This window comes from Magnolia sinica, chromosome 17, assembly GCF_029962835.1.
Source record: "Magnolia sinica isolate HGM2019 chromosome 17, MsV1, whole genome shotgun sequence".
Taxonomy (NCBI): domain Eukaryota; kingdom Viridiplantae; phylum Streptophyta; class Magnoliopsida; order Magnoliales; family Magnoliaceae; genus Magnolia; species Magnolia sinica.
The window spans coordinates 2,959,566-3,031,654 of NC_080589.1; the positions used below are offsets into that span (position 1 = coordinate 2,959,566).

Below are 72,089 nucleotides of genomic sequence, written 5' to 3' on the forward strand. Positions count from 1 at the left end.
TATCTGCCTCAAAAAAGGGGGGAAAAAGGAAAAAAGAAAAGAAAAGGAAATGAATCCATTCATCAGAATTGAGCAAAACAGTTAGAAACAATGAATGCATTAAAATTGCCTGTTTGGTTTCTTTCTTTTTATGTTTTTGTTTTTGGAAACAAAATCTCAACTTTTCCCGGAGAAGGTGTATTCGGGCACGTCCCTTTCCTGGTTCGTTTATATCTCAAGGGTCCAATTTTCTCAGCTTTTCCTAGGAATGATTTCCCCCTTGAAGAGCTGGGAAAGCTCACAAAACAATAGCACCCTAAGAGCATGTTTGGATACATGGAATCTAAAGGAAAAGAAAGGACAGGGAGAAGCTTTTCTATTGACGTGACACTTTGGGGTGTTTGAATTAACAAGGAAAATGGAGGACTCCATACAGCAATCATTACACGTTTCCACAGTAGCATAAGAAACTATGTGACCGTTGTCTCATAAATATTAAATTTTCACTTGCCATCCAAACAAGATCTCTATTTTCAGAATCCAAGGGAAAATAGTGCTCATGGATCGGAACTTAAGAAATGAGGAAATAAAATACAAACTAACATCAGTTAAAGTAATGGATGCTCATACTAACGGAATGGGCGAGGCCGAGGCATGAGATGCCCTTGCCATCCACAACAGAAGAGGTTTCTCTAGGAATGGTAAGAAACCAAACAGATAACAGCGGGAACAATTTTATATTTCCTTTCTTTTTTATCTCATATATCATGAGCCTTAGGGAGATATTTCGATGTAACGTGGTCGAGGAGAAGAAACACCATTGAAAATTCTAAACCGAGCACATGGTGGGCATAAACAACATGGACTGATCATTCAGTTGGTTGGAGTGTGAATGGGACATAGACCAAAAGGCACACTGGAGGAGCAATCCTAGCCATCTAATTGTTTGCATAAAAATGGACTCAGGAAACAAATACTCTCAACGGCTGACATTCAATGGGGGGAATTTTCACCTATTGGATGGTTTGGATTGCCTGATCAAGGTGATCGCTGGTCAAAATGGCCAATCCATGGTGGGGCGCGTGATGGATAGCTTTGACCATAATAAAATTGTCACATGCAATGGACATGACATTGGATGACGTAAAGCCACGTGTACATAGCATCATATGATTAAGGGTCCAATCAAATATCATGATATTTCGCCGAACGATAAGATGATTAAAGGTTGCAACAAATATCATTATATCCATGAACAATCAATCTAATTCGGTGCAAAATATCATGAAATTTCATGATATTTGGTGTGACCAAAAACGCCCTAAACATGAAATGCTAGGGAAATACCCAAAAAAAGCAAAAAATATCAAAGAAAAGAACTTTCATGATCGAAACCAAAGCCCCACAACACACTCACACATCTTATTAGCAAAAATAAAATAAAAAACAACCAAAATGATGAAAACCTAATTGGAATTAAACAGAATTACAGAAAATTAGCCTATCAGAGCCCACAAATGATCATAAAAATCAGAACCCAAAACCCCATTAGCAAATATCAAAAGCAAGCACAACGACAAAAACCCAGTTGGAATTAAAGGGAATTAGAGAAGATTAGCCGATCAAATCCCACAAATGATCACTGAAAGCAAAACCCAAAACCCCATTAGCAAATCGATGAAAACCCAATTGGAGTTAAAGGGAATTAGAGAAGGGTAGCGTATCAAATCCCAAATATGATCACAAAAATTTAAACCCAAACCCTCAATAGAAAATATCAAAAGCAAGCAAAACAACAAAAAACCCGATTCTAATCAAAGAGAATTAGAGAAGTTAGCCTATAAAATCCCACAAACGATCACAAAAATCAAACCCCATATTAAAAAAAGATAAGGGAAAAACCATAATCAAGCTAAGATCATAAAACCCAATTGGAATCAAATGAAACTGAGTATGAAAAGAAGATGTAGCCCTCAAAGATCACATAATTCAAGACCCAAAATTCCCACTGCAGAAAAAGAAAGAGAAGAGTGAAGTAGCAAGACAAACTAGATTGAAAATCTACATCCCAGAAAACGAAATTTCATGGATTTCTCTCCTCGTTTACCTCAGAAAATCAGCCAATAATCTGTCTTGCCTTGTATCAAAGGGTTAGATTTTCAGAGAGACAGAGAGAATATGTAGTTCTTTTAGATGAAATTTCTTATGTTCCGTCATCTTTTTAAATGTCTTTTCTGTACTCTTCCGAGAACACTTCTACTCTCTTCTACCCCCTACACGCACACACGTGTGCCAATCTGCCACACGTGCTGCCGTCCGTCAGATGGGTGATGCGTAAAAACGAAAATGGACAGTCTAAGAAAACGGGGCGTTGGTCTGCTCAGCATACATGTGGGTGCACCTGATCAGTGGACCACATCGAGTGTTTGAATGTATACGTGTGGCCTGGTCTTGGTGGAGGGCAAATGTGGGATGAATCTTACACGTGTGCCACATATGTGTGACAAAGGGTGCACTCCGCAACTAGCCAACCCCTGACTTCGCTTGGGTTAGGTTGTGGTTGGCTCGAAAATCATCCACCCAGCCAATCTAAGCTGGGCTCAACCCAACTAAATCAGATTTTCTTCTCCAGTAATAATAGATATAGAACATAAAATGAGTAGGATTCCAACATCCACAAAAGAAAATATCTATAAAAATTTATGGCAAACATATATATATATATATATATATAGAGAGAGAGAGAGAGAGAGAGAGAGTACTCTATTTCAGAGTGCAAAATAAATAGAGTACAAAATCCTTCTGATCTATTACTTAATGGCACTTCCTTTTCTAATATTAGTAAATCTACACATCATACATATATATTCATTTGTATGTAATGTATATATTATGCAATTAAACTTTTGATATTTTTGTCATCGCAAATAGCTTTTATAGGTAGAGAAGTTTGAATATTAAAAGGCAAATGTATACATTCCAAATGAAATAAGGGGTTTTTAGAAAACTTAAAAATATGGTTGGTATCAAACACACTATTCATATTTCTCTCTTGAGCAGCTTTTTAATAAAATCAGACCTTATATGCTACTTTCTAAATAAATAAGTACTCTTATTAAACTTTTACCAAATTGTTATAAAAAGAAAAAAGAAAAATAAAGTTATTAAACTTTCACCAAATTGTTATAAAAAAATTTTTTAAAAAAAAAGAGTCAATATGCTCTTATTTGTAAAAATGTCAAACCACAGGTAGATTTTACCTATAACTAATTCTTTCATACTCGTTTTTTTTTCTTTTTCATACAATCCTTCTATGGTAGTAGTTAGAGTTGGGCATGTCTGACCCGATCTAGTAGATTCGACCAGATCCGACCCAATTCGAACCGAACCGACAGCTTGGATCGGTGTGGTTCGAGTAAGGTCAGTCTGATCCGACCATTCATCAGATCGAGTTCGGTTCAATGTCAATCCGGAATCCGATCCGATTAGATCTGATATAATCCGGTTATATAGTATGAAATTAAAATAGATTGAGAAATAAAGGGCTGAGGTATGGCTTCTACCACTCATTTTTCTCATGTACAAACATCTCCCCTCTCATTCTCTTTCTACCACTCATCTACTCCCTCCAACAAAACAATAGCTAAGATGGCAGTACTGGCACCTCCATCATCCGGAGAAATTAAAGACAAGAAGCAAGCCTAGATGGACGTGTTGAAGGTAGTGGCTATCCTTTTAATTGTGGTTTCAGCCGTCGGGATTGGAGATATCTCTGTTAGGGTTGAGTTTTATGCAAACCCAGACTAGGAATTTCTCTTGAAAGTCTATGCCATGATGATTCTCACCACCTTTGAATTGAGGATGAGACTACTTTTGATCTCTGTGGTACTTGTGCAGGTGCTTATATCGATTGCTATAGCCAAGAAGCTAGTGTGGGTAGTTGTTGCGTTGGTCTACATTTCAAAATAGATCCAATCTGGTCAATACTTCTACTTTTTCCGATGGTGTGGTCCACTTGAGCTTTGGATATGCATAAATTTTGGGTTCGTCCCCTAAAATGATATGAAAAAACAAATGGATGGTGTGGATCAACCACATGCATTCACGGTGGGCCCACATGCATTCTCGCTATATCACACAAACTATACAGTCGTGTGTTGCTTGGATAAACTTCAAATTAGTTTCTTATATCACACGCAAGCCATGACAAGTGACAGGTTGAGTAGCCAGCGAGACTCCCTACTGAAGTAATGTCACCAGGTTTTGTGGGACCCACCATGATGTATGTGTTGTATCCACACCATCCGTCAATTTGTAGAGATCATTTTAGGCCATGAGATAAAGAATGAGTCAAATCTAGATTTGGAGTGGACCCCACTACAAAAAACAATAGAAGAGTGACTCATACCGTTGAAACCTTCCTAAGGCCCACTATGATGTTTATCTGAGATCCAATGTGTTCACAAGTTAAGATAGACAGAAAGAAGGAAAAACACAAATTTCAGTTTGATCGAAAACTTTTGTGGGCCTTAGAAAATTTTAATGGTGGGCGTCACTCTCTCCACTGTTTTCTGTGGTGGGGTCCATTTGAGCTTTGGATCTGACTCATTCTTTGGCTCCTGCCCTAAATTGATATCTCCAAATGAATGGACAGTATGGATACAACACATATATCATGGCAGGTCCCACAAAACTTGGTCACGTCACTTCAGTAGGGAGTCTAGCTACTCAACTTGTCAGTAGCTAATCCGCATCCCACACGAAAGCTACATACGTGACAGGCTGTTGTAGATACGTGTCATGCAAAGACGAGCGCGTACGCGCCTCGAGCTCCGAGTTGTACGAACGGCTCAAATGATATCAAAGTTACATGGCCCCCACCATAACGTTTATTTTCCATCAATTTGTTAATAATATTAAAAATACATGGATGAAGTGGAAAAATAAATTTCACATTGATTCGAAACTTCTGTGATCTGAAAAAGGGTTTCAATGGTAAACAATCAATCCCCCACTATTTTTTGCAGTGTAGTCCAACTGATCTTTAGATTTGTCTTATTTTTCAGCTCAAACCTTAAGACAAGCTCTCCAAATGGATGGACGGTTTAGATATAACACATATCTCATAGTTTGACCCCAAAAACTTGCTAACATCAATACACCAGCACTAGCCAATCCGCTTCCAATTTGTATCTCCCACATCTCTCTTCCAATCCGAACGATACCCAAGCCGATCTGATTTAGTTTTTCTAACCGAGTCAAACTCAGTTCGGGTCGGGCTAGCAGTGCATCGGATCAGATCGAGTCAGATAACCTGGACTCGGTCCCGGATCGGATCAAGTTCGGGTCAGGCCATGTAGAATCCGGACCGAGTCGAGTTGGACTTATCCGATCTGACTCGGTCCGATGCCTAGCTCTAGTAGTAGTAGGAAACTCACCATGACGAAGGTATGAATCGACTTAGTTTTTTTTATTTTTTATTATATCACCACACGCTAAGACGTTCAAAAGAAAAGGAAGATTTAAAACTTGAATTAATTATAACATTGAAAAAAGTGAGGATAAATTGCCATCATAGAAAACATTTGGTGTTTTCCGTGTTTTCTCTTGGTCTAGAGTTTGAGACTAATTTTATTGATTATAAAGAAAATTTTCAATAACTTGCATTTCACTTTAAATTTCTAAATGTTAAAATCATTAAGGAATCATGATTATAAAAAGATAGTTTAGTTTTGATAGTAATAAATGAAAGTGGGAAATGCCAAAAAAATATGTTAAATTTTAAATCTTCATGTATGAAATTACCTTGAATGCTTAGTTATGATAAATCTTCTTCGCTGCATGGAAATAAGCATGAAGATAACAAATAATATATTAGAGATGTTATAATCAACTACGGTGAAAGAGAACTACATACTCACAGTGAGTTTTTTAGATTTGATGTAATGAGTTTATAGGATGGAAGAGGTTTCTTTAGGGTTAATGTTGGAAAGGAGTAAAATATAGAAGTGTTTCAAACCAAAACAGATTAACTCCAACATCTTTTAAATTATTGTGGTAGATTAACTCCAACATCTTTTAAATTATTTTGGTAATAAGGCATACCGAACCATGCTTCATCACGATAAGAAAATCCAATCTATATCCTTTGACTAGGTAGATTTAATGTGAGACATTTGAGACTATAATCTTCATTGGGAGAATGACTCATACCAAATCCATAAATAGATTAGAAACAATTCATCCTAAATTTTAATCGCTTGTCTTAGATTATTAATTTGACCACACTCGATTGAGCATATATTGATTTCATGAGTGTATGCGCACAAAACTCAATACTTTGATTATGACTTACATTTATCTACTTTTAAATAAGACAAATTTTATCTTAATAAACTTAAGATAAAACTTCATTGAATGCTGTAGTGGGCTTTCACCACCTATGGATACTCGAACCCTTGACCAGGTGTTGAAACTGCCGGGAGTCTACCACCCGAGCAAGAGCAAGGATCCATTAGATTGGGCGCGCAACTTAAATAAATCTTATGTGCATCATCACCACTATATAATTATATATGATATTCCTGTAATCCATCTTCATATCCTGATTTTGACTATGCTGCTTTCCCGACATACCTTTAGACCTAATTGAATTTGTGTATGTAACCTTAAGAATGCACACAGAAGTAACGTCACCTCATCACGAACTTTCCACATAACATTTGAGTGATGAGGATGCAAGAGTCACTTACGTAACTAACATACTCATATAATGATTAGACTATAATAGATCCGTTACTTGTAATTAGTCTTACAACACATGTGACTCAAGTCAGACATCATAAATGATTAAACATTTGTCATATATGCAATCATCATATGAGATAGATCCGAACATTGCTTCATCCTCACTGGAATATATAAGCTAACAGAATCCAATTGAGTACAGATTCGATTATGCATTTCTTTGTAAAATCTCATCTTGATATTCTCATAAATTATGATAAAGATACACCTTACATGTACATGCACCTTAATATATATCACTTTTGTAGTACATATCTACACAATGGTCTACTTCCTACAAGAAGCGGACTAAGCCTTTGATCGACAAATGTTAGCTACACCTCATTGTGAAGGCCAGTGTGAATATTTGTATATATATCATCGTGATCACATCCATGCATATAAACTCAAACATAAGAAAATCTTAATATAATTTAATAAATAAATTTGTACACAAGTCAATAATGATATAATAGACTACACAAAATCTAACAAAAATCATGAATTATGAAACAATTCCATCTATACATTTAAACTTAAACAAAAGAAAATCTCAATAAAATCGAATGAATATATATACATGCCAATAATAATTTGATGGGCTACACAAAGTCTAATAACAAGGATACATATGGAATGTATTATTGATGTATAAATATCTAATTTTATATGTTAATATACTAATTGATGGTCTTTAGTTGACCTAACCCAACTCAAATTGAGTTAAGAGGGTTTAGTATTTAATACCTTAGTTATGCTTACATAGGGTTGAGCCTTAGATTATCTCCTCTTTAAGTTGGAGGTTGACCCTCCACGAAAACTGAACCATACGAGTTGAGTTGCACCCAAGTGTTATAGCTATGAGTATGGTGAAAGGTACATTTGTGTAGATTTAGAGAAGCCTCTGTTAAAGCAATTTCACTAAATGAGGTGAAAGGATTGGAATTCGGGTGAGGAAAGGATTGAGATTTCAGTGGTGAAATGATGTGGTGAGATTTGATTGATGGGACTTATGTTGTTGAGAACACGAGAACTTTATATGATAAAAAAGTTATGTGGGGCCACCATAATGTTAGTGAGAAATCCATCCCATTCATCCATTTTCTAGATCATGTTTGGACGTGGGGCTAAAAATAAGGCACATTAAAAAATAAGTCATTTTTCCTATTGTACCATGGATTTGAGTTTGGATCTACGTTATTTTTAGCCATGTCCTAACATGATCAAGGAAAAAAAATAAAATGGATAGAGTGAATTTCTCAAAAACATTATGGTGGCCGCAGCTCAGTGGCAGGCAATTCACTCTAGATGTCAGAGTTATAGTACTGCTTGGTTGAGAAACCTTAAATCTTAGTTTGGCCCCTGGAATAAAATGGTATTGAATTGCAACAGATGGGATTATTATCGCTATTGCTTAATGATTGCACGTCCAGCAATATCAACGCTTTATCCATCCAATTCCATTTTTGGGATAAAATTCTTGCCAGGGGAAAATACTGCATTAAGCAAAATCCTACTTGGTAGACTATGACATTGTAATCAACCGATCAAATTCACAACAAATGTCTTTCAGCTGTGCACATATGTAATTAAAATGTCACGTGTAAATGATGTATATGGATAGATGGCGTAGATAAACACATGCATCAATGTGAGGCCCATACATATAATGAATTTTAAAATCCATGGAAATCCAATGTGTGCGACCGAATGCAATTCGGTCCCACCTAATCGTAAGCTTTCTCATCATCTCTAAAGGCTGGATGGAATTTGCAAATGACCAAATGCAATTATATCCCACCTAATACCCTGCACCAAAAATCCCCTATCTCTGTCAGAGTAGGGCCCACCAATTAAATCTTGACCGGTCATTTCATTGCCCAGGTAATCCTTGCAGAACATGTGGACTCTTGCCAGAGCAGCTTACCATCATGCACAGTCCATCGAGTTTGCCCAACCGCAAGTGGGAAATATTTCAAATTACATGTAGATCGGATAATCCTAGCCATCTGATCAATGGCCTCCAAAGAAATAGTAGAAACAAATGTGATTAATGGTTGACATTCATCACCACCGAAAGTGAAAACAACGGACCGATAGGAACGTCTGACAGGCATGATGGCTCTTAAGGGCCATCTATGAGTGGACGGTTTAGATGTACTGTCCTGATTAACACGTCACACTGCCACGCGTACAGTGGAGTGGTGGGGCCACCATATTTCGGTGCTATCGATTCTACTGTATTGTTACCTAATGAAAGCGTGGGATAACGACCAGCGCACTAAAAGAAACGAATGTAAGGCGGGCATGCATTTACAATGATTACGACTTCTATGATACTTATCTAATCAGTGGCTGCAGTTACACGGTTCAAACGTCATCATGTTTTCATGATGGTTGATATGGGGCCCACCTCAATAACGTCGTATGCTAAGCAGTTCATGAGCTGGTGGGCTACATCAAATCATCACCATCGGTTGGATGGTGAGATGAATAGCATTGTCAGGCTCCTCCCGAGGGGAGTGGTCCTGATTGAAGCACATAAAAAAAAATAATCCAGGCAGTGACTGTAAGGCCCACCTTGATGTATGTGATTTATATCCATGCCTTCCATCCTTTTTTTCAGCTCATTTTAAGGCATGAGTTAAAAAACGAAGCAGATCTAAACCTCATGTAGACCACACCATAAGAAATAGTGATGAACGAATGCTCATCATTTGAAACTTCCTAAGCCCACCGTAATGGAAGCGGCTCTGAGTTGTACGAACGGTTCAAAGGAGATCAAACTTACATGGGCCTCACGGTGATGTATTTATTATATCTACACCGTTTATCTATAGTTTTGAAATGGGCCGAATTCAGTGGGTCCCTTCCGCACGGTGGTTCCAGACGCAGTTTGGCTAGTGACTCAACACCAGTGGTCTATCTAGTGTCAAAGCTCTCTGGGTCCCACCATGAGGACCGTCCATTTTTGGGCCTATGCCTTTGGACGGCATATATAAAACATATGCATCATGGTGAGGCCATGGGAGCTTTGAGACCAGCTAGCTGGCTGGTGCTGGGGTCACTAGCGAATGAAATGCACACACGATGGACCCCACATTAAATATGGAAGTTTCTACGGCGAGCATCCACCTCCTAGCATGGGTTCCCCATAGGGGTGTAGGCGAACCAAGCCAACTGGACTTGAAAAAGCTCGATTCAGCTCAGTTTGAACCAAGTCAAGCTGTTTTTTTGAGCTTGAAAATGAGTTCGAGCCAAGTTAAAGCTTACCCCTGTTTGACTCAGTTCGGATCGAACCAGTCCAATAACTGAATTACTTGGATATTGATGTTGCCCACCGAGTGTTTGTTGAAATGACTCATAGAAGTGTCGTTGGTGGTAGAGATTCTAGGGACGGTATGTATATGAAATCAATACCTTTTTTTTATATATATAATTATTATTTTGCTTGGAAGGTGTTTGATAAAATACTTGTAAACTCGTTGCTGCTATCTCAAATACAATAAAATTTTGAAGGTGTAATTTAAGTATTTGCGAAAATACCTTAATGGCGAACTCAGCTTGATCTCTGCTTGAACTTAGCCCGAGGTACTGACCAAACAGATCTGAGCTGGCCAGTTAGTCCCCAGGACAGAGATGAATTCGAACTGTGGTCAGCTAGTTGTACACCCCTAGTTCCACGTCTAATGGAGGGTTGGATGGCACTCAAGCATCACGGTGGGCCAAACGCATGTGATTCCCCGTAAAATTAAAAGCTGGCGGAGTGCAATCAGGACCGTCAAAATCAGCGAGCGACACGTCAGAAGGGGATGATGAGATGTATACGGCAGGAAATAGGATAGACATGAGAGCCGGTGCCCCCAAGTCCCATCACCGGCTAAAAAGTTAAAGCAGGTGGGCCTCACTCTCCTAACCATCATGGCCGGACCCATCAATGAATTTGTGTTTTCTAGGATGCTGGACGGTGGATAATTTATGCTTATGAATTAGGATGCCTCTGGAATAGGGACTAGAGGTTATGTTATCTGATCCAAACCGTTGATCTGTCCGGATACACAGCTGGTGGCGTCTGACTCAAAAGTCTACAAGATTGGCTGATCTAGAATCCAGACCTTCCATCAGTGGACCCAAAAACCAAGGGTTGATGAAACGTCCCGTATCCAAAAGAGGAGACCTGAAATATAGTTATCCCCCCCATCCGCAGTGAGCCCCCTCAGATAAACGGTTCCGATCATTGAATCCTGACCCCAGATCCAACAGCTGCTGTCGCGGCGTATCCCAATAACAATACGCCGACGTGTAGTAGCAAAGCTCCGGGCGTTCTCGGATGAGCCGCGCTCGGGTAACTGGCGGTAGATACCTACCAGGGTTACTTTCGCAAAAAGAGAGCCACGTGTGTGTAACTTTCATGAGATCCACGCCGTTCATCAAACGATGTGACTCATTTTGCCCATTGAAACTAAAAATCATGATAATTGAAAACTTGTCTAGGCCACATCAGGTGAAACAGCTGAGATGGAATGCACACCATTAGTTTTGTGTAGGACCCATCTTAGTATTTATATGTCATCCAATCCATTCATTTCATGTCTTCGACAGGATGAAAGCATTATCCAACAACTAAAGTATTTCAAAACTCAGGTGGGCCATACGATGTGAATTTATAGGTTTCAGGTAAAAAAATCCGAGTGGCCCACCTGTGTCGAATGATCCAGATTTTGGGATCAAAGCCCAACAAGGGTACAGTACGTTGTGAACAACGTGGATTTCATGCAAGTTAAGTCGTTCTCCCAAGCTGACTTATTGGACATTTCAGCCGTTGGATCTGGGACTTTTTCAAAGTCCTGAACCTTTTATAAGATGGGCACCGGTGGGTAGAGGATGCAATATTTCAAACCGTTGATAATTTAAATTTTCAAGAAAAATAATTAAATTATCAAAAGGTTGAAATATTTCAATTCATGGGTTATTATATACAGAATAATTCGCATCCAGAGTGATTATTTAAGTTTTATGTTGTCATCACGTTATATAAAAATAAAAGAATCAAATCATCAAAAGGTTGAAATATTTCAACATGAGAGATATTATATTTAGAATAACTCCCATCCATGGTGAGACCCATTAAATAAATGGTTTGGATCATTCTAATGTCCTGATGCCGCCCGCTGGGCTGCCACAATCCTACACGTGTGTCCAATCGTTAATACAATTTTGGTGTGCAGTATGCTGTACCTTTTTTTTAACTAGACAAGTGATATGTAGCTCAGATCAAATTAATTTGATAAGAAGAAATATTAACCCTTGATTAATGGACATTTGCTGAATTTGGATTGCTTATGTGTTGTTGGTTATGTTGCCCACTATAAGTCTACTAATCTACCGTCCAGGATCCGATGATGGGCTTAGAGCTTTACATGAACCGAGTTAGCTTGCTCGACTCAACTCGAAAAAGCTTGAATCGACTCAGTTTGAAATTGAACTTGACCTGGTTGAGTTGATTTTTTTATCTAAAAAAAATTTTGAGCCAAGTTCGAGCTTGACTTGACTCAGATCGAAACAGTTCGGTGACCCAGTTATTTTAATATTGATGTTGCTTAGCAAGTGTTTGATGAAATGACTCAACGAAGTGTCAACTAGTGGCGTATGTATACGAAACCAATACTCTTGTATCTTGATTTTTATATTGCCTACTAAGTGTTTGATGAAATTCCTATAAACCGATGTTGTTGTCTTATATTCTGTGAGATATTGAAGGTGTACTTCATGTGTTTGAGAAAATGACGCAGAGGCTCAATCTTGACTCGAATTTAGCTCGAATTGGCCTAAGCTGTTAACCGAATTGAGCCGAGCTAGCAAGTCAGGCTCAAGGACCAAGCCAAGTCAAGTTCAAGTTGGGGTCAGCTAGTGGTCAAGCCGAGTTGAGCCGTGCCAAGCTCAACTCGGTTCAACTCATGTACAACTCTACACAAGCTAGTGCCATGTGCATGTTGAGATTTTCAAAACACAGTAGAAAGAAATAAAAGTTTTTAAAAGCTTAATTTGCATTTTATAATTCTATCAATATGCTCTATTATATTAGAAGTCTAATTTTGCTTTATCTCACGTATTTAAAATGATTTGATTTTTCCATCGTCATTGTCATGCAAATCGATATTCATGCACCAAATCTAAGTCATTAGATTTTTATTAAGTATGATTAAAATTATTTTCACGGTTAAAACAAAAGTCTAACAGTGAAAATATTTATAATACATTTTAAAATCTTTTAAATATTGGGCCTAATGGAAAAAGCCACTTAATGAATATTTAATTTTTAATATCTAATCTATAAGTAAGTTTATAGGAAACCAGTGAATTCTTTTTAAGTCTATGTGAGTTCCAATTGACTTTAATAAAATGCACCTGACTAGACTTACTTTTATTGGCCCCATGTCGACATCGTAAAGCCAGCTAAAATATATATAATGGAGATCTTGATTTCCCAATGTCCTCGAGTATAAGGATTAATCATAGGCAGTACATCATTAAGTTGATTATCGTTTACGCATAATGCATCACTTTTCCCAAAGACTTGACCTCAATTTACTAATGCAATTATCTAACAAGTCTAGCTCAAAAACCCATGTCCTTAGTATACTCACATTCTTATGTTAGGTAAGAAAAACCTGCAACGACTTGTTATCATGGATGATAGTGGAGACCGGAGACTTTAGTCCCCTCGTACGAGATGGTGTCATATAGAGAAACAACCACATAGTTGTCTCATAACCCATTAGGTGGTCACGGTATAACAGGGTATGAAATTTACAACTTACAATTCTTCCTCGGCCAGTGACCATTGTGTTCGTTATCAAGTTTTCAAAATAACTAGAGGAATCCACTTCCTTTTACATGTTTACGGACGTTTGGGATAGTCCCACATATTAAATATAACATAATCACATATCCATTTACGACGCATTGTTATCATGATTTTTGGTCTAAATTATCGATATCATTTAATAACATCCATGTAATAAATGGAGAAGATTTATATTATTTTTCAAGGGCATAATTCCAATTGTGTGGAAGAGTTGTCACTTGCATCATAACTAGGTATCTCATTTGAGGTTGTGAATGGGATGGGCTGGTCCATTGGACTTTCAAGCTTAGCCCACTTCATGTTGAGCTTGGACTATAATATTTGGCTCGGAGGGCCGTGGCTGGTTTGGACCACCAAACATGACCCAGATCTGAGGCTTTGGAATACAATGCAGCTTCAACTTGTAAATTACCTAAACAACCTCTCTTCGATCTGAAATTCTCCTCATGTCTTTTAATGGATGGATGACTTTCAGGAATTTCAAAACTACATTTGCAAATTTTAGAGATTGCATAGGTGCCATTGAAAAACAAATTGAACTAATTGCTAGTTGGCCCGCCTGCGATTAGTGATGCTAGTTGCTGAAAAAACAAATGCTTAATTAGAATCGACTCTCATATTGTGGCCCACCTAAGGTTTTAAGGGAATAGTGGCTTGGATGGATGGTTAGGATTTATAAACACATGCATGTTTGGCACAGGCGACGCTTTAGTAAAATGATGTCGTGCCTATTTACTCGTCTAAAATAAAAAAATGTACTTCCTATTGTTATTGCCACAAGTGATTGAAGCTCTATGGATTCAAATCAAAATGGTTTGATGTGACTTCGAAATAGGGGTGTACACAAACCGAGCTCGACTTGACTCGAAAAAGCTTGATTCGACTCAATTTGAAGCTGAGTTCGAGCCGAGTCGAGCTGATTTTTTGAGCTCGAAGTTCGAGCAGGCCCTAGCTCAACTCGACTCGGATCAAATCCAGCTCGAATCGAACTTGGATCGAACCAATTCGGTGACTCAGTTACTTTGCCATTGATGTTGCTCACCAAGTGTTTGATAAAATGACTTAACGAAGTGTGGCTGGTGGCAAGGTATGTAGATGAAACAAATACTATTTTTTTCTTGGTTTTTCTTAGTTTTTACGTTGCTTGAAAGGTGTTTGATAAAATACTTGTAAAACAATTGCTTCTGTTTCACATTAAGAAAGATTTTGAAGGTGCAGTGTAGGTGTTTAGGGAAATGCCTCAATGACGAACTTAGCCTGAGCTGCTAGCCGAAGTGAGCTGAGTTGGCCAGTCAAGCTCGAGGACCAAGCCAAGCCGAGTTCGAGCTGAGTTTAGCCAGCGGCTGAGCTGAGGCTAGCTCGACTTGGTTCAACTCAATGTACACCCCTACTTCCAAACAAGCCTTTGGTTACAAATGCAAATTGCTATTACGTAGGACAGGAACAATTTTACACATGTAATTAGTTTTAAGAGAGTCTTGAAGCTTGAGATTTAATAAGATATTTTAAGGGACTAATTTCTTGCATAAGGGTAATTAAGAAGTTTTAGAAGCCAATGTTCTTGTCAATGGATGACTCAGATTTGTTGTGCAGATTTTTATTTTAAATGGAGTAGCCCCCACCTTTTCAATGGGGTGCAGCTTTATGTTATCAGTGAGATACTTTTTTTCCTTTACTAGAAGCTCATTTTTCTTAGATGTGACCTTAGGAAGAATAGAGCTGACACCTGATGACATCATGTATTTTGCCCGCGTCGTTCCCCTATTTTTGATAGATCATTTACCCAAAAGAGAAGGCTTGAGTGGACCACACTACATGAATTAGTGGTGATAATGACTCCCATCGTTGGAATTTTCTAGGGTCCACTGATATTTATTTGCCATCTAACATAAGGTCGGATAAACCTGGATAAAGGGAAAACATAAATATCAGCCATCCATAACTTTTGTGCCCCTTAAGGTTTTTAACCGTAGGCCTTCCATCACCACTGTTTCCTGTGGTGTGGTTCAAGTAAGCCTTAGATTTACCTTCTTTTTGGGCTCAAACCATAAAATGACCCATCAGAATGGATGAACGGCATTGATAAAACGCATATATCAAGGTGGGCCCCACATAGCCCCCTCTAGGACCGTCTCTCTATGGCGAGGTCCTGGTGGGGTAGTATCCAATCCGCATTCATACGTGATAAAGTAAGAGGACCAAATTGCAACAGTGACCTGACCCGAATTCCAACCTGATCTGCCCAATCAAAACCCGGACGTGGATTGCGTCCTACCCCTGGTAATCCGTCCTTGCAAGCCTCTGTGGGACCCACCGTAATGTAAGTATTTTATCCACTCCGTTCATAGCTTTTCAAATATAATTTTAAGATATGAGCTAAAAAATGAGGCAGGTCCACATCTTCAGTGGACCACAAAGTGGGGATTGAACTTCCACCATTAAAAACTTCCTGGGAGCTGGAGAAGTTTCGGACCAAGCTGATATTTGTTTTTTCGCTTCATACACGTATACATGAACTTATGAATAGTTTGGATGGTTAAAAAACATCAGGATGGCCGTAGAAAGGTTTCAACGGTGGGTGTCATTATCACTGCAACTTCCTTTGGTGTGGTCCACTGGAGATGTGGACCTGCTTGATTTTTATGCAAATTCCTTAAAATGATATGTGAAAATCGATGAACGGCGTGGATAATACACTTACATTAGGGGGGTAGGACGCAATCCGCGTCCCCTAAACCCGGCCTGCAGTCCTCTAACCCAACCCGCCCACGTTACAGCCATAGCTCGCACTCACCCCCTTGGGTGGAGCATACACCTTCACTTCTATTTGTCGTGTGGCCCTCATCACCTTTTCCTGCATTTAACCCGCATCTCTCTCTCCATCTGCGTTGCAGGTGCCTTACCCTCGAGTTTTTGATTGATCTAACGGTCCTACCCTCTTGATGGACATGTCTAGGTTGAATATTGTTCAAGGTATGTTTTTCCTATGAACCGTCCAATAGGTGCCCATCAGTCCGTTATTTAAATTGTTAATTTAGCTTAAATTTTGATAAAATATCTATAGTAAGAGGTAAAAATAATTTGGACGGTTTAAATTAAATTAAATTAACTTTATATTTATGATTTCATTGGGTATGCGTACCAAGCATCAAAATCCGCCAGAGTATTCAAGTTTTTATCGTATAATACACCGTCCTTCCTGCATGGACGACGGCTCGGTCCAGGCAGGGGTTCTGTAGGGCCCAATATGATTTATGGATTTCATCCATTCCGTCCATAATATTTTAAAGATTATTTTAGAGTATGATTCAAAAAAATAGATAGATTAAATACTCAATCTGGCCACACGACAGGAAGAAGATGTGATAATGATGCACGCATTTGAAATATTCCTAGGGCCCAATGTGATGTTTATTTTCAATCCAACATGTTAATAAAGTCTTAAGAATATGGATTAAGGTAATTAAAAATATTCATCTTGATCTAATATTTCTGTGGCCCCCCAAGAAGTTTTAATGGTGATCGTTCAATCCCCAATGTGTGGACAACTTGACTTTGGAGATGCCTTATTGTTGTCTTATTAATCTAAAATTATATTTAAAAATATATTAACGGTGTGGATAAAAACATACATCATGGTGGGACTCACATAACCCCTGCTGGACCGAGTCTGTCCAGCGCGGCCAGAATCTTCCGACGAAATATACGATACGTGCCCTGCATCTTTCAACACTGTATACATATTTTTATTCTCCAAAAATTGGCCATTTTTTTCTGATCCAGACCATTGATAAGTACTATAACGGTTTTAGAAACTATTTTTACTTTAATATTTTACGTCAAAAGATGGACGGTTGTGAAGGGAAAATACAACAACATTCCACGTTCAAATGAAAAGACAATAATATTAGTATCTTGAATATCATAATATGATAAAATTTACCTTATTTATTTATTTAGCGTGTAATTAAACAAACTAATAGTCTAGATTTCATTAAAATGGGCCCTAATCTCCAGAATTGAAAACGCGTGTATAGTATATAAGGATTCTGCCCCGCACATTTCATATCCTCCGCAAGCAGAGCGCTGGTCCTCCATCTCCCCACGGCACTAGAATCGTATACAACACCCGTTTTACGCAGCGCGTAATACCCAAGCCGTGTGGGCTCGACAATGTTGAATATGTGAATCCACTCCGTCCATCAAGTGAGAAATTTTTTTTGACCGTATATGTAAAGATAATACCGATTATAAGCTCAAATATGCCACATAAATGAAAAAAATCTAAAATTTCTCGCAAAACCGCTAAATTCATACGGTGTGGTCCACTTGAGTTTTTATTTTATCACAGCGATGTTCGTATCAACTCTTCATCCTGATGATTTACATCTGATTAACAGGTTAGATGAAAGATGAACACCTTTTTGGCACCAAACTCGAACCTACGGTTAGCATCCCATTTCCATTTCTCCACGTGGTGTGGCCCATTTAATTTTCATATCCAGCTGATATTTGAATCTAAAATCAAGAACAGAACCTGATGGACGGATGGATTTTGTATACACAACATGGTGAACCCCAAAGGCTTGCGTGTTTTATTCACTGTGTAAAACAGGGGTTGTACGAGTTTCCAGTCCGTACCCACGTGCCGAATACAACCTTCACGTGACACGTGTGCGTCGCACGTGAGCCAGCCCATCTCCTCCCCTTCATAAGCCGTGAAGGCGGAAAAATCTGGCTGATATATAAAGAGCTCAAATTCAAGCAGACAGGAAAAGGCGAGGAGAGAAATCCCATCTTCTCCTCCTTCGGACAATCTTCAGACAAAAATTCCCCAAATACTGAGGTAATTTCATCTCCCAAGCACCTCTCTCTCGCTCTCTTGAAATTTCTAGGGTTTTGATTTCTCGATTGACCGCGGTTTGGATCCGATCGACGGCTCTGATATCAAGAAATCGACAGATCGGGCTGAGTAATGGCGACGTTCGAATTGTACCGACGGTCGACGATCGGCATGTGCTTGACGGAAACCCTAGATGAGATGGTTTCAAACGGGACGCTGAGTCCGGAGCTCGCGATCCAAGTTCTTGTGCAATTCGACAAGGTGAGGATGGATCCGGTTGTCGATTGCTGAGAATCTGAAATTTCATGATAAATGACTGGTTTTTTGTTGGGTTACGGATGGCAGTCAATGACGGAAGCGCTGGAAACACAAGTGAAAAGCAAGGTCACGATCAAGGTAAGTTTTCTGAGTTTCTTTTCTTTGAATTCTGTTTTGATTCTATGATTATTTATCTCCTGTCGGTGTGTTTGCTTGAATTCTTACACGTTATCATCTGTTCATGTGTATTATCAAAGAGGGCAGTTGAGCAACCTGCTCAGCTGAACAAACTGTACATGTTGGACCCATTTGGTGGTCCAAATTGTACAGATGATGTGCCATTAACAGATAGGATGAACCTTGAAAAGATGTCTGATTTACTACATTGAATGTCTACCATTGGTCGTATTGCCCCTTTACAAGCCACTGGTCAGATGACTAGAATAATTGTACAAGGTTAGGGAAGATCTTATGGCATGAAGAAAACATGGTGGCCTGAGCAGAGGAGTGGTTTAGATCACCAAAAGGCGGGCCTTGCCTGCCTATACCACTGTGGTCTATGAAATTATGTTGTACTTGTGGAAAACACAAATGTTGTGCAGAATTTAATTGTTTGGGTCTTCCATGCAAATTTCATCTTCAACGTGCAATGCACATAAGTCACCTTTTCTAAGGAAAAGTAGAGGTGCATGTATATGATTTTTACTAACGACCATCTTAAACATAGAGGATTGCATGTTTTGCTGGGTGTTACCTTTATGATAACTGTTAACTTAAAACCCAGATGGGTGCCAGAACCCATTTTTGTGAGTGGTTCGGACAAAATGGTCTGGTCAGTCTGATCCATGATGTCAGCATGCCACACAAAAGAATAAAATAAAGGCTTGACGGGTTGACTGGACAGTTTGTCCATCTTTTGGGTGGTTTGGTCAAAACCAATCTGACTCGCCACATCATAAATGAATATAATTATGACTTGATCAGGATCGCTGGACTGGGTGATTTGAATTGTTTGTTTCCCGAAAGGGCTTCTAGTGTCGAACTGTTAAGTGATTAGGTCTGGTTCGGGTCTCAAAATTAGAGACGACGGATTTCATACCACTGTCACATAAAGAATAACTTTTTGATAGAGAGCCTTTGGGTCAACTGGAAATCATTGGTTTTGACTGTCAACAATGTTACTTTGCTGACTTCCAAAAGAAAATGAAAATGCTTGAGCCCTCAGCACGTGATATTCCTTCCAGTTTCGAAACATTTGGTGGAAAAATTGTTGATTTTTCGTTGGACTGAGTTTATTTTATTTTATTTTTCTTTCAAAATTTTATTTTTACATCAATAACAACATATTCATTAGTGTTGAAAAGGTGAGAAACAACAACAATCCATCAAGGTAATGGATAGGACTCCCTATAAAGGCGGTCTAAGTTCCCCTTCCTTGGCTAGAGAATTGGCAATGCAAGTAGCCTCCCTAGGTGTATGGTGGAAAGGATATATCCAGGGATCACCAAAAAGCCTAATACTATTGTAAATGAACATTATGTTCCAAGGGGCCATTTCCTAAATGCCTATGCTTTTCATTCCAAGAATCACCCTCCACTATAACAGGGCTGTTGTCTGTTGACCTTACTCACAAAAGTCTTGATGTCTATTTGTTAGCTTCCAATTCCCTTGTTTGAGCTTTCTAGAACCCACCATCCCTAAAAAGGAGAGCTTTGATGACACCTTCATCATCCCTTAACACCCCATATACCCTATATTGCTCTTAGAGATCCAATTGATATTTCCTCCTGCCTAGGTATGACTTTATTCCACATTTGAGTCGGGTCGGTAGTGACAACAATTGAGGAACAGTTTGTTCTTAGCAGTGTTCGAAATATCGGTATCGCACAATGTATCACACCCTTGGGATACAGATACGTATCGGTTATCACGCGGGATATATCGTTTGTATCGCATAGTTTATCGCACTTTTTGGGAAACATGGGAAATATTGGGAAAATGGTTGAATTTTTTAATGAAACTTTGGGGATTGTTAAAAAAGACCTCCATACACACTTTTAAATCATAAAATCTCAAAAAAGAATGGCACATAATAGGTTTCCTTTGTAGAGGGTCCTAAGCTCTAGGTTGTCTGATTGAACTAAGACAACTATATCCAGTATCCACCCCGTCTATCTGTTTTTCTATATCATTTTAGGACATTATGCAAAAAATTAAGCAGATCCGATAATCAGGTAGGCCATATCATAGGAAACAATGGTGATTGACCATTAGTGGGCCACTTAAACTTTGGATATGTTTCACTTTTTGGGCTAAAATCATAAAATTATATGGTAAAATGGATGGACGGAGCGGATACAATACATGAATTATAGTGGCTCCACAGAGTTTACTCACTACGTGGTTCCCACCCCAGACGGACGCGGATTTCCTAAGAAAGCCTTTCCCAGGAAGTTCTTGCACTGGGAACCCAGATGGGGCCAACTGTGATGTTTGTGAGAAATCCTCCCCTTCCATCAGTTCTGTGAGTTCATTTCAGGACAATATGCCAAAAATGAACCATATAAAGCTCGAGTGGGCCATGCTAAAGGAAAATGTGGTTAGGGAAGTTCCTACCATTGAAACCTACCTGGGTTCGACAGTGATGTTTACATGCCATCCATACCGTTAATAACTTCATTCCTGCAGGGATGAACTGAAATCACAAATATTAGCATGATTCAAAACTTTCATGGCCCATGAATATTTCAACTGTGGACATTCAATTATCATGTTTTCGGCCCACTTGAGCTTTGGAAACGATTCATTTTTGGCATCGTGTCCTAAAATAAACTCACAAAACAGATGGACAGATAAGATTTCTCACAAACATCACAATGGGCCCCACCTGAGTTCCCAGCGCAGGAACTTAATGCGAAAGTCTTTCGCAGGAAATCCGCGTCCGTCGCAGACGCTCCTCCGCTCAAGTTGTCTGGACGGTTCAAAGTTAAATGGGCCCCATAGTAATGTATTTATTATATCTATACTGTTCATGCATCTGGAGAGATCATTTTAGATCAAATGAGTAATATCCAAAGCTCAAGTGGACCACACCACAAATAGCAGTGGGGACTGATTCTCACCGTTAAAACATTTGTAGGGCCCACCATAACGCCCACCATAACGTTTATTTTTCATCCAATCCATTCATTAGGTCACACAAATCTGGATGAGGAGGAAAAACAAATATCATATCGATCCAAAACTTTTGTGACCCCAAAAGGGTTTCAATGGTAGACCTTTAATCTTCCACTGCTGTTTTCACTGTGGTCCACTTGATCTTTGGATCCGTCTTATTTTTTGTCCCAAGCCTTACGACGAGCTCGCCAAATGGACGAACGGTTTGGATATAACACATACCTCGTGATGGGACCCACAGAACTCGGTGACGACGTCAACACACCCGTCGGTGGTGTGCGGTACACCACTTATTCCAAAAAAAGGGCCGGACGCCCTTTTTTTCTCAACAGAGAGGGTTCCGGCCCCAAATGTCTCCCAAATCTTGGGATTTCGACGAGGATTTCCCCTGATGTCGCCCAAATACCTGGATTTCTTCAGATTTTGAATGATTTCTCTCCCAAATCGAAGATTTTGCTTGCACTAACCTACGAAAAAAGCTTCAATTGGAATGGCTCACTGAATGGAAGCTTTCGATGATGACGATCTCTTGTACAGGTACCGAAATCCAGTTTCTTGTTTTTTTTTTTTTGATTTTTTCGGATAATGATAGTTTCGATTTTTATTTTTTTTCGAGGAAATCGCACGATATCGTCGAAATATCGTGCGATATCGACGATATATCGGTCGACATCTGAATTTGGGATTTTTTGGTATCTTCCAGGGGTTATCGGGGGTGTATCGTCTCGCATGGGTGCGATAACGATAATATCGGCTGATAGTATCGATATTTCGAACACTGGTTCTTAGAACTTCTTTTTGTTGGATTGAGATTATCATTATGGATTTCTAGTGAGGCCTGCCACCATGTTTTTAGGTGTGAGTCTTCATGTTAGTTATTTTGAGGCTATTTCTAGATATTCATAACATTTCTGTTGCCCTCTAGATGAGATGGCTCACTAGCTTGAGGTTTTGCTCTCCCACCAACTTTTATATTGCTGTTTGGGAGATAGGATGTGTTTGGAGAAGCACTCAAATGGTCATTCTGCTTTCTTGTTTTTTTGAAAGGTAAAACTACCAGGGATTGAACCCTGGATCACTCATACACACTACGCTGTCTCTAGTAATGGTCATTCTGCTCATTACCATGCAGTTTTATGAAGTTGCATGTATGGATTTCTTTGAAAGGCAACACAAATTTTATTAAAGGGAGCTCAAAGAACCAAGAAAAAATAGCAAAGATGATGAGAAATCATCTTACAAAGGACACACTTCCAAAAATGCTTGTAACTGTTGGAATGCTTTGTGCCCTGATGCTTTGCAAAGAACCCTGCACCTAGTCCTTTGAAGGGAACCTCTCTCTGCTTGGCGTTATTATGGAACATGATAGCTGTACTTCTTTCATATTGAACACAGGACCACGAGCAGAGAGGCGCTGCAAAGACTCTTCCTAAATCCCAAAAAGACATCTTCTCAATTGTTTGGAGGAGTTCATTGATCCACCCACCCTGAAGAGGCTGGAGAATTTGCCCCAAGTGACTCATGAGAACTCGTAGCATAAGAATAGATGGTACACTGTCTCCTCATTCCAAATTTCTAAGATACAAACATTTGTAATGAGTAATGACCATGTTCCTGTTCTTCATGGTCAATGGTTGGCAAAGGAAACATTTTCCGTTTGGGGGTAGAATCACTCTCACCAACACAACTGTAGCCTATATGCCAGTCAATTTCATGTCCTTGTATCCAGTTCCCTGTGAGTGCAATTTACTGGTTGCTGGTTGGAGATCCGAAGGGATTTCTTGTGGCAAGAAGCGGAAGAGAAGCACAAGTTCCATCTAGTTGAATGGGGGAAAGTCTGTAAGCTGAAAGTCAAGTAGGGGTGGGGATTAGATTGTTGAGGCAAATGAAAATTGGATGGCTTGGAAAATGGCTCCAGAGATCTGGGAGAGGAAGATGTGAAAGCAAGTCATCTCCTCCAAATACAGGACCCAACCTGGGGGGTGGTGTGCTAAAGCCTCTTCCCTATATAGGGCCACTGGATTTTGAAGAGGCTAGAACTTGTTCTTAAATGCCATTGCGGGGAGTATTGGAGACTGTGTTTGGTTCCAATTCTGGAGGATGCATGGAGTGCAACCATGCTTTTTGCTGAGTCTATCCCGAGTTTGACTGGGTAGGTAGCGGGAAGGAGATAATGGTTTCTCAGGTTTATAATAGGATAGGTCATTGTGTGGTTGCCGATTTTCTGAAGTTCCCTTAATGATGAAGAAATTGAGGAATTTGTCAGCTGAATGAAGTGCTTGAACGGTTGTGTTTTGAACTTGGGGGAAAGGGACGTTTTGGTGGATTCTTAAGACGATGGAATATTCTTGGTGAAATCATTTAACTCTATGATGTTGGGGATTCTAATGGCAAGTTTGTGCCCGGATGGCGCCCATTTGGCTGTATCCAGACCCTCTTCGGGTACTTGCAGTCATTAGCTTGGTGGTAGGTTTGCAAAGTTTTTCTTGAACTTTGAAGAAAGATTTTTTATTTTTATTTTTATTTTTTGCACCAATGGGTGCAAATATGGATCCTTTTCTTTTGTAATTTTGTGTTTGGATGATGGCTTGTTGTTTGCAGCTTCTGCTATCCCTTTTCCTCTTGTTGTAATTTCGATACTTTTGCGAAGTTACTAGTCTTTTAAAAAAAAGAAAAGAGAAGAAAAAAGAAAAAAGAAAAAAGAAAAGCAGGGAATATAGAAACCAATGTACGCTGATTTCCATAATTCAAGGGGTCTCTTGTAACTTCCAATTCCTTTTGATGCATGAGTCTTCGCGGCAACATATATCAAATCCTACTCAAAATCTGTCACACTGCCTAAATGTAATCATCCACAGGCTATCTATGCCTAATTGAATAGGCTTTTACAAAAGTGTCTGATGTTCGACAATGAACTTCTGGCCCATGAAGCAGTTGACATGAAGGCTAACCCATTTGCATATTGTCTTGGAGAACACGAGAACACATATTACAAGTCGGCAAGGAATTGAATAGCCATTATTTGGATGAATTGAATAGTTTCTTTTGAACGGTTATGAAAGTTTACTAAATCGAGCAAAAAAAAAAAAAGGAACAGAGAGCGATGAGATGAGAGATGATGATGAGGGCCTATCCTATTGCTCTCCTCACACTGGGATCTTACAACACCTTTTCCCACTTTCCCTCACACAATTCATGAAATATTTGTATCCCATCCCCCAGTATATGATTATGCCGTTAGCATTGCGATGAACAACCTCACCAGGAGCTGATCTATATTTCCATTCTTTCCATATAGACCAAGCGAACCCATTTGCGAAAGCCCTCACACCATCCTCCCCCAATCGAATTCCTATCATCTCGCTTTTTGGCATGTTAATTTTCTGAGCAAAAATGACTGTGAATAATCTTAAGGCCTTTATTAAATTAACCACGTGATTTTTGTTCTCTTCACAAGAGAAAAGTGTGTCATTTGAGTACTGAAAGTGGGAGGTCTACATGTCGTCCTGACCTACTTTAAAACTGGTGCATGAGCCTCTCTTGGTAGCTTAGTTATCATCCTACCCAGATCCTTGGCCATGAAAAATGAATAATGAGTAATAGCGGGGACAAGGGATCACCCTACCGAGTAACTGTTTACCCCTGGGAAAACTTTCAAAGATCTGTTTACCATAACCGAGTAATGGGCAGAATCAACACATTCAGACATCCATTGTGTCCATCTCACCCCAAATCTCAACTTGCGTGTACCAAGTCCCAATTCATATAATCATAAGCTTTATCCATATCCATTTTCAAATTAACTCAGGTTTTCCCTCTGTCTCAAGTCGATGCATTCACGAGGAATCAATGCCCCATCCATGATTTGTCTGCCATGAAGAAAAGCACCCTGAGACCTGGATATGGCTCCTCCCAACACCGGTCTTAGCCTTCCCACTAGCACCTTAGGCCCTATTTGGTAGACATCTAAAAATGAGTTCATATCCTAAAGATGGACACCTAACTTCATAATCCATAAAGGAAAATATCAACTAAAAGGTCTTCCTAAAACAGAAATGCACTAATGACTAAATGCAAATAAGATCCTAAGATTCTGCAAGACAAATCTCCCAAAATAATGAAATATCTCGAGTATGGGTTGCTTTGCATCCAGCCGCACTATCAAAGCGGGTCCATCTGTGGTGATGGATGGCCCAGATATATCACTAATCTGGTCAAACTGCAATTTAGCAAGGCTAGGACGAATCCACTCTTCATCAGTTAAAAGTTTAGCAAAGAATTCCTCTACAACATTTGAGGCCTTTTTCTCCCCCCACTCTTCTCTCGCTGATTAAGCTGCGAATCCTGTTTTGTGTTCTCCTTGCATTTGCAATCCCATGAGAAGGCTTCATATTTTTGTTGGCTTCCTTGAGTCAAGTTGCTCTCTATATTTGGCAATGCTTAATCTCTCCTCATGCACCTTTTCTTTCAAAGTCTAGTTTGAGGGAGTCCCTTTTCTTCCTTCCAATGCCTTGAGAAATAGAATCTTTAATTTAACCTTCTCTAGATTGCTGAAGTGGTCCTTCCCTTTCTTGGGTTAATCCTTTCAGCTTCGTTGACATCAACATATGGGCAGCACACCCCTCGGCTATAAGTGATCCCAATTAAATAGTTCTTCTTAGTAACATTTTTTTATATTTATCATTCTTAGTGTCACATCATCTGGATTCTTCAAGAGCTATCAAGGTTGAATGCCTCAAAGTGCTCCTTTTCCAACCTTTGCAAGATATAACTTTTTGGAGAAATGTTTCTTGCCTTCGAATGTGCCATTTTTTTTATTTTTTTATTTTTATGTAGGTCATATTGTAAGTTTTGGATAAAATGCTTCATCAGGGATGTGAAGCTCGACATAGCCAACAAGCTAGTTCATATGTTTTGTGTTAAGCATGCTGCAAGTGGATTAATAGAAAGTGGAGCTAATAGCTCAAAGTGCAAACGCATGGGAGTACAATGTGATTATATTCAGTTTGTTGAGAAAGGTAAACAGCTAGTTAATTACATACAAAAGATATGATAGTATGAAGGATATAATTGATGAATTATTTCATAGCATTTAGGCGTGATGGTTTTATGGATGTTTAAGTCTGTTAATACCAAAGCGCTTGTTTGTTTAGTCATGAATGATGTACCCAAAATGTGGGTTAAAAAACCTCATGTTTGGCAATATGGTCATAAAGGCTACATCCATAGGTGAGTAGAAGAAAAACTTATGACATGTTGCTGAAGTAGTTGGTCCTTGTTTGTTTAGTCATGGGTGGTGTATTCACAAACGTGGGAAAGAAAAAAAATAAAATTCATGTTCAGCAATATAGTGGTAAAGGGTGCATCCTTAGATAAGTGGGACAAAACCTTATGACATGTTAATAAAGTCAGCCCTAGTGCTCAACAGGGATGGGTTGGTAAGTGTGGCAGTATGAATACATTTGTTGGCACATCTCATGTCCTCAAGACCTCATTTGAGTAGCCCACTAGGAAACTAACCACTGTCCACTGAGGAAAAAGGAAGTCAAATAGTCAACACTCTCCCTTCCCTGACCACCTCCACCCCAAGATTCTTCATTCCTTGAAACACCCCTTTAAGAATTCAAACCTCCACTGCCATCAGTCACTCTCTCCATCATAACGCTGTTCTCATGACTTCTTCCCCAAAATTCATACCTCCATCCTGTTCAAACGATGAGCAACAGTCAAGGAAATCATCCTAGTGGCGGTGATAGTGGTATTGAATGCCTTCACCGCAGCAGGATAGATGATGTTGGGAGTGTGAGTGAAGAACTCCACAGTGCTGTCAGATCTACCGATCATGGTTTCGATCTTCAAGGTGGGGTAAAAGTGGTGGAAGGCCTGGGAGACTTGATGGTGGGAGGGGATTTGGGCTTACTTTTTGATACACTGTTTGTGACAGAGAAAGGGTGGAATTAATCGGTGTTGGATGAGGTATAAATCTATGACTGCTATGTCAATAAACTGATCAAATGGTCACATTTTCCCATATCATGAACTTAAATAGTAGCATTTGTCTTTTCGTATTTCAATTTAAATGTGTTTGATTTCAATCATTTATCCATTTATTCTGGTTCTCTATTTGATTTCTATCATGCATCCAACTTCTGTGTTAAAAATTGTGGTATCTTTAGCATTTGGATGGCCACCTCCACTCAATTCTCCGTGATTCTGAGTAATGGATGTGTTCAACATGTTATGTGCTTGATTAGATACATAGAAGTTTGCTGAGCACACATGCATACAAGGCCCTGGCCATCTGCATGCATTCACGTGCCAATATGGGATGTGTGACAGATCCAAGCTTTCCGGCAGGTGGGCCACACTGATTAGGTCTTCCGGCTCAAAATTTTCTCTGTTGAAACTACTCAGGTGGGCCACAGAGTAAACACAATCGGATGGCTTAAAGAAAAATTTCTATCCATCCATCTGTTGTGTACACCAAGGCCCATCTGAGGGGTAAAACCATGTGTAAAACAGCATGATTTACGGCATAAGACCTAAACAGTGTTTCCCACCTTATGGTAGGCTCAGATCTTGCACACCCGTGTCTTTAATTGCATGTGTGGCTGCAAGCGGATGGGTGGGGTTTTACTCATGCATGTGAACTGAGTAAAAATCGAGACCTATTTTCCAAATAAGTAGTTATGAAAAACCAACAGTACTTCCAATAGAAGATTTGCAGTAAAATTGGTTTGTTTAAAAGTTAATCTGTTTGTCTGAGACAGTCTTTTTCTGTTATTTACTCTTTTTACATCTGAGCGTCGATTTGGGGCCATCGCCTTGTTTTGTTACAGGGACATCTGCACACCTACAGGTTCTGCGACAACGTGTGGACCTTTATCCTACAAGATGCATCGTTCAAGAATGAGGATAGCCATGAAAACGTTGGTAGGGTGAAAATAGTGGCCTGTGACTCGAAGCTGCTAACACAGTGAGTGCGGTATTTTTATTATGTATTCCCCCTTCGAAGAGACGAACTAGTATGAGGAACATCTGTTGCCCCTGAAGTCACAATCCAGTTCGTTGCAATTATGTATTCATTGCATGCATCGTATCCTTGTTTGTATGGCCACAAACACCCGTATCCGGTCACATGCACACGCCACCAACCCATTTGGGATTCTTGTGTGAACATAATGGATTTAAACAGTAAGGACCATTAGTGGGATAGGACGATAGAGGAGCCATTCTATGCATGAACGTAGAAAGGGCGTAGGGAGGCGGCCTTGTATAATAAGTTTTGTTGTGTGGCCCAGTCAAATAGAAATAGATTGGGCTTATTTAAATCAAATTGGATTCAATAAGGATGGTTTAAAATGCTGATTTTGCGTACAAACATTCAGTGATTAGGGTTGTCAATGGGCTGAGCTCAGGCTGGGCAAAATCAAAATTTTGAATAGGACCTGGCCCAAACAGTTCAAAATCCGAGTAGGAGACAACACCAGGCCTGGCCCATTGACAGCCCTAGAGGTGATGATGTTTCTAGCATTCATGATGGGCAAGAAGCCCTCAAATGGCAGTGGTTTTTCTTTTAAGGATTCTGATCCAACTAGAGATCTCTTCCTTTGATGGGTCCAAACAGAATGTGTTGGAGATGCAGTGGATGGAATGTTTCAGAGATAGTAAGTTATTTAAGATAAGCTACAGCTTATCTTGATTTCTACTCATTAAACTGAAGTGATTAAGTAGCTTTTTTTTTTTAAAAAAAGCTACTTATAATTGATCATAAACCTAACTTATTTGATACTGCTGTAGGCAGAAAAAGTAAGTTATTTGGTGGTATCCAAACAGGCCCCTAAATATACCATGGGCCAAAAATTAAAAAAAAAAGGGTGGTGACAGAAAAAGGTCCAACGGTCCAAATTCAACCTGCATGTGTGGCTCACTTGAAGAGTCTGCTACCCTGATATTTGGTATATGGCATGCATGTTCACAGTACATCCCACCTGACGGCCTGGATCACCGGTACATTTTTTTCTGGCCCTCATCGAATCAGTCTTTGTAAGAATGTAAGAGATTACACTGAGAGTGAAGATGAATTTGTACTTTACTAGAAAGAACAAGGCTTGTAATGCTTAAGTGATTTACAATTGAGGGGGTCTCTACGGTGTATAGACCTAAGAGAAATCTAGAGGTTTTAATCAAAGGCCAAGATTGTGCCAAGTGGCACTTATTCAGTGGCTGGAAGGCCTGAACGTTGATGGAGAATTTCACATAAATATAACTGAAGACACTCCTAAAGAGTTGTTTAAGATGGAAGTTTGCATGAGTGATTCTAGAGTGAATTTGTGATCTGAATTGCTCATCAGGTGATGTACTTGGTGGATGTGATGTCTTAAAATCAAGCCGAAATAAATGAACGGTTCAGAGTTCATATTAAGCCTACTCGTGCGGGGTGGGACTTGATGCTTTTTATGGTGATCTGAACGGTTCATGCAATGGGCTCCATGGAGGATGGGGGTGTACCTGAAAATTTAAATTCCCCCATTGGATTGATTATCTTAACGTCCCCACTAAATTGTGGGCCATTGATTATCATTGCCCATTCTCATCAGATGGTGAGGATCGTTTGATTGGGGAGATTGGAAGACCCACCAGGTGAACAGCTTACGAAGACTGGATCCCAACCGTACCATCAAATGCCCCTTCTTCTGGTGGAGCCTCGTGTTAATAGAATTGGGAATACGTGTAAAAAAATCGTGTAATCCCCACACGTGGAAACAAGAAGCACTTGTGTGAGATCAGATCTGCTAATCAGGCAATCCCAACTCCATTGATTTCATGTCCCAAAAGTGGGCCCCACGCCCGAAGGTTGGTGGACCAAACAAACGTTGAACGAAATGACGGATGTTAGGTAAAAGCTCATTCAAAACACATAAAAGAAAGCATATGGAAAATAAGATTGCACGGTCCACTAATCTTTCACAAAATACACTGAAATCAGCCAAAATCAGAGTCTAAAAAAAAGACTGATGTGATCTGCCCACATGATAGTGTCTGGAGACTAGTTATTTGAAAAAGCAAGGATGTTGTTGGGTGCTGAAATCATTAGATTGGTGGGCCACCATCCTCATTAAATGAGGATGTTCCCACTAAAAAACAAGTCAATGATGTGAAAACCACACTCCTACCAACACCTACAAACCTAGGGACTAAGATAGTGGGGCCTGCTCATCGTTCTCATGGATGGGATGGATCACAACCATCCATTTTCCCATGGCTGGAATCTTTTCAGCTAACTTGGGTCTTCTCTAGCCATAGTTTGTGTTGCTGATTGTGTGACCCTTCAGCATTCTTTAACCGTCTGATTCCCACAAGCGGGCCACCCCCACGAGTCCAATTCTCATCCAGAAGTGCATTTTTAGATTATTATTTTTTGGGTCAACAAGGAAATTTGAGCAAATGAAAGAAAAAGTTATAAAGAGTTGCTGGGAGGAATATGGAAAAAATAATAAAGAAAGAAAGAAAAACTCCTAAATGTTATTATTTATACCTGGCGTAAGACAGTCCACGTCAGCCAACAAGTAATTCCTGCAGTCGGCACATGCGTATAGAAGACAGTCAGCATATATCTCTCAACGACACATAGCCTACCAAAAGAAGCCGATACCCAGAATTATTCATGTCACCCAAAAAGGCAGTTACTTATAGTAGAGTATGTGACTGACGGGCACTGGGCGCAAGACCCATGTGACCCATAGCGTGTTAAAGAGTTTCTAAAAGACTTGCCATATTTTCTATATCTAGGGTATAAACGGAATGATTGTTCGGATCGACCAAAAGAAAGTTTCTTAATAAAGATATGAGCTCCTTGAGGAGCGGATAATGGAAAACTACCTAAAAATAAAAGCAGATCACATGGTATAGTAAGAATTTCAAGTCATACTATCACTCTGTAATCAAAAGATTCATGGGCAAGTCATGCAGACTTGATGTGCGGCCACTGCCTTTTTAAATCTATAAAAGCAATACTAGAAGAGCTCTCAGTCTTTGGTAACACAAAATCAATTAATCGCTTTTAGCTCTACGCTGCCTATTCCTTTCATCCTTCATGAAAAATTATTTAGTTTTTTTAGCTTAGTTTTTTTGTTCAACCATGTTGTAGCAAATCTGAAACCAGTAGTTCCTATCTTAGATTTGCTACTGTCCAGTGCATAACTGCAATATGCATTTAGGAGCAGTTTAAATATTCATCACCCAATCATTGGATTTTCAGATTATCAAGTTCTTATTTTATACATCTCCAGTCACATCTACTTGACTTCACATCACGGTCATCTCATGACCGTCTGATAGTTTCCACGGCTGTTTTGCTAGCACAAGCCACGGTATGTATTTTGCTTCTTTTCTCTATGTAATTTATTCCTATTTGCTGATCGTACTGTTATGCTATTCAAATTGATAAAGTTGGTGACCCATCTTTAGTTTTAATCATATTTAGCCTTTGATTGTTTTATTGAGGAACTAAATTTTCTATCATTGTTGGAAGAAAAGTCCCCGTCTTCAAGGTAAAAAGATTCCATTAAAAAGAGCTAGCCCTTTCCTTCTAAAATCGCCTTATTGTTATAACAATTGGTAGTTGAACAATTAGGCAATCTTCACAGGTTTGGTCCTAACCCGCCTAGTTTGGTGCCTGGGGTCACAAGCGTTCAATTAAATTCGAGTTGAACACGGCTATGGCATATCCAACACTAAATCTAATCGCGTACATTGAACTGAATTTGGGCCGTTTGTAACATGTGTGGCCATGTGTCCGGATTGAACAACAACGGTTATAATCTTCATTGCGTGGCCTTTCTTTCAACTTCAATTCTCATTGATAAGATCAATCACTCTTCATTGATATATGCTTCGGAGCTTCTTAACTGAAAAACTTCTTAACTGAAAACAACGACACTTTCCACAGCCTATTGATGTGGTGAACATGCACACCAGTGAATCCTTAAACGAAAATGCATTCATGTGGTTTTTAGATTTTTAGATTTGCTTGTATTCAATCACATTTCGCCATTCAATGTGGATACAAGGAACGTCCGGAAAGGATTGTTAAGCAAGGACTTTTTAGTGAAAATGAGCTGGTGGTGAGACTGAGATGAGCTTATGAAGATAGACAAACACTGAAAGATTTTGCTTGTTTCCTTCATTTCTTATCATTACTGATGATAGGGATTTTGATAGAGAATGGATTGCTAGGCATGTTTGGATGCTCTATCACATTAAATTGCAATTAATCAGTCTCAAAGGTGGAAATACTTATAATTCATACTGAGAGACTCTGCTCCAAATTACATTTGTGTCATTTTTCAAGATGGACTAGAAAGTAGCACAACCACAATTTAAGGGCTACTACTAATTATAAATGCTAAACCGCCATTTGGGTCATTGATCCTGCGGAAAGCGGGATTAAGTCTAGTCTCAATTTAGGTGTGCCCATCATGTTTTTAGGACTTGGCGTCTTGGGACCAACTCACTTGTTCCTGGGTCCAGTCAGGGGTTGACTCAGATGAGTTGGGCCAAGTCATTCATATTTTCAGTGCCGACTCTTGGTGCCAAACAAGAACGACTGGACCGAGTTTGAGTTTACTTGGATGAGTCGTCCGTCCTTGGGCTCCATACCCTCCATGTCATATTTGCGTCCCTAAAGTGGTGCTTTCTTCAGCTTAATTACTAATTTTGGGATTTTTTTTTTTTCCTTTTGAAAATTCCAAAATCATGATTAAGTGGAAAGAAAGTGTCACTTTAGTAACACAAAGACAACGCAAACGGTATGGGGCTCACTACCTAATTGTGGGATACCGCATTCTCCATAACTAAGAAACATCATTAGTTTCATTTTTTCTTCTTGATTAAACAAAAATTTTGCAATTCAGTTCACTAGTACATCCAAACAAAGCCTTACATAGCATCTTCCTTGTCACCTAACTGTCGTGGGACCATATAATTGAAAGGACAATGATACAATATGTATCTGCAACTCCACGCATTCAAGTGGTCCCATGACATTCGTAAGGACTGCACCTGCTCCGGTGTGCTATATGGATTTATGTTGCAGCATGGGTTTAAGACAGGGTGAGTCAAGCTAACTCATCTAGTCTCGAGTCGAATCACGACTCACTTGAGTCGGGGGTGACTTGTCTGGGCAACTTGCAGTGTCAAACCTGATTGTGTCTAGAGTTGGGCAGGGGACGACTCGACTAGGCAAACTTGACTCATCCGACTCGATCTGAACCTAGTAAACTTCGTCTAATCCGAACTCGAACCGAGTCGAGTTTGGGTCACCCAGTAACTCGACTCGACTTGACCCGAAATCCAACTTGGTACTGACTCAACTTGATCCGAAACTTGACTCATACATATATATAAAAAGAAACTCAGATTTGACATTTGAAGAGGCTGCAATTCTGGCAAGTGCACCTAGGTTTTGAGTTGTGATTCCAGCCTGTGGATACCTGCTACGCCCGACTCGGTACTTGTGACCGGGTCGGACTTGGTCTGTATTAGTCCAGGCCAGACCCGGACTCGGAATGGGTCAGGCATGCTGGACTCGGTACCAAGTCGGGTCGAGTTTGGGTCAAGTCTATTTCAAAACCGGATCGACTTGAGTCAGAGCGAGTTGAGTCGACTCGGACAAGTGGTCAATCCATGTGTTGCAGTGCTTCTGGTTGAAAACCCAACAACAAAAGCAAATGCTCAAACAAAGTATAACGATTTTCTTAGTCTTTCTATTATTCGTGTAGTTAAATGGTTACAATAGAAGCCTAATGTCGATATTGTGAGAGAAATGGGAGATTTTAGCTACAAACAGTTTTAGATAACAACAGCCCAAACAGCAGAACTACAATGATGAAACCGTATCATTTACCCGCCAACGGAATATCAACGTATTAAACAAAAAAAAGCAAAGGAAGCAACTACAACTGCTGCGAAAACCTTGTGTTCAACTCGTATCCTTTCTACTTTGGAGTTGAGTTCTTAGAATCCAGTCCCAATTTTGATGGTCTTGCTTCACCTGCTCTTGGACTGTGTGGCCCACTTCCACCGACTTGAGGACTTTGTTCTCGTCTCAGCTCAGTTAACCGGGGGCTGTATGCCTTCTCTGAAAGACGTGGGCTGTGAACGCCTTTCAAATCTGCAACCGGGGTTCCAGTCGAACTGGTTACTTTTGGACTACACATACGCCTAACTTCTCCTCGGCTTCGAGTAATCATCTCATCGAGGATCTCTCCATCCTCTGCGAAAGAAGCCCTCATACCGGAGTTTACATCCTGCTGAGAATGTCGGAAATGTCTAGTGAGCATAAGCTAAAATACCCATTTCGGTTGCATTCATGGGCGTCTCTGAATAGATTAGCAATGCAAGACTATCAGCAGAAATGTTAGGGAAACAAATAGGGAAAATGTCACATGTTCATGTCGAAGCATCTCCAACCATCCACTTTTGGTGGTCTAAAATTTCAACAGATCATGTTTTCATGTGGATCAAACTCTGCAGATTCTCTCTGAAAAATCAGGCTTAGCTGATCATCAAGCAGGCCATGTGCGCACACATTGAATATGGACTGTTCATCAGTTTCTCTTAACTGTCAGTTTCTTTTATGTACATGACACCCACCTGATGAGAGATAGTGGTGGTCCACTCTGCTGAGGCTTGGATAGGGCACAGGTGGGCCACATGAGGTGAGTGATTATTAAAACACAAAACAACATGCATGCTATATGGGTCACAAAAAAGAATTTAATACTTCTGAAAAATGTGTACTAATCAGTTAGGTAGGTAGAGAGTTCTAGAGACAATTTCCAGCATGTGTTCCGACATGCTCCAAACATATGTACTGATAACTACCTCACTTTTGATAATTTAATTTTTAAGACTGCGTTGGATTGCTTGCTTGAATTGCAATCAATTGAATAAAATGGAGGGGCCAGCCCACTCCATTAATGATGAGGGACAAGCCCCCAAATGGAGATCCTGATCATTTCAAGTCTGACTTGAAATGCATGGAATTGCAATTAGGGGCCAGTCTTCGATATGAATTAACATGACCCCACTTGCATTTTAGTCATTTCCTTGAGGTGCGTTGGTTGCACCAAATATCATGAAATATCATGATTAATCAGTCTAATTTGGTATGAATTTTCATTATATCATGAAATTTGGTGCAACCAAAAACACCCTTGAACCGAATGGTAATACAATCCAAAACCACCATAAAGACTATTTTAGAGAGCATGAGACATCGGAACTTACAGCAGCTATTAGGTTGAAAGGTAAAGCTGGCGCTTCTTCATACTCTGCTGCATCTAAATCTTGAAGATGGGCCCCCTTGAAGAACTTGGGTAGCATGTATTGTCGCACGGGAACTAAAAGCATGATCATCAAAGGAAACAGAACCCCAGCTATAGGAACCCATGTTATACCAAAGCATATCAGCAAGTAAGCTGTCTGGAAGACCGTAAAAGCTGCGATCGTCTTAAAAGGCACTGTTTCCACAAAGGTGGCATGATACTCTTCGAGCACTCTGAGAAATCAAAGATTCTTATTAATATCAAACGAATATTGGTATGTGGCAACAACTTCCGGAGAAACAGAACATAAGTCAGTGAATGAATTGATGTTTGGAAGTACCCCAAATCAACATTTGGTAGGATACATTGGTGGGATGACTAGCATTTGAACTTACCGAGCATTGGAGTGGTGGGAGAAAAAAGGAACCCAAATGGGCAGGTTATCATTTTTGTGGTTTTCCACCCCAGAGATACTATCTTGTTTGTTTCAAGTACCACTTGAAACACAAAAGATATTACTTCGGTCGAAAGCATTCTGCCTGAACCCATTTCCCAAGGTATTTCCAGATGTCGTTTGAACAAGGAAAAAGCAGGCGCAGAGAAGCATAGAAAGAGAAACAGAAGAAATGGAGTTTACTTGTATCTTCTGCTTGGGGCAGTGAAAAGCAGAAGTATCCTTTCCCAAAACTGGTTACCGGGTAGACTTTCAATAGCCATGAAGGCGAAGTAACCCCAAAGCACCGATGTCGGAATCCTTCTAAGAATTGGCATTGCAGCAACGCATCCCCCCACCATTGCTGACTGCATCAAGTTGCTCAACCGCTGTTCTTTTACTTCGACAGGCAAAAGATCGTCGATTTCCTTATCGACATCAAACACTGACTCGTCAACTGGCGCATCGATATTCCCCATGCTTGAAGCCAATTGGATTGTTGAATCTTTCAATTCTTTCAATCCCTGCTCAAAACTCATCTTTTAGTTTTTATTTAATTTAATTTATTATTATTATTATTATTATTATTAAATTTTTTTTTTTTGGGGTGGGGGGGCAGATGAAAGAAAACTAAGAATGAGAAAATTGCATACTCGAGCTGATGGTTCCTGATAGATCAATGGGGTCTGCATCTGTTGATAAGCTTCTTGCATATTTCCATACAGTTGTCCTAAGCTTGCGTTCTTACTCATACTTTTACGTGCTGTGGCCACCAGTCGATTGCGAAGCAACTGCAGAATTAATAGTTTTATGTTGAACTAGAACATTCGATGACTCAAGAGATAAATCTTCGACTCATTGAGTTGCATAGATGGTATTTATGGGATTACCTGATGCTTAAGAGTAGCCAGGCTCTTTGTGTGCATTGGAGATTGTGGGATGACACCATTGGCTGGAGGAATTCCAATAAGACCACATAAAATGACCTGCCATGAGGAAATGAGGATTTGAATTTAATAATTAGGGACCAGTCGCCATTTATAAGAAACAATAGAACTAACCAACCATCAAAATTCAATATGATGATGATATATAGTTAGCATACCATAAACCCCAGGAGTAGTAAATCATAATGAAATGAAGGCGGCTTTCTCAGATTGAACTCTTTTTGCTGAGCAAGTTGAGATGCTACGCTGTGATCGAAATAATAAAGCACGGCAATCATCGTTGCTGGAATGAAAGCTCCGACTATGTAGAGTATGGGCACATCTAGCATTTCCTGCAAGTTCAAGTGCTCATCATCAGCTGCAATACACGTAACAGGCAATTTTAAGAATGAAATACTCCTCCTAAGATATTCCCAATGAAGAAGCATCAGATCAAGCAGTTCAGTCAAAGATGAAATGACCCAATTTTAAACACATGCCTTGATGACTGTCCAGTTCTCATATGCACCTGGAGACCACGGATTCGGGCTGAAAAGCCGCCTCGGGATCTTGCTTGGAACACTGGATGAAGGTATATAAGAAATGGCAGTCCAGACTAGAACCATCAAGGGCACTCCATAGTCTGCAATGAAGCCTCGCAGCCAACCTGCAAAATAAAAATAAAAATCCCCAGTTCAAATATTGTAGGTAGAATATAAAAGAGACTTTTAACCATTTAAGCTTGCCAAACATGCGTTAATTACGAACATATCTCTTGTATATTATCAAGGGATTCCCTAAACGAATCTAGTAGCTATACTTACCAGCCCCGTATCGCCATGATCGTGCTTTTCGGCTTCTTAATGCTGTGATTAGAAGTCCAAATGACAGGACCAAAGCAAACATCCCGTTGGCAAACCTCCATGAAGGTATGAATTCTATCGAATTTCGATTTTCTCGTTGGGGTATGCGAAACTCATCCACAAGTCCCTATATAGCAGCCAATCCATGAATTAATGATAAGTTCGAATTGATGAAAAGAGTAACGCCTTACATCTCATAGTAATGTACTGACACAAGAAACATTTCAATAAGATCAGATTTTTCTAACATGTTCTAAATTTTGCTTGATTGAAAATCTCAAATGATGAAGGTGGAAAAGAACAATAAAAACCTAACAAACCCATTTGATATGTTATTCTATTCAATTTTAACCACAAAAGGATCTCCAACTAAGACAAGTGATGTCCCTTGTTTTCCATTAATTTTTGAAGATCCTGTTTTAGCTGAATTTGAAAGTTATCCAACTGCCATCAATGGTAGAAAATAGTCATCGATATATTCGAAAGAATTGGTTTATGGGTCTTCTTGAAATACATCATAATACATGAAGCCCACCAAAATAGGCATTAAAATCCTTACTTTGATAGCCTGTTGCATGAAGAGCATCGCGATAAGCATACCAAACAGTTCGCCGGCTATGCGGGTAAACCTATTGATAATGGAGCATGCCCCCAAAATAGCAAATAAGAACAGCAACAATGCAGTCCACACGCATACCCTGCCCATCCAAATGACACAAGTAGCTGTAGTGAAAGGAAACTCATTTTGCATGTATCATGAACATGAAATTCAGTATCCTTATTTTTTCCATTGAACACAAGCAAATAGCATACCACCCACTCCATGCTAGAAACAGCTTTCGTCCCAAATCCGGTCTATCTTTAACGAAGTTAAACATGAAGGTGTACATAAGTACTGTGGGCTCTGCTACACCGAGAATCAGTAAAGGCTGACCGCCAATGATTGAGTGTATGATCCCGCAAAGTGCAGTGGACGCCAATGTTTGAACTGCAGTTATGATCCCATCTGCCATGACCAGGTAACATATATAAACCTGAGTTAGAAATATATGTGCGAGCCCTTCATTTTGTAAAGAACGATGTTGCGCTGAGCAGCTAATAACTCAAATGGTATAACATCAAACATTTCGGATGGTAGATTACTCTAATTGCAAGGTTAAGTTTGTGTTTTGACACTCCATTGAAATGCAATAATTCAATTCAGTATGTGGGATGACCCAAGTGTTGCTAGCCTTCCCATTCATCATGAGAGAATAGCAACCCAAACAGCTATTCGGGCAGTTCCAAGTCTGATGTAAAAATGGAATTGCAATTTGGGGCCAGTTGTCATTTTTAGTTAAAATGGTCGCACCTCCATGGGGTTCATTTTCTCTACGTAAGTCGAATATAGAGATTCAGTCAAACTGGGCAATGGGAATCCGATTGAGATATGGAATGAAATGAAAGACTACTGTAACAATCGGTTTACCTGTATTTCTCTCCAGCTGTTCGCCAAACGATATGACGGGGATTGCGGAGGCGAAAAATATGTATGTCGTGGGAGCCAAAATCCTGAATAATGGAAACAAATTGCTATGATAATATCATCTTATATCAAAATTTCACTAATAAAAGATTCCTAAACAGAACATGAAAAAAAAATAATTTCAAGATCAATTGTACATGAGAGACTGACTAATTGGACAACACCATTCAAGAAAATCCAACAATGTTGAATTTCTATGGCAGACATATGAATAAAGGTTTCTTCATGAAAGGAAAATCAATACCTGATCCCTGCACTAAAACCACTTGTCCAGTCTTGCTTGTAACACATCAACCTTCCACGAAGATCGTTCTTGATTCCACGGAAAGGCACAAAAGTCTCCTCCATGGTTTGAAAGAAAACGGGCGGAAAACACAAAGAAAACTATCAAGAAATGGGCCTTAAGGATGCCGGGCCATCGATGCTATGTTTACAAATCAACGTTGTGTCACGACAACCTTAAATCTAGCATTCAAACACATGCGTTACATGATTTGAGCACCAAACTGGAAGGAATCAAACGCAAACAATACTCAAATTGAAAGACTAGAACCTTTGGTCAGACAGATTGAGAAAGATTCAAACGAAAATCAAACAAACAGTACCTAGAAAGCTTCCCATCATACAAGAAAGAAAAGAAAAATCAAAATGCTAGATACCCAAATGAGAAATTACTAGATTTTTGTTCAAGAACAAACCGAACATCAAAACCCAAAACCAAAATGCTGGGGAAAAAGAAAAAGACTAATGAAAAAAAAAAAAAAAACACAGCACAGACAATACAACTGAGCTTCAAAACTCAAACACTGACCCAACAACCCAAAAACCAAATTAAAAAAAGACAACAGCTTTGGATGATATGACTCAAAAGAAGACAACCCTTTGGCTCAAATTGAAGGAATCCAATCAAAGGGGGGAAGAGAAGAAAAGATAGGATGAATGGGAAGAAAGGTCCAAATATATAAAGGTTGGGAAGGGTTGAAGAAGAGAGAGACTGTAGATTTGAATCACAGCAATGTTGCTAATGTGTTTGTATTACTAGTAATCAAATAAGGTCAAAAGAGAATGAAAGAGCTTTCACTGTCAGAGCATCAAAGCAAAAAGAATAGAAAAATGAGAAGACCCCCAATCAAAAAAAAAAAAAAAAAGTTAAAAGGAAGACAAAAACAGGAGATTCAAAGGAATGGAAATGTCGTAGAATACATATACTACATTGCATTGAAAAAAAGAAAAAGAAAAAAAAAAGAGCGGATTTTTTCTTGTTGTGGAGAGAGAGAGAGAAGGATGATGTTGATGATGGTGTGAGAGGCATGCATTGCATGCCAGTCCATACCAAGCTGGCTGGTAGTAGTCAAGCAGCTTCTTCTACCGTGTTTTTTTTAAAAAGGAAAATGCTAGAGTGTGGTAGTTCACCACCATTATCAGAATAATGGTGTGGCCCACACATGGATGGTGAATAGCTTAAAAACACAATCATTGACAAATATTAGCCATTCAATTGGTGGTTATCAAATGAATGGTTAGAATTAAAACAGTAAGCACACCAAATCAACATGAAACTTAGATGCCTACTGACATCTATTCAATGTGATTTTGGGTTGAGATCAAGCCAATCCTAACCATCCAAGTCATGGTTCATATTGTGAATAGACCATAGCTTCAGAAAAGTGCAGTGACCGAGATATCTTGACCGTCCATTTGGTGTCTATCAAATGGATGGTTAAAATTAAAACAGTGCAGTTAAATTCCACGAGAAAAATGGCATGGGTATTATGGATTTCCATCCATCCATTTTTTGGACGGTTTGGATTTTCATACCATTAAGCCTATGGTGGATGAGTCACCACCATTTTAAAAATTAAGTGGTGTAAACCATCTTTGGAGAGTATCTCATTTTTGTATATAAATTAAATTTTACGAGGAGGGTATGAATGTAAATATCAGTTTCATATGGAATCTTGGAAAAGCTAGACCGTGAACCTATAAAAAATGGAAACGGATTGCGTCCTACACTCAACTGAATGGATTCAGTCCATCTAGGGGATCCGTGGGTCCTAACTTGATTTATAATTTCTATCCATACCGTCCATCCATTTTTCCATATCATTTTACGATATTTTAACAAGAATAATAAAGATAAAAGGCTCAAGTGGACCACACCACAAGAAACCGTGTTGATAATGTTTCCCACCGTTCAAAACTTCCTAGGGCCCATCATGACTTTTATTTTCCATCCAACCTGTTAATTAGATCGAATAGATCTGGATGAAGGGAAAACACAAATTTCAGCTTGATTAAAACTTCATCCGGATCCAATAATTTTTTAATTGTAGGCGTTCAATCCCCAATATATGGTCCAAATGAATCTTAGATCTGCCTTATTTTTGGGCTTCTTCTATATAAAATGATCTGTATACGTTGATGGACGGCGTAGATAAAACCCAGACATCACGGTGGGCTCCACATATCCCTTGCCTGGACCAAGTCTGTTCAGACGGGGCAGGACCCGATCCGCTTCCCGGACATGCATCAGAAGCTGTCGAAATTACTAAACTACCCCTATTCGAAGCAAGTTTCCTAGTGTAGGCTCTCACATTTAGCGTGAAGAAAGGATACGATCAGATCCACCCGATTCATCAGGTGTTTTGCCATATTTTCACCGTGGATCCGAAATATCAGTCCATTTCAAGACTTAGGTGGGCCACACCATAGTGAAAGGTGTAATATTTTGCTCAAAAACTATAAATTCATGTTATGTGGCTTACTTTGAGTATTTTAATTTTTTAATTTTTAATTAATACATTAATCATGGTGTAGTGCGTCAGATTAGTGACTTGGATTTCATATACACACTACGGTGAACTGCACAAACAAATTGGACGATTTTAATGGGGAAATTTCCCTTTTCAACTGTTCCTGTGTATGCATCTCACTTGAGTTTTGAAGGGCGTTTTAAAAAAAAAAAAAATAAAATTTAATTAACGTCTAAAAACATGGTTTTACACCTGATGGGCGGTGTTCTTGATATACATGAAGTCCTCCATTCACGTCAGCGAATAGTCACGTCCCCGCATGAGCATGCGCTGTTGTCTGCATATTCGGACGCGATTGCGTGTGACCCAATTCTGTGGGTCCCACATGTTGTATGCATTTTGTCTACGCGGTCCATCCGTTTTTCATCTTATTTAAGGGAATGTACTCCAAAGCCAGGCAGATCCAAAACTCAAGTGGACCACCCCACAGGAAACAGAAGGAATTGGGTCAATACACTTTTTTATTTTATTTTTATTATTCTTTTAGGGTTTGCTTCTTAGTACACACCCATTTCAATACAAACAATCCATGTTAGCCACCACCACCAAGGATCGATGCCAAGGCCTCAAGTGTTGAAACGAAGTATCTCCACTTAGTCTGCAGTTGAGCTATGGATTGATTCATTACTCTTGCTCGAGTGGTAGGCTTTGCGAAGTAGAACAATGGATTGGATCATTACTCCTTCTCCGGTGGTAGGATCTTAGAAGTTTCAACACCCGGTCAAGGGTTCGAGTACCCATACGTGGTTGAATTTCACTACGGCGTTGGTGTGTGGGGTTGTGTGCACATCTGTAAATATTTTTTTTTTTTTTAAAGATTGAACACCTAACGTTTAAAACTTCTCGGGAACTACAAAAGTTTTGGGTTGATTTTGGATCATATCAACGGATTCGATGGCAAATAAACATCTTGATAGGCCCTAGGAAGGTTTCAACGGTGGGTGCCATTATATCCACTTTTTCCAATGGTGTTGAACACTTGAGCTTTGAATCTGCCTCATTTTTTGGATAATTCTCTGCATTGATCTGAAAAAGGTGTGGACGGAGTGGATAAAATACATGATCACTGTGGACCCCACAGAGTGGTCTCCAGGCAATCGGCTTTCTATCTAACTCCGGGGCCAGACTCCTGTGATAGTTCTATACTATTTAAAAAATGGTGGTGACTCATCCCCAAATGTGGCACTAACGTGCAGCTATCCAGACTGCCCAATTTGTGGGTCCTACTGTGGACGAAGCATTTATCTAAAATCAAATCATACTGAACCGAAAATCCTAACCATCCAATTAATGAGTATCAAACGGAAGGTGAAATAAAAATAGTCATTACAACTTTTTTACTGTGCTAGATTGACAGCTGGGTCAGAGGTTTGGACGGTCTGGATTGCCTTACAAGTATGCCCGTGTACGTTACAAGAGTCACCACAATTTCTAAAATCCTACAGAACTAGCACAGGGGTCTATGTCATATGCTCCTACGGTATACTTCACCACCATTGCCAAAATGGTGGTGGTTCATCTTTCTCACGTGTGTAACACATGTTCGTCTATCTACACCATCCGAATTGTGGGGTAAACTGAAGATAGACAATAGCTTCAGAACGGTGCTGATCAAGCAATCCTAGCCATCGAAATGGTGGCTATCAAATAGATGGTTAGATTAAAACAGTGAGTGGTTCTGATTCAGCAGGAAAAATCAGAAGGCTTCGATCATTTTCTATGCGTGATTTTTGGATCATGCTCCATCATCGATCGAATTAGTGATTTGGACGGTCTAGATTCTATACACCTGTGCCATTTGTCCAGGAATGAGTCAACAACATGTCTAAAATCGTGACCGTCTAGACCTATCCTTGATTATAAACCTTCCTGCCTAAGTAAGAAATGTCAGTGAGAACCCTACTCACCCAAGACAGTGCTACCCTCACGTGTGGCCCACCTTGATGTATGTATTCTTATCCACTCCGTCCATTCGTTTTTACAGATTATTTTAAGGCATTATCCCAAAAATAAAATAGATCCAATTCTCACGTGGACCACACCATAATAAAAAGTAGTGATTGAATGGCCCACCATTAAAAACTAGGGCTCACCTTAATATTTCCGTAGTGTTTATTTTCCATCCAATCTGTTGATAACGTCACATAAGCCTAGATGAAGGGAAAAAAACGAATATCGGATTGATCCCTGACTTTCGTGGTCCATTAATGGTCAATTGCCACTATTTCCTATGGTATGGTCCATCTGATAATTGGATATGCTTCATTTTTGGAATAATTACTAAAATTATATATAAAAACATATGGACGGCTTGGATAAAGAGTACATACATCAAGGTGGGCCCCATAGTAAGGGCCGCACCGTCTTCGGTACACCTAATCCGCTCCCTTTATTTTGAAGTTCCAAAAAGTCACATCACATGCAAGTTTCATGTGTATATGCAAAGGAACGAAATGAGAATATTCAATTCTATTTCTACAAGTAGTTTAGTCACGAAAGGAAAAGTACTGTTAAAGCAGTTTTCTGACTTAGTGACTCGGACGGACTCGTCTGGGTCGACTCATTCGAGTCAGGTCGAGTTGGGATATTTGGAGGGGACTCGAGGTCCCGGACCAAATCAGACTCGACCATGTCTGAGGGCTTGTTTGATTTTTTCAAATTCCAGGAAAATCCCTTGTAAAGGAGTAATAATTATTTCCTCATGTAGCATCTTCCTCTTATCATCTACTTCTACTTTCAAAAATCGAGAAAGCTATAAAATATTTGTAGGTCCCACCATGATGCATGTCGCTTGTCCAGACTGTTCATCCATTATGCCAGCCGAATTTATGGCATGAGCCAAAAAATGAGGCATATCCAAACTTCAAGTGGACCACCCCACAGGAAAAAGAGAATTGAATACTTACTGTTAAAAACTTCTTGGGGCCACTGTTTATTTTTGTGTGGGCCACTTAAGTGTTGGATCTGCCTCATTTTTCGGCTCATGCTTCAAAATATTGTGAAAAAATGGATGGACGGAATGAATGTATCATATACATCACCTTGAAATTCAAAATTTTAAACTAACTCTTTCCAATCGATTTTCAAAGTAGAAATTCAAATGAATTTTCAGACAAGGTGAAAGGGTAATAATTACCCATTTATAGGATATTTACACCTACTTTGAAAAATCAAACACGCCCTAAGAGGTATTTTGGCACCATGGATTTGGGGGAATTTGAGGGGATTTGAAGGGGTTTCAAATTCTCTTGTTGTTTGGTAGCATAAAATAACATCGGGTTTCAAATCCCCTCAAAGAGGGGGTATGAAATCAATAGTAAGAGCTTCTACTACACCTAAAATCATTTCAATAGTTGCATGTGTAACAAGGGTGTCACCGTGCTATTATTCTATCGGGCACATGGACCACTAATGATATCTAAAAACAATTAGATTATCAATGGCATCACTATTAATTACTTTAATATGATGATTAGCACCATCCAAACATTTTCCATGTAAATCAATGATTAAAATCGTTGGTTAGTCACTTGGACATGATCTTGTGCTTGTGACCCATCCAAGGCTTGAAATTTCATCATTTTCGGGCAAAACATATATTTTAGTGGGCTTATTACAACCATTGTCTTAAACACTACCTATGTCACTAATTAGAGCTATTAAAATTGATTTAGTAATTAAATTTAAACCCCTATAAATATACCATGCATAGTTACTTTTGGATTAAAGTTGATTCACAAACCAAGGTGCCAAACACAATATGAGGATTTCAAATTCAGGGGGTTCCAAATCCACACTCCCAAACAGTCCCTAAGTTAACTAGATGGAATGAGTAAGCAATGCGCATTAGATGGGTCCATTTGGATGCCAATCAATATGAGTTTATTTCAATTTTGTTAATTATTAATGGTCCGTTTGGAAAAGGGATGCAATATGAGTCTAATCATATTTTCATGGGCCCCATGCCCCCACGTGAGACTTATAGCACTAAGGTGGCACTTTCCTCTTGGTAAATGCAATAAACTTCATTTTCGTTTTTTTTTTATTTTTTATATACTAAAACTTTTTAAAATCCGTTTATGTAGAGGAAAGAGCCACTTTAGTGGGGCAATCCAAAGTGGAGGGCATATATATGGGGTCCACCAAACTCGTGATCAGAGTTAATTTTGATTATGCAGATCCCGTACCCAAACGGACCCTATCCTAATTATGTATTAGCGATCATATTTCTTTTCATTAAGGATTGAAATTAATGTTAACAACAAATAATGATAATCTCTAATGAAAAATGCTCTATGATATGAGAGTATTATATTATAATGCTCCTAATTGCAGTGGTTTATTTGGATGGTTGATGGATTCTTCGTTTATTAAGTCCTTAGACCCTACTGAAAGATGGCGGTAGTTCTAAATAATTCAATTCATCTTTGGTTAGGCCTTATTTTTACAACCATCCATTTTCAAAGCCATCTAATTATCATTTGGACCTATTTTTATGCAAATGATCTTGGCTATCTATATTAAAGACCATTGATCAAATGGTTTATATTTGTCGGATATGTGTGATGTTTGTATGGTAGCCCATGGATTTTGGGTTAAATATAATGAATAGTTTAGATCATTGACTTAGACTATCTAAGCATACCAATGCAACTAAGAGCACTATAACTTATAATGCTATAAGACTCCGGAGCATCTCTCATCTCTAATATATTTGGGATTTTTACTGCAAAATTTCTGTGGAATCTATATTTTACCAAAGAAAGCTTTTATAATTAGAAATTATTGGTGGTGCTTTTTGAGGGATAAAATTTTAACAATGCTTTCACTTAATTTTTCTTTAAAAAGTAGCGCAAAACAAGACTGTGGAGCCCACATTGTAAGTGTATCACATTCAATCCATTAAACGTATGCACTACACCTTGGTGATAATACCACCAAAACATCAGGTTAATCAAATGAGCTACATTTGAATTGAATTCTTTTTATGGATTGGTCCACCTAATGATTGAATCTGCATTCTTTTTGTTCATTAAAAAAATGTTGGTATAGGTCTGTTCTATGAGTTGGATGTGAGATACATGCAATGTAGATTTTATAACTTTTGATTTTCCACTTTGTTGTAAAGAAAAAGCAAAGAAAGTCAATAATGTAACTTCTCCTCTTATAATGCAGTGACTATTGGTAGAGCTGTACATGAGTTGAGTCGAGTTGAACTTGGCACAACTCAACTCAGCTTCGCCACTAGCTGACCCTAGCTCGAACTCGGCTTGGCTCGGTCCTCAAGCCTGACTGGCCAGCTCGGTTTGGTTCGGTTAGTAGCTCGGGCCAGTTTATGCCTGTGCAACATTTTCTCAAACATGTGGAGTGCACCTTCAATTTCTCATGATATGCAAAATAACATCAGAAGTTTACATGTATTTCATCAAATACTCAGTAGGCATCATCAAAATCAGTATACGAGGGAATTTTTATCCTGTAATGTTTTTTTTTTTTGTAGTGATTTGTTTCGTATCCATACCTTCCTCGCCACCAGCCGATCCTGCGGAGAATGTATGCACCTGAAACAACACTTCGTTGAGTTATTTCATCAAACACTTGGTGAGCAACGCCAATATCAAAATAACCGTGTCACTGAACTGGTTCGATTTGAGTTGAGATTTGATCCAAGTCGATTCGAGCTCAGACAAGCTCGAACTTGGCTTGAAATTTTTCCGAGCTCCAAAAATCAGCTCAACTCAGCTCGTACTTAGTTTCGAACCGAGTCAAATCGAGGTTTTTTGAGTAAAGTCGAGCGAGTTAACCGAGCTAACTCAGTTCGTCCACAGCACGAACTATTGGCTAAGAATATCAGTTATTGGAGGCACTATTTGGCAAAATCCAACTCCTTAAGGAATTTGGCAGTAAAAGTCCCATGTACTTATTAGGGGATCAATGCCCCTACCTTGTTAGGGTTAGGGCTGTTAATGGGCTGGTGTTGTTATTATTATTTTTATATAAATAAGCTCAGTCATTTTGTCGGACTTAAATGATTCAAAATCTAGGCAAAAGCCAATACCAGGCCTGACCCATTAACAACCCTAGGTAGACTGATTTTAGGAGTAAAATAACTAAATTATCATCATTATATTTTTTTTAAGGTGTTAGTGCTGATGTTGTTGTTCTCATGGTGTATATATGGCATTGACCTATCTAACTTGTGCATCTTACAATTCTAATCATATGAATAAAAAATAAAGTCAATCCAACCATTAAGTGGGCCACACCATAGAAAATAATATACGCCACCCAAAAACCCTTCTACTTTATGTGTGGCCTACCTTATGATTATATCAGCTTGATTATATGAACATCATGATGGGATGAACCTGCTAGATTGGTCGATGCCCTGACACACAACATTGGCCCTATAGCGCTCGACTTTACTACTTTTATCAGAAAAATAATAGATGAAAGCATGTTAGTCATTTCACTGGCCTAAAAGCATGGTAGAAACCTCAAGTATCATACCCTGATCCATAGCTCAAGTGCTAGACCGGGTGAAAGATACTACGTTTCAACACTGAAGTCTTAGTATTGATTCCCTAGTGGGGGTGGCTAACAAACACCACAATTATCATTAACTATCATTAACGAACATGAGATGAGCTCGTTTTCAAGCAGACATAAGGCCTGTTTAGATGCCGTCTACTTTATATTTTTCCATAAGTAAGTTGTCTACCCTCTATTTTTTAATGTTATATTAAATCAGTCGTCCACGCTCTTATATATATATTATTGGCAAGGTGTTGATTGACTGACTCTGACATAAATGCACGCCAATGAAAGGCCAGTTGTATGCATGGGTGGGCCACAATATTATGTTAATCGCAGCTGTTGGTATGCTTTTAATAGGCTCTTACACTATGGTCATGAGCACTTGTTGGGGAAGAAAAAAAAAGAGAGTTTTTAGTGGGACCCAAAAAAAAACTAGGATTGTTTTAAATATGGTCTGTTGATTATAATTTCATGATCTTTCAAACACATGTTTCACTTAATATAGTGTTTTTCTCAGAGAAAGAATTTAATTCTAAATGCGTGATTAGACGATGGGCTCTTGAGAAAAATAAGCCACTGACTATTAGATATGGCCGGTTGGATGGATCGATCAAGCTGTCCAAAGTGATCTGTAATGCAACTAGGAGCAATATAGATATTTTAGTGCTATGGGACCACTCAATCATTTTTCATAATTAAAAATAATAATAATAAATAAATAAATAAAAAGACCATGTTTTCATATGTAGACATGATATCTCCATCATCCATTTAACAAACCATTGACTCCCTAAAAATCATTGATTGTCATGTGCTATGGTATATTCCAGGGTTTTTTAAAAAAAGGTGCCTTCATTCTCACTCTACCAAACGTATCCGGCCGCTTGATCTGTACGGCTGGCAATTGGTAGGTCCGGGTTCAGGATTTTGAGGGCCCATTGACCATTGGGTTGGACCCTGAGGCATGATCCAAGCCCATTTATTGTATAGGACTCTGGTCTGTGGCCCATCAACCATGCACTTCTTCTAGATGGCCCATCATGGCCCAAGCCCAAGAAGAAGCCCATTAGTCTGAAATTGAAGGGCCAAATATTATTAAATATACAAGTGGGCCTGAATTTTAGGCCATTCAAAGCATGGTGTGGCCCACCGGCCATTCCAAAAATCAAAATATTAAGCTTAATCTCAATTTGTAGGATGTCTACACAAATGAATCCTCACCGTACAATACCATCTTAATGTACATTTTCCAATAGTGGTATTGTAAAATTGTTGGGCTGAAACTTTGTAGGCAACAGTTCGGGTTATTCTTTTTTAACCGTCTATTTGTGGGCCATTGATCGAAGGTTTGGTAACTATGTCTTTCGGGTTCGTCTCTTTTAATCATCTATTTGTGGGCCAACCATGAGGCATGGAATGAATAAACATGAAAAAAAGGGTGTTTTATGGAAAAAAAATAAATTAAGTGGGACCCACTAATTGAATAGCCATATTTCATATGCAAATGCCACATTAGTAGCATGTTACATATCATTAAAATACCATGTCTTACATCTATAAAGCTTCACCATTTTGTAATGCACGTAATACCGTTGAATAACGTAAAAATAATAATTTAAACACACCAATAACTTAAATGTAACGCAATTTGCACATCCACATATCATCTATAAACCGAATTTAATCACAAAGGAATTTTTTTACGAAATATATAAAAGGTTGGGTGTTATTTATAAATATAAAATAGAAGAGTGTTTTGTTTATAAAAATTTTTAAAATTATTATTATACAGATGAAAGGAAAGGTGCATATGCAAAGGTTGACGTTGAGAATGAGCTTATTTGCAAAGCTTCCCATTTCATAGATTACATTGCTACAATTTACACATGTAAAAGTTGTGAAATCCTTTTCTTCTCTTCTACCTTCCAAGTTCTCATTTAAATATTTAAATATTTGCAATATTTGCTACTACCATCAGGATCCACACTGACAGCCATTCCACTTTGGCTTGCGCCAAATGTTTCGCAACAGCCGGCGAACCCTCTTAATCATCCGAATATGTCAATGGCCTGGATGGCTGGTATGGGTCATGCGCTTCAGTGCCATCCTCATATATGTATTTTATCCACACAGGCTATCCATTCCGCCAGCTCATTTTAGGGCATAAGCTAAAAAATGAGGCAGATCTAGAGCTCAAGTGACCACACCATGATAGAAAATGGTGGGAATTGAGCGCCCAATGTTGAAAACTTCTTGGGCCCACAGAAGTTTTGGATCAAGCTGGCATTTGTGTAGACCCTTCATATATGTCAATGTACTCTTATGAACAGGTTGGATGATTAGATACACATCTCTATGGGCCCTAGGAAGGTTTCAATTTTAAATGGTGAACATCATTAACCCCTGTTTCCTATGGTGTGGTCCACTTGAGCTTTCTTTCTGCCTCATTTTTGGGTTCATGCCCTAAAATGAGAGGGTAAAATAGATGGGCAGCGTGGATCACACATATACATCACTGTGGGACCTACAGATTTTAACTGTATGATCAATTCTTCCTTTGATTTCATGCATTCAAGTTCTTGCAGAGAGAGGGAGAGCGAGATAGAGAGAGTATAATGACCTCCACCTAATCTGACCTCACCTAGACCACGAGAAGAAATTGACCTCCACCTAATCTGACCTCACCCAGACCATCTGACCAAAATTTCCGGCTGGGCCAGCTGTGTTCGGGTTGACCCTAACCCAAGGTGCATCTTTGAATAATGCCAACATTATCTAAGCCATCCTTCACTGCTTCCACGCCTTTTTTTAGTGTAAAACAAATCAACTGGGGCTTTAGAGACATATACGTGACATGATTATCATTTAATACTCCGGAAATGTATACTCCTTGATATGCATGTATACACAATTGCAAACCAACTAAATTATGGAATTTAACCCTAGTCCAATCACGGTCATGAAATTATATTGCTTGAACAATCCTAACCTCTAATTTATTGATTCGTAGACACTTATTTAAATACAATCAATGTATATTTTCATTTTTAACCGTCCAATAAATGTCCACCAATCTGATGACGGTGACAAAATTAAATAATCTTACTTTTTATTGGTTCATAGTACATCTAATTAAACTAAGACCCATAATTTGGAAGTTTAATTTGAATTACTTATACCATGTATACAGTATCTAACTAATTTCTTAGGGCCTGTGTACCGTTCATCAAACTTTCCAGAGTATCAAAGTACTCTCTCCTCCAAAGAAATCAATTATAAAGTCATGAACCACACGTGCGCTGTCATGGCCCACACGTGCAATATAGTATATGCATTGATACTTGTCACTTCTGGTTGGCATCCCAAGTGGGAATACAGTCTTTAAGGTGACAAAAGGAAAGCCAGCAAAAGGTTTCTTCCCCATACAAAGCAAGTTTCTTTCCATGGGTGGGCCCCATGAGAAGGAGAGGAAATTACCATTGGATCAACCGTTTGATGCTCCACATGTCTAGGATCTTGGCCATTGGTTAGATTGGTTATACAACACACATGCTACGAGCTAAAAATAATAATATTAATTAAATAATTAAATAGGTCAAACTTGTATAAGAAAAATAGACGGCTAAAATAATTCCATCAAAATTCAAGGGAGAATTGTGGATTACTGTACTAGCTTGATTTTTTTTGTATATGGCATGTCCACAATGTGGGATATATCTGACACGTGTACTGTTTGACATGAAAATCAGGCCCCACATGGGAGCTGTTACAGTGGGCCCCACTTTCGATTAAAACCATTTTCACATCATTGCTATCCTATCCTACACTATAGCCTTTGACTCCATTAGCTTATCTAGACCTTAGAGGACAATAGAGACATGTACATGACTTCCATGGATGGTACACATGTCATGGTGTCATCTCTGTCATGTGTGGTTGGTGTTCTTTGCTGGTGATATCGGCGAGGATGAAAAAGTACCATATATGGCATGGGATTTTGATTTAAGAGATAATTGTAAACACCTCCCTTCTCATTTTGATTAATGCAATTTCCTTCACTCTATACATGAGAGGGGATTGCCTACTATGCTATGGTGTTATGAGTAAATTCTATGGAGGCCTCTATCTACACCATCTATATGTTTTTCCAGCTTATTTTAGAGCATGAGCCAAAACTGAAGTATATTTGAAGCTCAAGTGGACCACACTACAGAAAATAGTGGGAATTGAATGTCTATAGTTGAAAACTTCTAACGTGTTGAAGTTTTGGATCAAGCTGTATTCATGTTTTCCCTTCGTACTTGTATGTGTGACCTTATGAACACATTGGGTGACAAATAAACATCATTATGAGCCCTAGAAAGGTTTCAACAGTGGAAGTCATTGTCCCCACTGTTTCCCGCGGTGTGGTCCACTTGAGCTTTGGATATACTTCAATTTGAGGCTCTTACACTAAAATGATCTAGTAAAACTGATGGGCCCTTACTCTTGCTCAGGTGGTAGACTCTCAAGAGTTTTAACACCTGGTCAAGGGTTTGAATAACCATGGCTGGTGAAATCCCCCTATGGCGTGAGTATGTGGGGGTGTGTGTGCGTAGGGGTGTACACAAGTTGAACAGGGTCGAGCTTGGCACAACTCGACTTGGCACGGCCACTAGCTGACCCCAGCTCGGCTCGGTTCAATCAACCGCTCAAGCCAGTTCGAGCCAAGATCGAGCCTATGCAGCATTTTCACAAACACATAGAGTGCACTTTCAATTTTTTACCATATGTAAAACAACAATAACTATTTACAGGTGTTTCATCAAACACCTTGTAGGTACCATCAAAATCAAACACTTGGTGAGCAACATCAATATCAAAGTAACCGAGTCATCGAACTGGTTCAATCCGAGTTTGATTTGAGCTAGGATCCCGGTCCGTGTACAGCCCTATTTGTGTGTAAAAAAAAAAAAAAAAAGTATTAAAAAAATCTAGTAAAATAGATGGACGGTGTGGATAAGATACATACATCTCATATGGGCCATATAGAGTTTAATAGAACATATTAAGTTACTCACAATCCACTCTCTATACATTTTTCCTGCAGTTTTCCTCTCATTTCTGTTAGCACTGTTATATTAAGAAACTGGCCCATTACCCTTGTCTGATAGGTTACTAGTTGTAGACATGTGGGCCCACTAATAGACATAAAATCAGGGACTTTCGTTTTTATCAGAAGGAAAAACTATTATGATTCTCACAGACTAGGCAGTGGTTATGATCTTTTTTATAGAAAAGAAAGATAGTGTTTCTCACCATCAAAATGAGAAAACACCCAAATCTGAGATCCAACCGTCTGGTGGCCTATCTCATAAACTTCGATGCTTTTGATTGTCGTGGCCGATCTGATGATTGGATCAACTTGAAAAGGGTGGATTGGACGGTTGGATACTATTTATACATTGCCATGGGCCCCACACATGGGTAAAACAAAATCTTGACAAGGGTGCTTTTGTCATTCGAGGGAGATTCCTATAAAGTCTCTGAACAAGGGGGAGGCACTTGCAACAACCCAAAACAACAGGGAGGTAGTTACAATTGTAAGAAACCAGAGGGAGGTGTTTGCAATTATCCCTGGATTTAAAGCAATGCTGATGGGTAAGCCATGAGTGGCCCACCCAAAAATCCTGCGGTTGGAAAGTGAGGCCTAACCCATCTTGCTTCCCCAATTAAAGAAATAGAACAGAACTGATTTGATATGCTTGAAGACTACGGTAGTGTGTGGACATGCACATAGCTTGTTTGTAATGGCTTGCATGTATCTCAATCCAAACCGTTGAAATACTGGGGATAATTTTGGATATCTGATTATCCGAACTGATCAGCTGATGCCTATTGCAAATGATGGGAAATTGAAGAAATAAAATCAAGGGTCCAAAGTCTACATATGCTTGTAGTTCCAAGTTGGGAATGTCCAATCAGGTTAATCTTAGGGATGTATCACATCTGCAGTAGGGCCCACAATTTTGACCGTTTGGACTGAGGTAAATGCGTGCCACATGTGCAGTGGCTGTGTTCACGAGTGATAGCCAGCTGCAGAATGCATCTTAAGAGCAAGCAAGCTTTTCATACGCCAGGGCTGACATTTTCTCTTTTGGGGTACGGACGAAGGGATAGAGCCCAAAACAAACCAGAACATGATAGAGCTCTCCATGGTACACATGGTTGGCTGAGTTATTAATTAGGCCGGTCCATCTACTAATTACTCTTGTATTTTCAAAAATTATAAAATTATAAAATAAAATAATTATTTTAATATATATATATATATATATATATATATATATATATATAGGGAAAAGGTATTGTACGCCCGACCGCATAGTACCATCCCATAAGGTCGAGTGTTGGCACTATGCCAGTGGTCGGATGGCGAAAGCATCGAAAGGATGGGAGGATTTTATAGGATAAGTGAAGAAACAAAACTAAAGAAACCCGTTATTAAAATCTTACTCCATGTATTTCCTGCGAAAGCTTTAGCATGAAGGTAGTGCTCTAAAAATCTAGGTGGGGCCTATTGTGGAATTTTGTTAAGAAATCTACCCTATTCATCCATTTTTTATATCATGTAACGGGTTGAGCCTAAAATTCAACCAAATCCAAGTCTCAAGTTGATCGTATCATAGAAAACATTGGGAATAATGATTTCAACCATTAAAGTCTTGTTACGCCTCATAGTGATGTTTATTTGTTCATAAGATCATACGGACACGGATGAAGAGAGAAAACAAATATAAGCTTGATCCAAACATCCAATCTATTCATAAGATCATACGGACACGGATGAAGAGAGAAAACAAATATAAGCTTGATCCAAAACTTCCTTAGCCCCCAAGAATTTTTCAACAGTAGACATTCAATTCAACTGTTTCAAGTGGTGTGGTCCATTTGAACATTCTATATGATTAATTTTTGGGCTCAGGCCCTAACATTATATGGTAAAATGGATGGACAGACCGGATCAGATATATAAATCATGGTGGACCTTGTAAAGTTTACTCAGTACACCATGCGTAGCGAGTTACTCGCCCCGCATTCTGCTTCCTGGCGAACAGGCTGTTCTGGAAACGGATTTGCTACTCCCCTGCCACCAACCAATGGCGGGTGATAGGTGTTCTGTGGGCCCCACAATGATGTATGTGTTTCATCCATGCCGTCCATCTATTTTTTAGATCATTTTTGAATATAAGATCAAAACTAAGGTATATCCCAATCTCAAGTGGACCACATTACAGGAAACAATGTTGAATGAACGTCGACCATTAAAAACGTTTTGGGAGCCAAAAAAGTTTTAGATCAAGATGATATTTGTTTTTTCACTTCATCTATGTCTGTATGACCTAATGAACTTGGATGTCAAATAAACACTACAGTGGGTCTTAGGAGGATTTTAATGGTGGATATCCAATCACTATTGTTTTCTTATGGTGTGGTCCACCTGAGATTTATTTCCCTTTCTTTTTTGAGATAAAACCATAAAATGATATGTAAAAATGGATGAATGACATGGATGAAACACATTCATCATGGTGGGCCCAGAGAACACCGACCACCACCAACGAGCTAGTGGCACCGTACCGCACTAACGTAAAAGAAAGGGAAGCGGGTTGTGTACTGTCTCGGTACCCTAAGCGCAGTGAAAAAACTTTGCACGCCCACCTTCATTTATGCATTTTATCCAACTGATAATTTTAGGGCTTTAGCCTAAAAATAAAGTCTATAAAAAGATCAAGTGGACCACACCAACATAAACAGTATGAATTGAACTTGTACCGTTGAAAAGTTCTTGGGGGCCACAGAAGGTTTAGATCAATCTTATATCTGTTTCTTTCCCTTCATCCATTTTTGTTTGATCCTATGAACAGGTTTGATGAAAAATAAACATCACTACATGCCTTATAAAGGTTTCAACTATGGAAATCAATACTTCAACTGTTTTATGTGGTATGGTCCATTTGAGGAGTGGATATACTTGAATTTTGGTCTCAACGCCTAAAATGATCTTTAAAGATGGATGGACGGAGTGGATAATATTCACAGTGGATCCAACAAAGTTTACTCAGTACGGTGAGAGCTCGCTTGAGTAACTCAGTACGCAATCTGATTTCAGAAGAAAGAGAACGCAGATTGCGTCCTTCGATTGGTGGGGCACAATGTGATATGTGTTTTATCCACATCGTTTGTTACTTTTCTCAGATTATTTTAAGGTATGATACTAAAAATGAAGCAGGTCCATAGCTCCAGTGGACTACACCAAAGGAAGCTGCAGTGATAATGACACCCACCGTTGAAACCTTTCTAAGGGCCATCGTGAAATTTTTTACCATCCAACCTATTCAAAAGGTCATGTAAATGTAGATGAAGTGAAAACACAAATATCAGATTGATTAGAAACTTCTCCATCTCTCAAGAAGTTTTTAATGGTGGACATTCAATCCCCAACTTGTGATCCACTTGATCCCTGGACCTGACTCATTTTTTGGATCATATCTTAAAATGATATGAGAAAAACGATGAATGACATGGATAAAACACTTAATTACTGTGGAGCCTAGCAAGGTTTCAATGGTTGAAATTATTATTCCCACTATTTCTTGTGATATGATCAACTTGAGATTTGGATTTGGTTCAATTTTAGGCTCAAATCCTTAAATGATATGGAAAAATGGATGGACGGGGTGGATTTCTCAAAAATCCCCACGGTAGGCTCCAACCAAGGTTTGTAGGGTAGACCTTCATGAAGGAGGCTTCAGTAGGAAATATAAGAGAGAGAGGTGGACTCCAGTTTTGTTTCTCCACTCTCTTGTTAAATCTCACCTTTCTCCCTGTAAAATCTCACCGTTCTTTTGAAACTTTCACCATCCGACCGCTAGTATAGTGCCAACACTCGACCTTATGGGAAGATACTATGCGGTCATGCCTATAGTACCTTTTCCCATATATATATATATATATATATATATATATATATATATATATATATATATATATATATATATATATATATATATATATATATATATATATGGGAAATGTTACTATACGGTCGAGCGCATGCAAGCCTAACTTATGGTCGAGTTATGTCACGTTTTTCAACGTTGGATGATAAATTTGAAAAATATACTGTTGAAACAATAGCTTTTAATGAAAAAGGAAACCGACGAAACCGGTGGAGCATTTTACTCGCCTGCCAAGAAAGAGATCAAGCATTTGATTGCGTGCTGTGACCTTAGTGGTGCATTGCCGTTAGACCCACCTCGTCCATCCATTTGCCAAGTTTATTTTAAGGCACAATCATAGAAATGTGGCAGATCGAAATGTAACATCCTTAATTTTCACTGTTTTGGATTTTCAAAAATTCATCAATTTTTATTTTGACATGTAGGATTGCAAATAATCATCATGGTAGGCCTTAAGAAGGTTTTAAAACTTTCTTCGGTGAGATCCACTTGAGCTTTGGATCTTCATAATTTTCAGGCTCATGATCTAAATTGACCTTGCCAAATAAATGGATGGTGGGGATATAACACATAAATTATAGTGGAGCCCACAAAATTGGTGACGTCGTAGTAGCAACTAAGTCGGTGGTGCGTGGCATACGACGCAAGCCGTTTGCAGAAAGTAGGGGAGAGGATTAGGTGTTGTTGGGTAACACCTTTGTTACACTTACCATGTGGGGCCTACTTTGATGATTGTTTTGGACTATTAAAAGCTTTTTATGGGCAACAAAAGTTTTGGATTAATCTGATCTTTACATTTTCCCTTCATCCATGTCTGCTTGACATTATCAACGGGTTTTTTTAATGAAAACAAAACATTACAATGGACATTACTATGGTCCCTAGGAAGTTTTAATGGAAGGTGTTCAATCATCACTGTTTTTGATAATATGGTCCACCTGAGATTTAAGTCTTCTTCGTTTTTAAACTTATACCATAAAGGAGAGCATAGATCTCACCGGGCTTGGGGACCATCGCGGACCACGAAAGGGCAAGAAGTTCTTGTGAACTTAGGTGGGGCCCATCATTATGCTTGTGTAATCCACCCGCATTTTTGCGAGCTCGGACATAAAAACAAAATGATCCTCGCCAACACTCAAGTGGACCACGAGATGGTGGGAAAAATAAAAATCGAACATGAAATGTTTAAGACATTGGGATGAAAACACAAAGAATTGAGCCATACGATTTTCTGTCATATGAATGTTTCACGATTGAGGGTCTAATCCTATTTTTCTATGGCGCCCACTTGAGAAGATAGCTCAGTTGACCCCAAAAAGGATGGACAGGTGATTTGTCACAAACACGGTGGCCGTTCTGATAACACGAATCGGACCATGTGCGACCGGTGTTGTTGAATGACCCCATGATGTAAGTGTTATATCATCCTCAAATTTTGCATGGGCCCTTCAGCTCAAGGGAACAAAACACGAGAAAACATGGAGATTAATCTATTGAAAACTTCTTAGGGGTGACAAAAGTTTCATGGTAGTTCGGCCACCAATGAATCGCCTTAGTTGGATAACTAAACAATGGTGCGTCAAGACGGTGGTCATCATTGTCCCCACCACTTTTTGTTATTATTTCATTTGCCTAATTTTTAGTTCATGATTTAAAATAATATCTCTAAAATAACAAGCGGAGAAAGTAGTAGAATCGAAAAATGTAACATTTGCATATCTTGTTGTGCTTGACGTCCATCGCGGGATTTGGACCTAGGTTAAAACATTCATGGCAGGGATACCATAAACTAATTAACCTAGAATTAGCCCGTTTGAATCAACTCGAGCCGCCAAGATGACGACCGTGTGGGCATGAGAAAGGTGCAAATACCCTAAATTAGGGAAATGAGTCCATCGCGGAGACACCTTAGAAGTGGAATTGAGTCGATTAAATCCCACTCTTATGACCAAAGTTGAGTGGGATTTCCGACCATCGGTTCTGTGACCATACTTTACCCATGGAGTCTAAGGAATTTCCTACATATCCGTCCGATCGACTGGGTCGGTGACCGTTCGACTTCACAAATCATATCAAACCCCTGGTCCGATCGCGCATCCAACTTCATGGCGGGCCATGAATCATATCCATACGTAGAAATTCATCATTAGAGCAGAATTAGCTTAAATCCTAAAATACGGTGTATCAAAACCATTGACTTAAACCCTATCGTCCATCCGTTTGTTCTCAAATTTTAGTGGGCCCTAAAGCCATTGGGCACTCTACCTCACTGAATTTGGTCTGTTAGCCACTCCAACTTTAAAGGGAGACCTTGTAGGCTATTTTGGAACACTTGGGGCCATTTCCACCAAAGGACCCATTATAAAAGGGGCTCATCTTGGGGCACCCTAACTCTCCCCATACGAAATTGCCCTAGAGAAGGAAGGAGAGAAGAGAGTGAAAAGGGAGAAGAGAAAGAGGAGAAAGGAGGAGAAAGAGAGAGGAAGAAGAAAGGAATAGAGAGAATGTGTAGTAGGAGGTGGGGCCCAAGGAAGTTCAAACTTGCAAACTCTCTACCTATTCTCCAAGGAAACCTCCACCAAACCCACCATGCCAAGAAGAGGAGGTAAGAATGGTATATTTTCCTTCAATAGAGCAACTTAGTGTAGATTTATAGGCATTAATGTTGTCTTCTTGATTTTGATTTAGGAAAGGGTGGTTTTACCCAAATCCCCAAACCCTAAGATACCAAAGAATGGAAATCTCCTCTTAAGGTGCGGACTATTATCCTTAAGTGGCCTAACACCAATTATAGTTGGAGTTTAATGATTTTGTTTGCTTGGTGTGTTGTATGAAAGAATCTCGAAAAACCTAGGAATGACATATTGTTGGAATTGTATGAATTGTATGTTTATTTCTCTTTGATGTTAATCTTGCCTCTCTCATAATCTAGTGTATGGATGATTACATGCTCATGTATGGTTGATTTCTTATTCTCATATGTGTTGCTTCATCTTGTGTATGATTTATTGCTCTTGTATATGATTTCTCAACATGGAGGAAGTGTTAACTTCCTCAATAACCCACACCACACACATATACTTTATTTATAATATTAATGATTTGCTTGTAGAAAAATTTGAATTGTATGTTGAGTAACATGAGATCACGGTGTTAAATATGCTTGATGCGGCATTAGTAGTTGGCATGCTATAAGTCACAAATCCTAGGGTTGGTCAAGAAAACATGAGGAGAGTGAAGGTGGTCTCGTTGGTAGGATCACCTTGAGTCTAAACCCATGGGTTTGGGCGAGTATGTGTGGGCGCGTAGTTAGACTACATGGGTCGCTTGTACCGATGTCGTTCCACCATGCACTTGCCTGAGCTCGTGCGGTTTAGTCCACCGGCTGTGAACCACCTAGTTTGTTAACCTTGTTTGCTCACATTATGTATGGAACGAACGGGACCCTACCGCCACAACTATTGTAGCCCATGAAAACAACCCACTTGAAATCGGTCCACGCCTCGTGAGCCGGACATGGTGGAATGGGATACTATGTCCGAGCCGTCGGCTCTGGGGTGACGCGCCTCCCGTAGTGACCGCGAGCGATCCCATATTTGCACTCCCATGTGCTTGAAGTCGGGGATGGGGAACCCTACGGGATCACGGATCGCGGGGCCTCGGCCTCACACATTGGGGGTCTTGGCCTCGCAACTAGTTCAGGGCATTTGATAGGTGGGGTGTATCAGATTCCTCTGCTGGATGAATGGCCTTAACTAAGAACCCGGTTAACACGACTGCATTGCATCACATTAGTTAGGTTGGCGACTCGGCAGTCGAGGTCGCACTGAGGGAGTGTTGGCATTGGCGATCGTTAGATGGTGTCGCACGAGGGAGCGTCGTGGTGAGGGCATGCATCATGTCATGCTGCATACATGCGCATTAACAAGATTACTTAGGCGTATGTGATTGTCTGCTTTTCATTAAAATTATGTTAAAATTATTGCCTGTGATAACTTGAGATTAATAGCACCCACTGAGTTGATCACTCACTCCAACTCTGGGACGGTGTTTTAAAACACCAACTAGACCCTTTTATAGATGCAGGTGACTCGGGACTGGAGGAGCCTGGAGAGTCGAGCCTAGACGAGGAGGTCGAGCTATCATACTTTCAGCTGATGGAGGGTTCGCCGCCTGCTTGAGGGGCGGGATTGGATGGCTGGGCAATGGGCTCAGTCCCATTCTTTTGGACATCATATTCTTTTGTTGTTTTGGTTGGGCAAGGCCATACGCGACCCATTTATGCTTGTGATAAATCCACCCGTTCATCCGTTTTGTGAGCTCGTTCTAAGACATAAAAACAAAATTGATCCTGATCCAACACTCAAGTGGACCACCCGAGATGGAAAACCTGAGAAAAAATACCAGCCGTTGAAACTTTCCTAGGTTGTGTGACAGCATGAACAGGTTGGATAACAAATAAACATCATGGTGCGTCCTAGGAAGTTTTCAACGGTGGTCATCATTGTCCCCACTGCCCTCTGTGGTGTGACTCATTTGAGTGCTGGATCTGCCTAATTTTTGAGTTCATGATTTAAAATAATATCTTGAAAATGACAGACGGTGTGGATATATATCACACTGAATCGAAAACTTACCCAATAAGTAGTAAATGGGTAATGTCGGTTCCGCCAGTTTTTCCTTTATTTATGTCGTTGGAATGCATACGATGTATTTTTCAAATGGAAAACGTGACATGACAAGTTAGGCTTGCATTCGCTCGACCGTATAGTACCATTTCCCTATATATATATATATATATATATATATATATATATATATGTAGAGAGAGAGAGAGAGACGGTTTTATGCGGTCGACCTTAAGGGAACTTCCCATGAGGTCGAGCTGTGTGGGCCCCACCGTTCCCATTAAAACGTTCATAATCATTTGTTGGGACCACAGAGCAAATCCAGCTCATCCATTATATGTTTCTCACTTGGATGAGGGGTCACACCAAGTTTTAGAGGCATCCAAATTTCAGGTGGCCCCACCAAGTGATTTTATATGTTTAGGCACGTCTTTACATGATTTTAGATGGTATGGCCCACTTGAGTTCCATATACGGCTGATTTTTTTTTTTGGATATCCCATAATTGAAGGAAACACATCAAATGTTGAAAATCAGTAGTTTTAAAAATCATAAAAATGAAAATTCAAAATTTTCAAAATTTTGGGATTTTTCCGCCAAAATACTTTTTGAATTTTTTGAATTAAAAAGTGCGGTATGTGTGCTTTGTCCCACATCGAAAATGCAAAGAATAGTTTTGTGATTTATATGAGATGTTGAGAAGGGTATTCTTACTTGGAGCTTTTTGGAGGAGATGAAACACGGGTTGCGTGTTCCAGTGCGAAGCATTGGAACACACGCACGCACGAGCGCTCAAGCTCAGGCACGGACGTAGGCGAGGGCGTGGGCAGTGAGGCAGTGTGGCTGTAGTGGCGCTAGATGGCGCACTTTGCACTTCGCACCTAAGGCCTATATAAACTGGACCATTCCAGTCCGATTTCATCATCTCAACACATCATCTCTCCCATCAAATCAGATACATTCCATAGCTCCATTTTAGAATACTGTTACCATCTCCATCGTCTAAGTCTGCCAGAAGAAATCTACTCCGTTAAAACTTTTTCATAGTGGACCTATCGTGATTGCTGCACGCTGGATCCAGATTAGGCTTGTCTTATCCTGGGAGCAATTCGCCTGTAACCCATCAACAGTTGATAAGGGGGCGAATCACGCTTTAAAGACATCGTATTTTATACGTGATTCAGCCTAGTGATAATTTTTTATTTTTCTATTTTTTTTTCGGTATATCCAAAAGAAATTTTTTAACATCAAATGCACAGTGTTGATGTTTGACACACATCGTGATGGGGCCCACAATATATATATAAATTTTTCTTAAAGTTTTCATATGACTAAGAGTAAGGAGTGATAAAACCTATAGATTTAAATCTCTACGGTGCGCATGCACGGCATGGATTGTGGGGTGCTTTTTTTTTTTGGCTTTTTATTAAGCACAAGGGGGGTGTGTGTGTATAAGGGACTGAGACATGGTTGTACACGTGGCATTGATGCCATATATAGTAATAACTAAAATTTGAGTTACATCTAGCTATAGTTAAAATTTGTGTTATAAATGATTGTGTGGATGTTTTAAAAATACACGAGTGTACGGGTTCTTGTGACATCATAGTCTAGAGATTATTCCTAGATCAAGCTAGGAAAACTCCAGACCTCTTGTTGAAACTCCTCAGTGTCTACCACTGTGGTAAGGACTCAAACCCTTATTTAAGTTAAGACTTGGAAACCCATGAAATCTAATATTTTCATCTTCAATTTTTTCTCTCCTCCATAATGTGTTACTGCACTTTTTCAACAATTACTATATATCATGGATGGTAAATGATTCAAAGTACGCCTGTATTTGGAAGATGATCCTAGCCGTTCAAATTAGATTGTCTAGTAAGTGTGACTTTTGAAATATAAGCCATCCATGACAGAGCCGGCTAAACCTATCGTTCTGTTAAATTTGTAGACAAATGTTTATATCATTTCCCATCTTTTGGGTTTTTTTAAGTCTTAGATGGTGGTTTCTTGGCGCATATTCCCTTTACAAAGAAGATAGAATAAGCTTATTCTACAACTCTTATTCACCTTCATCTAAAAGTAATTCACCTATATGAAAACTAATTCACATGCATACAAAAGTTATTCAACCGTATCCGTAGGGTCCATTGTGTCGTGTGTATGCCATCTAACCCATGCAAAATTAGGCCAATCCAATCTTTTGCTTGGTACCCCTAGGGATGTACACGAACCGAGCTAGCTCGACTCAACTCAAAAAAGCTCAATTCGACTCGGTTCAAAGCTGAGTTCGAGCCGAGTCGAGCTGATTTTTTCAGCTCAAAAATGAGTTCAAGACAAGTTCGAGCAGGCCCCAGCTCGATTCGACTCGGATCGAATCCAGCTCGGTTACTTTGCCATTGATTTTGCTCACCAACGGCTTCAATTGCCTCTTGACCTTTCTCTTCTGCAGCCATTTCTCTGCCTTGTCTCTCAATTTCTATAAGATCAGTTCTCTGCAACCTATGTCACACCAAAGTTAAGGCCCGCCACCTACATAAAAGGAGAAAAGAAGGAAAGCCCACCTCAACTCCACCATTTCAAATGTTTGGTTTGTTGAGATAGAGATGGTTGGTGATGGAGTACATGAAACAAATAAACTTTTTCTCTTTGTTTTTCTTGGTTTTTATGTTGCTTAGAAGGTGTTTGATAAAACACCTGTAAAATCATTGCCTCTGTTTGTAAAATGGTTGGATTTTGAAGTTGCAGTTCAGGTGTTTGTGAAAATGCCTCAATGGTGAACTCGGCTCGATCTTGGCTCGAACTCGGCCCGAGCTGCTGATTAAACCAAGCCGAGCTGGCCAGTTAGGCTCGAGGACCGAGCCAAGCCGAGTTCGAGTTGAGGTCAGCTAGTGGCCGAGCCGAGTTCGAGCTGAGGCCAGCTCGACTCGTTCGACTCAATGTACACCCCTAGGTAGACCATATAAACCAATAGACAACCACTCCCAATTCTCCAAATTCACTTAGTGGCCCTCACATGATTATAGGATAAAGTTGATTTTTGTAATGTCCCACTTTCATGGTAGCAACCCTCCTGAATGGGTGCATGTTCCCTACGGACCCCACATGCAACTTTTATAGCACAAGAAGATGATACTACTTCAATCTTTATACCACATCTTGGCCTCCCATGGAATCCTTGCATGATTTTATCCAAGGTTATTCTCCTCCTCTTTTTTCTTTTTTCTTTTTCAATCTGTTCTTACAAGTAAAACTAAAAAAATTAATAGATAGTCCTTTTCTTTAGAGTTGGGCATCGGATCGAGTCGGATCGGATTGGGTCCAACTCGACTCGGTCCGGATTCTGCATGGCTCAACCCGAACTCGGATCGACCTGAACTTCTGTTGGCCTAAATCGATCCAAGTCTGACTTGGTCAGGAAAAGCGAGTCAGATCGGATTGGGCAAGGTTCAGATCAGGAAAACTCTTGCTGGCTTGATTCGATCGTCACCGTCGTGGGTCCCTGATTCAGATTCTGGAGATGGAATCATCTCATCCAACACATCCTCCAAATCAAGGTCTTCTTCCTTCATTGAAGAAGAAGAAGTGAGAAGATCCCAGAAACTTAGGATCGTCACTTACGTTACCAAAATATACTTTAGGATGAAAGTGCCCCTGCTTTTTCAACAAACAGGTAGTTGAAAAGTCTGAATAGTAGGGGTATTTTGGTAAAATAAGTGATAGACGTCTATAGTGATAGAAAGCCCTTTATAGAAAAGTTATTTAATACTCTAGCAGAGTATAATGCTTGATACACCAACACTCAAACTTTTAGACCTGGCAGATACATACTCAAATTAAAATTTTCAGATCATGTGATCCATTGTAGGTAGGTCTTAAGCTGAAAATCAGATTAGTTGATCAATTCTAACATCTAATTCGAGGAGAATTTTGGACAGTATGAATATTTTGACCGTACAATAAATGTCCACTAATTGGGTAGATATGTTATCACGTGAGTGTAATTTTTGGTCTATAGTTTATCTATACCGGGACCTAAAATTTGGATGGTTTTGGTATGAGTTGTATTCGACGCGTACAATTTATAAGTGCCCGCGTATCAACTTCCACGTTCTTTCAGAGTATCAAATGGTTTTGGTTTTACAGGTTTTATCTTTTCAACTTCTTCTCGAAGTTTGTTCACAACCATTGAAACAAGCACATATGCCATTGTTCCAGAACACAAAAAGAGAGAGGGATTCAGCGATCAGATCGCAGGAAATTGAGAGGGACAGCGATGATCAAAGAAATGAGGAGAGATAGAGATGAGGAAGATGAGATATTGCCAGATGAGATGAGAGATGATAGATGAGATGACAAGAAATTGAGAGAGAGACAGAGAGATTGCAGAAAATTGAGATGGAGAGAGCGAAGATCGTCGAAGAAATGAGGAGAGAGATGAGAGACTGGAGAGGAAGAAGATCGGGAAGGGGAGGTTGGAGCGGGTCGGGTCTGGTCGGTTCGGTGCGGTTCTAATCGGTTCAGGTTTTCGGTCCGGATAGAGGTCTATCCGGACAAATCCTAATCTAGGCCGAATAGACCTCTATCCGGACCCAACCCGAAAAAGACCGGATCTGGATTTCTACACTCGATTAGGCCCGATCTAGGCTGTCGGTTCTATTCAGAACGGGTCAGATCGGGTCAGAAATGCCCACCTCTACTTTTCTTTTCTCTTTTCTTATATGGAAAACTAAAAAACTAATGGATTGTTAAAACATGTGTTCCACATCCAACCCATTAACTAACTTGAACTCACCTTGAGGACCACCTTGTGCAAAAATCAGTCTTAACCATTCATTAGGCAGACCAGGTCACAAAAACTTTGGATAGCCGTTGATATAGCAAAAAAGTGCATGTATGGTCTACTTGATAAGTGGACCGGGCTAATTTCAGCCTATGTGATTCTCATGGTGGGGCCAACCTTTTGGATGGGTTGCATGTCACACACATGTGAGGTTGAAATTATCCACCGGTTGGGAGTATAAATTAGAGGTGATCATCTGTATCTCCACTAATTAATTAATTAATATTTATTATTATTATTATTATTATTTGCTTTATAAAAAAAGGTTTGCTAGGATGTATCCTGTGGCATTGCAATAGTACATATACTAGTTGCAGGTGAATGTGGCCGCCTCAAAAATCTTCAGAACATCCTAATCTTTTGATTAATATCCAATAAAAAAACACTAAAAAGACAATTCATATTTAAACAAAAAGAAGTTAAATTATCCAAGTTTCAAAAAGTTCTAAAATGGAAGCTTCATCATTCCAGATCCTCGATCCATGATGAGGTCCATCATATGAACGGTTTGGATCACTGAACCTGACCCGAGTTTCAATGGCTATAGTTCGGATGTATTCTAGCAAACCTTAAGAAATGGTAAAACCCTACCACTATCATCATGTTTTTTCATAACACATCACCAACCATTCAAAGACAAAATACTTAAAAGTATATATGATCAGCTAGCTAGGGGTGCAACTTGGGTTGGGCTATTCCCGAACCCAGCTCGGCCAACTAGAGATTTTGGTCAGGTAGGTTGGTTTGGGTTGGGTTGAGACTGAGTTTAAGTGACTCGAAATCGTCAACCCAGCCCTTGGTCAGGTGGAAGCAGATTGCGTCTTGCCCCCACTTGGACGCATTAAATGCTTAATGTGTCCAGCAAGGGCTCTGTGGGGCCCACCGTGACGTATGGGTTTTATCCATGCATCTATTCATCTTTTTTGTATCATTTTACGATATGAGTCTAAAAATTGGGTAGGTCTAATTTTTAAGTGGACCGCACTATAGGAAGCAACAACAATAGTGAAATTACAGTTGAAACCTTCCTAGGGGCCAATGTGATGTTTATTTGCCATCCAAGCTGTTCATGAGGTCATATGGACCTAGATGAAGGGAAAACACAAGTATCAGATTGATCCACAACTTCTGCCACTCAAAAGAAGTTTTTAGTTGTGGGAATTCAATCCCCATTGTGTAGTTCACTTGAGCCTTGGATCTACCATATTTTTTAGTTTATATCCTAAAATGATTTGGAAAAATGGATGGACATAGTAGATAAAACCCATGCATCATGGTGGGCCCCACATAGCCCTACCTAGACAGATTGTGGTCCAAGCAAGGGTAAGATGCAATTCTCTTCGGGGTCAACTTGGGTTGACTTCGGGCAACCTAACATATTTACTGTGCATACATTATTATATTTAATGGACATGTAATATAAGTTACTAATATTAGTAGTGTACTATCCGACCCAACTTGACCTGACTCTGCTCAAGATGGGCTAGGGTTGGGAATTAGTTACATCAAGTTGGGTTGAGCAACAGGTTAACCTAACTTGATTTGAATTGACATCAATTTAGCCCTTTAACCTAATCCAACCTACCCAAGTTGAAACCCTAATAGCATCCAAAAGAAAATCAGTCTCCATGTTGGAAGAAAGATATATTAATATGTGCACGGATTCACACCAATTTACTTTGCTCTCAGAGAAATAATAATAATAATAATAATAAAGAAACAGCTCTCAATATAATGAAAGTTCTCACACACACTCTCTCATGGTAGAATATATATTATCCCAACTGAATTAGTCTTTAAATAAAACTCTATGTGAAATTACGAAATTATTTTCTAAACCGGAGGCATGGTCTTGAACCCTAACTAAGAGACCGTTATCCTTATAACCCCAGCACACTCAACACACATGAAAAAGTGCCGACTGGATGAATAATACACCTCTGATAATCAAGCTCCATAGATCTTAACACTGATGAGCTTATTAGAAAAAAGTTAGTACATGGTGCCAAAGCTAAGAGATTGTATGGTACAATTTAGGTTTTTGGCTGTACAAGTCAGGCCCAATTTATAGCGTCTAAATCCGATGTGAATTGCCTAGTGATCCTATCACTAAGGATGACCTACTACTATAGTATATGATTGAGCCACATGTTGTCGTCAGAGATACAATGATCATAATGTGACTTATTTGTTGACTTGATTGTGTCAGATTTTGAGTGGGCCGCGTGCTGTTGTGAGAGATGGGATTGTCACGCTGACCCCTTTGAAACATGAGCCACACGCTATTGTGAGGGATGAGGTTGTCATACCGACCCCTTTCAAACATGCTCTGTGTGCAGCACTTGTCCCAATCAAATCCTGTTGTGACCAGGTTAGTAGGCAATCGCCATCCATCTAAATCATAAATGTTATCTTCCCACAAAAAAAAGTAATAAATCATACAAATGACAAAATTGTAAACTTTTCTATAAGTGGACAGTCAAAAAGGATTAAGAAAGAAAATACATCACTAGCTCTCATTCAACTGATAAAAAGCCAAATACTCTTATTGCCAGAATATGTGGTGCATGAGGCATCTTGTACAATCATGGCCAGGCATTGAATAATAGCTGATTAAGGAAACTATAAAGAAAGGATGAGACTTTTTTTAGAACTTTGATAGGTACACACGCATGTGAATTAAAGCCAGCATGGTACATAGGTGTGAGATCCAATCCGTCCATCGCGTTGGTCTGGCCTTCTAAATGTTTACCCAAAAATAAATCTTGTTTATTCATCATGTGGGCCCCAATACTGTAAACAGATGGATGGGTTAAAAAACTCCATTCAAATTTTTTAAAGGCATACAATTTTTTTGCTAACTATGGCCCACCTGATGAGTGGATCAGCCTTATTCTTGGGCTAGGGAATCTATATAGTGGGGTAGTTCTGATGGATGGATTGGATCTAGCATGGTGGCACATGTGTGGCTTGTATATGAGCTCTATTGCACACGTGTATGCGCTTAGCATAGCTCGAGGTATATGGTCTTTCAAAGGTATCACCACACTTGAAAGAATCTTCTTTTAGATAGATCAGGGTCGATATTGTACAATGCATGGGCCCATAGATTGTACAGTACCTTAGGTTCATCGCATTGTACAAGTGGGGCCCATGGTTTATTGATCTAAAGCGTTGATATGATGGAACTTGCCTTTTATCATTGGGTGAATAGGAGAATATGCTGTATTATATTTTTCTGGGGTTTTTCCATTTTGGAGAATTTTCTAGAGAATTCTACTGCCTTCAATCAACGGTTTGGATCGTTGAAACGTGGGCCCCACTTGTACAAACTGAAAATGAGCCCCACCAGTGCATTATAGTCTTTAACACCGTCGATTCATATTCATCTGTTTATACAGATCTTTGTTTCATACCCATGGTTTTGATTAGATTCGGGGCCACGTGTCACATCTTAGATGATGATCGTAACCGTTCATATTCTCATTACTGCCATTTACAAACTGATCTTGGTAGTCATGCTTCAATGACGATCCTGGCCTTTGATTCTAAATTTGAAACGTCCTCATACACAATCATGTGTTCAATAAATGTTTCTTACCATGGCGTATAAAATCAAAAATATGAACGGTTCAGATCATTATCTAAGATGCAACACAGGGTATGAACATGCCCCCATGCGGTACTGTGATAGGGAGCACAGCTATACCACTGAAATCAATTCACAGCCGATGGTTGAGCATAACATACTTGTGTGACCCACTTGATGAATGGACGGCTCCAATTTTCATTTCATTTGATCTTGATGGTATGGACCTTTTCAACGGCTCGGATGCTGCACTGAAGTGGCACATAAGTGGAAAATAAAAGCGTTGTATGTTAAGGTAACATGGTAGTATAATGTGACATTTGTCAGGTCTTTCGCTTCCAGTACAGCCGTCTCTACCGGAACTCCTATACAGCCTACCTTCCAATTCATACATGCCACGTCATGAGGAGGATCAGGAGAGGCATCTGGTAGTTCCTGCCAGGGATGATCCATGAGTCTAAAAGTAATCAGATCGGATGATCCCACACGTCAGTTTTTTTCACTGAATGTGGCCCATTAATCAGTACTGTTTATGATCCATTTGGACAGAAGTCAAGCAGACAGACGGCTAGGATCTGTGATCGTGTCAATTTTAGAAAAGTTGGCCATTAGATGGAAAGTCATGTTCACCCACCATCCCTCCCACGTGTACGGTGGAATGTAGCTCGTGGGGTTTATGATAGTTTTCA

At 39.4% G+C, this 72,089-nt stretch overlaps 3 protein-coding genes across 7 annotated transcripts in view; 1 reads left to right on the forward strand and 2 right to left on the reverse strand.

Annotated features, from left to right (window-relative positions):
• Positions 1 to 2,230, reverse strand: part of LOC131230708 (uncharacterized) — an 8,625-nt gene extending 6,395 nt beyond the window's left edge. Inside the window, exons 1-2 of one of the 2 annotated variants that reach the window (XM_058226638.1) lie at positions 2,087 to 2,230; positions 1 to 3 (exon numbers count right to left, since the gene is read on the reverse strand). The exon at positions 1 to 3 is cut by the window's left edge and continues 329 nt beyond it. The gene's annotated coding sequence lies outside the window, so the exon portion shown is untranslated. Of the gene's footprint in view, positions 4 to 1,881; positions 1,904 to 2,086 lie in introns of those variants that run through there. The other variant, XM_058226639.1, reaches the window with a different exon arrangement.
• Positions 2,231 to 18,320: 16,090 nt separating this feature from the next.
• LOC131231856 (transcription initiation factor IIA subunit 2) lies at positions 18,321 to 29,005 on the forward strand. Of its 3 annotated transcripts, none has more exons than XM_058228168.1 (5): positions 18,321 to 18,479; positions 18,596 to 18,737; positions 18,822 to 18,872; positions 22,837 to 22,958; positions 23,307 to 23,403. In XM_058228168.1, exons 2-5 carry the CDS (start codon positions 18,609 to 18,611, stop codon positions 23,386 to 23,388), a joined length of 384 nt encoding a protein of 127 aa, XP_058084151.1. In that variant the 5' UTR covers positions 18,321 to 18,479; positions 18,596 to 18,608; the 3' UTR covers positions 23,389 to 23,403. The 3 variants fall into 3 exon arrangements, with proteins under 3 accessions (XP_058084151.1, XP_058084153.1, XP_058084152.1); XM_058228169.1 differs by having other exon boundaries at positions 18,363 to 18,479; positions 18,586 to 18,737; positions 23,307 to 28,744; XM_058228170.1 differs by lacking the exons at positions 22,837 to 22,958; positions 23,307 to 23,403 and adding an exon at positions 28,751 to 29,005.
• Positions 29,006 to 34,848: 5,843 nt separating this feature from the next.
• On the reverse strand, positions 34,849 to 41,092 carry LOC131231855 (probable boron transporter 2). Of its 2 annotated transcripts, none has more exons than XM_058228167.1 (12): positions 40,233 to 41,092; positions 39,932 to 40,014; positions 39,277 to 39,469; positions 39,023 to 39,161; positions 38,425 to 38,590; positions 38,101 to 38,267; positions 37,780 to 37,953; positions 37,565 to 37,660; positions 37,328 to 37,465; positions 36,879 to 37,198; positions 36,204 to 36,474; positions 34,849 to 35,221 (listed from the first exon to the last, which is right to left on the reverse strand). In XM_058228167.1, the coding sequence occupies exons 1-12, from the start codon at positions 40,334 to 40,336 to the stop codon at positions 34,910 to 34,912; spliced, it is 2,163 nt and encodes a 720-aa protein (XP_058084150.1). In that variant the 5' UTR covers positions 40,337 to 41,092; the 3' UTR covers positions 34,849 to 34,909. The 2 variants fall into 2 exon arrangements, with proteins under 2 accessions (XP_058084150.1, XP_058084149.1); XM_058228166.1 differs by having other exon boundaries at positions 34,849 to 35,224; positions 40,233 to 41,089.
• Between the last annotated feature and the right edge of the window lie 30,997 nt (positions 41,093 to 72,089).

Excerpts from the sequence above, each read along its gene's own strand:
- LOC131231856 (XM_058228168.1), top strand. The coding sequence starts at position 18,609 with ATGGCGACGTTCGAATTGTACCGACGGTCGACGATCGGCATGTGCTTG. Across the intron at positions 18,873-22,836 it reads AAAGCAAGGTCACGATCAAG|ATGAGATGGCTCACTAGCTT; the intron begins GTAAGTTTTCTG and ends GTTGCCCTCTAG. Across the intron at positions 22,959-23,306 it reads CTTTCTTGTTTTTTTGAAAG|GACCACGAGCAGAGAGGCGC; the intron begins GTAAAACTACCA and ends TATTGAACACAG.
- LOC131231855 (XM_058228166.1), bottom strand. The coding sequence starts at position 40,336 with ATGGAGGAGACTTTTGTGCCTTTCCGTGGAATCAAGAACGATCTTCGT. Across the intron at positions 37,199-37,327 it reads ATCAGGAACCATCAGCTCGA|GGATTGAAAGAATTGAAAGA; the intron begins GTATGCAATTTT and ends AGTTTTGAGCAG. Across the intron at positions 35,225-36,203 it reads CTTTCAACCTAATAGCTGCT|CAGGATGTAAACTCCGGTAT; the intron begins GTAAGTTCCGAT and ends CGACATTCTCAG.